The following is a 60,948-nucleotide window of genomic DNA, read 5'->3' as shown; positions in this document are numbered from 1 at the left end:
GCCTTGAGGCTCCTCCTCTAGTCACTGATCTAGTCCATCTAACTTTCTCATGTTCAGATGAGACATTTTTTTTTTTTTTTTTGAGACAGAGTCTCGCTTTGTTGCCCGGGCTAGAGTGAGTGCTGTGGCATCAGCCTAGCTCACAGCAACCTCAAACTCCTGGGCTCAAGCGATCCTCCTGCCTCAGCCTCCCAAGCTGCTGGGACTACAAGCATGCGCCACCATGCCTGGCTAATTTTTTCTATATATATTTTTAGCTGTCCATATAATTTCTTTCTATTTTTAGCTGTCCATATAATTTCTTTCTATTTTTAGTAGAGACGGGGTCTTGCTCTTGCTCAGGCTGGTCTTGAACTCCTGAGCTTAAACAATCCACCCGCCTCGGCTTCCCAGAGTACTAGGATTACAGGCGTGAGCCACCGCGCCCAGCCCAGATGAGACATTGTAACCCTGAGAGGCAAGTAACATGCCCAAGTTTACTCAGCAAGTCAAAGGCAGAGTGGAGTATGGGTGGCACCACCAGCACAGAGGACAATAACTTGGTCAAAAGGAACAGCCTCCTTGGTTAAACTCCAGCACAGAACATCCCAGGCTTGGGTGGAGAGGAGCTAGGAAAGGAGGGTGAGCAGGAGGAAAAGGAGGTCCCTGAATGTGAACAGCCCCACTGGATACTCATATCTTGCTGGGGCCACCCCAGACTTCAAGACAACAAGAAATGGTCCTATCTGTATGGGGTCTCTCACTGCACAGGGTTTGGGGTTATGTTGTGATAATGAATGTAGTCCCCTCTCCCTTAAGTGTCCAGTCTGTGAGATGCAGCTGACCTGGGGCTAAATCCTGTCATCCAGGCCTTCTGATTGGGCTCCTGGGCTGAGCTGGCATTGTCACAAGGCTCCGTCTCCTCCAGGATTCCACGATGGCAGCCCGACTTCCAACCCATTGCTGTTGGGGAAGGGGGGGGTGGCTGGCGCTCAGCCCTTTTCACAGCTTAGGTGTGTGTGTGCATGTGCCCCTATCTGTTCTAGGCGTGCCGCTGCCAGTGCTGTTTATTTAAGAGCCTGTGTGTTGCCAACTTTTGTTTCCAGAACTTCAGCGTGGGTTACCTGGGGACACTACACTGTGGAGAAATTATAGGAGAAATTCCCCTAGAGAACTCTGGGACTTCTCTGGAATCCCTTCTTCTGGCCTGATCTCTTGAGGCGCTCAGGCTTGTGTGAGCCCTGGAAGACTGAATCTGCGGGGTCAGGCAAGGCAGGGCAGGGCAAAGGATGATGTCACTGCACCCCAGCCTGGGCAACAGGTGAGACTCTGTCTCAAACAACAACAACGAAGTGAGGAAACTGAGACTCAGAGAAGTGATATGACATGTCATCTTGTAAGTGTTGAAGCGGGTGTTCAAGTCCAAGGCTGCCTTGAGAATTGTAGTTCTCAGGGGACCCTTCTCTGGAACTGATAAAATCTGTATGCATATACTACTGCTGCCATCAGCAACCCTTCCAACACTTGGCTGCAAAAGCCTAGAAATTATCCTTCCCATTTTACTAAAGCCCAGAAAACTCTAGTGATTGGGCTGTATCATCCTTAGCAAGGTAGAGACAGGTGAAAGACTGAGACTTGGGGCTTTCTTTTTTTCAAATTTTTTTTTTTGAGACAGAGTTTCACTCTGTTTTCCGGCTAGAGTGCCGTGGCGTCAGCCTAGCTCACAGCAACCTCAAACTCCTGGGCTCAAGGAGCTTCCTGCCTCAGCCTCCCGAGTAGCTGGACTACAGGTACACACCACCAGGCCTGGCTAATTTTTCTATTTTTATTTTTAGTAGAGATGGGGTCTTACTATTGCTCAGGCTGGTGTCGAACTCCTGAGCTTAAATGATCCTCCCGCCTCGGCCTCCCTGAGTGCTAGGATTATAGGCGTGAGCCACCGCGCTGGCCAGTGTGACTTGGGGCTTTCAATTGGAAAGCTGCAGCTCACTGCTAGAAGCAGCACTCCTGTCTGTCTGTGTCTGGCTACTGCCCACTTACAAAGTGCTCTCAGATCCATTATCTTGAGGTTTACAGGGCAGAAAAAAACATTTCCATTTTCTAGGTGAAGAAACTGAGGTTCAGTAACTTGCCAGAGGTTGCACAGCTTCTGAATTGGCAGAGTCAGGATTAGAGATCAGAGTTGTGAGCAAACTCCCCTTTACTTTTCCATCAAACCCCAACTTCCCGGGGTGACATCTAAGCCCTTTGCCCTTTTCCATATGAACCTCTGAATTGCAGAGGCAGGCTTGGGGCATTTGAGGGGCACACAGAGAAGCCAGTGAGCTCAGTTCTCCAGTGCAGACCCCAGGCTTTCGTGGCTAACTAGATGGCCCATCTGCTTGAAGACTTTGTGGTCACCGTGCCAGGTTTGGTCCAGCCACATGAATGGCAGGAATGGGGGCAGGGGTTCTCTCTCTTCCCATCTTGCCACCTGTGGTTGCATTTCATGCTTGGTCACTGAGTCATTTTTATGCTCCTTCATCCCAATGACACTGGGGAAAGAAAACCTCAAATCTCTCAGTCACTGTTTGGTTTGGTCAAGGCTGCTTATGGGCTTTCCACTCACCCACCCACATACTCACTCTTCATTCAATCCTTTAACATAGTGGTCCCCAATCTTTTTGACACCAGGGACTGTTTTCATGGAAGACAATTTTTCCACGGATCGCGGTGGGGGGGGGATGGTTTTGGGTTGATTCAAGGGCATTATATTTATTGTGCTCTTTATTATTATTACATTTTAATATATAATGAAATAATTATACAACTCACCATAGGTTGGGGACCCCTGCTTTAACAAATATTCTGTAAGTACTAACTCTGTGCCAAACCCCTTCCTGAGCAATGGATATGCCATAAATAAATAATAAGATACAGTCTCTGCCCTCAGGGAATTCAAACTCTTTTTTTTTTTTTTTTTTTTTTTGAGGCAGAGTCCTGCTCTGACACCCTGGCTAGAGTGCCATGGCATCAGCCTAGCTCACAGCAACCTCAAACTCCTGGGCTCAAACAATCCTTCTGCTTCAGCCTCCCGAGTAGCTGGGACTACAGGCATGGGCCACCATGCCCGGCTAATTTTTTCTATATATTTTTAGTTGTCCAGCTAATTTTTTTCTATTTTTTAGTAGAGATGGGGTCTTGCTCTTGCTCAGGCTGGTCTCGAACTCCTGAGCTCAAACGATCCTCCCGCCTCGGCCTCCCAGAGTGCTAGGAATACAGGTGTGAGCCATCACGCCTGGCCAATTCAAACTCTTATTGGGCAGGAAGATATATAGATAAATAAACTCAATATAGAATGATTACTGATGTTAATTGAGCTGTGGAATCACCCAGAAGGAAATGGCTTATGCTATTCATAGGAGGTGCTGCACTAAAAGAATACATAGCACTTTGCCAAGTGCAGGAGATAGAGCAAATAATTTAAAATCTCTTTGTGCCTCAGTTTCCTCATCTGTAAAATAGAAAAATCGTACCTACAGGGTTTCTGTAAGGAGTTTATGAGTTAAAATGTGCAAAGAGCTTAGAATAGTGCCAGGCATATTGAAAGCATATCAGTGTTTGAGAAATAAGGAAAGGAAATAAGGATAAGCATATTTGTGTGAGAGACGAGCACATGTAACACATTTGGAGGGTTAACAAAGTGTTGTGTGTTCCAAGAATGCAGCTGAGTTGGCTGGGTAAACTTGTGCACCATTCTGAATGCCAACCTTAGAAGTGTGGCCTTTTCCCTGTAGGTGATGAGCAGCCATTTCTGAAGCTAGATCTTTGCTATGGAGGGTGGCACAGGACTCCTGTGTGAAATGCTGGTGCTGTATTCACCAGCTCAACAGGTGCTAGGCCCAAGAGACTGCCACCAGCCAGGAAAAAGTTGCCAAACCTGCATGGTAGACCAGCCCTGTGCATGACCCAGCCCCAGGCTTATCATCCATGTGGGGCAGGATGGAGTGCAGGGAGAGACACCATACCTCTGCCCTCAAAGAGATGCTCATCTAATTGGAATAAATCCTACTTCTGTCAAGAACCAAATCAATCCTCCTGCTGGGAAGTGGTGGAGGTAAATAGGTAAGAGAAGCTCTCCTGTGGCCTGAGTGAGGCAGCATGTATAGTGGCTACTAACCAAGGCTGACAGTCCAAACTGAGTGACCTTGGGAAAATCCCTTGACCTCTCTGTGCTGCAGTTTTCCCATAATGGGGAAAATGCTACTAATTTGATCTCCCCATAGAGTTGTTGTGATTATTATGATGACTGAATCATGCAGAAAATGCTTAGAATATTTGCTCACAAGACAAGTGCTCCATAATATTTAGCCAGTCTCAGTGACTAAGGGCCTGCCAAGCAGCCAGGTGTCTGGAACCCCTGGGGTGCAAGGAGGTGGCCTGGGAGCATATGAATTCACAAGACCAAAGTGACATCTTCCTGGAGTGTCAACTTCCTTGGAAAACTTAAAGAATAAAGACACCAATTTTAATACGAAAACACCAGAGACCTACACCGGAGTTAACTGGAAAATTCAAATGAATGTTTAAGATAAGAGCTGAGACTTCAAAGACATTCCCTGCTTAGAGCCAAAGCTTCAGGTTACTTGTCAGCCCCCCCAGGGTTTTTTCACATTCTTCCCCCTCAGCCCTTAGGGGTACTTGAGTACAAAAAGTTACAGCAATGCAGACACTCGTGAGTTCATGCAACCCTCAGGGTGGTCGATCATTCTCTGTGGCAGGGATAATCCACACCATTGTATAGGTGAAAATGGAGGTACAAGTTCTCAATTCTGCCATTGTCATTCAGCTGTGTGAATTTAGCAGGTTACATTACCTTTGTGGTCTCTGGGTTTCTCCATCTGTAAAATGCGGGAGAGGGGGGAAGGTGATAATAATATACCTACTTTAGAGGGTTGTAGTAAGAATTAAATAAGTTAATACCCAAAAAGCACTGAGAACAACGCTGGGCATATAGCTAATGCTCAATACACATCTGCTCTTATGAAATCCATTCTTCCATCTTCTCCCACAGCAACATCGTCAGCTAGGTGTCATGTTGTTCATTTTATGGAAGAGGAACTTGAAGCTATAAGGGGTTTCATAAGGTGCCCCCTCTTTGCTACCAGTGAGCATTCCTGCAGTGGGGAGGAGGTGGGAGGGAATAAATGACCTCAAAGGTTCTTCCCAGCTCCAAGGGTCTGCGGTTCAAGTTAATCTTTGGAGCCCTTTCATATCACAGTTCTGGCTGGGGCTGAAGCAGGGGAACTCAGGAAACAGGGGAGGGACTAGCCAGGGAGGGAGATGCCTTAGTAGGGTAGGAAATGGCTGCAGCCGCCCTTCCTTCTAGGCTGCTGCTGACGCTGCTGCTGCTACCGCTGCTGCCGCCTCCCCCGCCAGGGCTGTGTCCTACGCTCCTGCCCAACCAGAGAGCAAAAGGGAAACTCCTCTGCTGGGAGGAAGCTGACTGGGGCCTCCTTTTCCTCAGGGGGGACTTGCCCCTGTGGCAGGGGCAGTGCAGGGCCTGCTGAAAACTCAGGACTCAAAGGGTTGGCAGCACCCAGCTGGGCACAGAGAGAGGAGCATCCTAATGGCTGTTTGTCCTGGCTGGGCTAGTCCAGAATGGGGATTGCTGATAGGCCGAAGGGTGCTGGGAGACAGAAATGGGCTTCCCACTGATTTTTATGATCATTTGGGGAAAAAGCAAAAATAATTCCATGAAATAGAATGGCCTAGTGAAAGGAGGAGCAGAGTCAGATATGTCTTGGTTTTGAAAGGGGCTCACTGTGTGACCTTGGAAATATTTTGTCAATACTACTATGTGCCAGCATTGCCCTGGGGAAAAGGTGAATGGCATGGAGATCAACATATTAACCTCTAATTTTCTTCCAACTCTGACTCTGAGTCTATGAGGAGTGGGTGCCTATATCATGCAAATAAGCACCCATAAGTGCAAACTCTTCCTTCTCTTAGCCTATCCCTCACAAATGGGATTGCTTAGCCCTAGATTGCAGGCACCAGCTGTGGAGACTGTACACGGGAGGGGCTGCGATCTTCACCTCTGTATTCCTTATGCTTTACAAAGCATCTTCCTTATTCCCATTGTGTCACAGGATTATTATCCTCATTTTACAGATGAGGAAACTGAGGCTCAGAGAGAAGAAACCACCCAGGTTATGCCACAGTTAGTGCAGAGCTACTGTTAAAATCTTGGCCTATTTACTGGCTACTAACAGAAGTGGACTGGAAATGACCCTATCTGAGAAGCTGGCAGCCTTCTCTCCACTGTAAACAAGTTTAGCCCGGAGCCCCCACCATCCCCAAATCAGGTAATGCAAGTTTGCTTGCTGCCGGTGGGGGCTGGGGGAAGAGAAAGGGTTATGTACCTTAGAGTCCTGGGTCCAGGGCTTTTTTTGTGGTAGATCCTCCGGGCTGAACTCTTTGGGACTGAAAGCTCGATCTTTCTTTATGGAGCTTATACTTTGTGCCAGGCACCATGCCCAGCCCTTCAGATCCTTACAACAGTCCTGCAACATAGAGATAACTGTCCCAGTTTAGATGATGGCCAAGTCATTTGTATTGTTGAGCCTCAGTTTTCCATCTGTAACATTAAGAGAGTCTATAAGGACTGTTTTCACTCCAGGTGATTCTTGGTACCAGGAGGATTTCAAGGTGTCATTGGTGGAACCGAGCTGGTCCTGTTGCTCTGGCCAGCCCATGGGAAATCAGGGTTAGGGTGTTGAAAAGCGGTGGGGTGGAGGAGGCTAAGGAGTGAGTCAGTTTGCCAAGATAGCGGAGCCATTGCTCCCCCCTCCATCTGGCTGTTGCACAGTGTCTTCCTCCATGTGACATGGTTGGTGAGATTTGGGGGCAGACGGGAGGTGGAGGGCCTGTCCTGGTAACTAGGAAGACCCCCCCCCACACACACACAATCACGCACTGGGTGTGAGAACAGGAAGGAGAGGGATCAGGGGTGAGACACCTGTCAAATAGGGGGCCGGGATGGAAAAGGCGAGAGGGTGACTCCAACCCAGGAGACAGAGCCCAATGGTGATGGGGAGGCAGAGTGGCAAGTAGATAACTTGAGGCCCGTGTAGCTAGAGAAGGGGAAGACCCTGCCCAATGTGGGGGGCGTGGAACTCTCAGGTCGATCCTGAGGGGGCGGGGCAACCACAGCGGGCGTCCGCTCAGCCCCTCCCTCTCTCCCCGCTTTTCTGGCCGGTCCGCTCAGTCCGGGCGCGACTACCCCAAGGCGCCAGCGCTTCGGCTACCTGGCTCTCTTGCGGGCTCCGGAGTCGCCCGACGCGGCGCGGTGCCCACGGACACATGGCCGAGGTGTGGGGCTGGGGTCCAGCCTTGCGGCTCCCGAAGCCCCGGACGTGGACGCCGTGGGGTGTGAAGGGCACCCGGTGGGACGCGCCGCTCTGGAAACCAGGTGAACAGACAGCCGGGCAGACCCAGGCGGGGAGGTCGGGGCTGGGCTGCACTTCGCCGGAGCCTCCCGCGCCGGCTCATCGAAGCTCCCGTCCTCTCCCCTCGGTCTTTGGTTCCACTCCCGTTTTGATCTATCAGTCTTAAGTCCCTTCGTCTAAAACCCTAGCCCTGGCTGGCGGTCCCCTCTTTTCAGACCTTCCACCCCGCACGCCTGCTTGGTTGTAATTCTTAACCTTCTCTTTCCCTGCCCTATAGGTGCCCCATCCTCTTCTCCCAGATGTCTATCCGGCTTCGTCCCCACCCGCCTCTGCCTTCATCGCCCTCTCAGAAAGAAGGGAACTTTGCTTACTAACGCATTGTAGGCTTTTAGTAAACAGTATGCCCCTTACCCCCATTCCTCCAGCATGTTATTTGTCTCTGCCGCTGTCTTCTGCGTATCTTCCTGTCCCACTGTAAGTCTGATCCTCAGCCTGTATTTCTCCTTGCTCATGCCATGGTCTGTCCTTTCATCCCTGTTTTTGGTCCCCATGTTCTTGGGTCTTATCACCTACATGGTAGTTCTTTACATCGGCCTGTCACTCCAAGGGACCAGGTACCTTCTCATTCTGTACCACAGTTGCAGGACACAGCCCAGTGACTCTGGCATCGCCTTGTATTCATCTTGCATTGCCTGGGAGCTCCTTCCCAAGGCTTCTTTGGATTCTAAGGGATCTCCCAAAGTGTTTGGCACTTTTTTTGTTGTTTGTTTTGTTTTGTTTTTTTGAGACAGTCTCGCTCTGTTCCCCGGGCTAGAGTGCCGTGGCATCAGCCTAGCTCACAGCAACCTCAAACTCCTGGGCTCAAGGAGCTTCCTGCCTCAGCCTCCCGAGTAGCTGGCACTACAGGCATGGGCCACAATGCCCAGCTAATTTTTTCTACATATTTTTAGTTGTCCAGCTAATTTCTTTCTATTTTTTTTTAGGAGAGACGGGGTTTCGCTCTTGCTGAGTCTGGTCTAGAACTCCTGACCTTGAGCGATCCTCCTGCCTCGGCCTCCCATGGCACCTTGTTTTTTAAACATTGAAAAAGTGTCTATGCTTTTGGGCACTTAAAAAATTTCCAGGCTTTGCCCATTACTTTCCCCCAGTAATTCTCTCTTGATTCCACTCAATATGGCAGGGAGGAAATAGCAAAGTGGGTTGGGTTTCTCGCCATAGATTTGCCATGGAACAAGCTGAAACACAGGGCCCTCAGAGATCCTCAGATCAGACCCTGATTGTACATATGGGGACACTGAGGCTCAGAGAGCGGAAAACTCTCAGCCCCGTCACACAGCTCCTCTGTGATAGAAGCAGTGTAGAGGCCAGTGGCCTGGTCCCTGATCCAGGAGCCACTTTCCCGGGCGTCTGTTGATCCAGAGACAGCGGGTCTTGCCCACCCTGGGAGCCTGGTTGCCCCTCCTGTCCTCCCCGACCTGACGGGGCTGCCCACCCACCTGCCTAGAACGGGAACTCTGTGCCTAGGGCCGCCATTGCCTCCCCCACCAGCCTGGGAGCTCCAGGAAGGCAGGGACCCTGGCTGTGGCCTGTCTGCCCCACTCCCTGCCCCTGCCCCTTGCCAGTGCCTGGCACAGACAAGGTCTGGGTACCCATGTTATGTGACCGGTGGATGCACGTGTGGGGAAGGCCCAGCCCTGGCTGAGGGTCAGATCAGAACTCCTAGTTAGCGAGAATGTGTGTGTGCGTGGCGGGGGCCGGGGGCGCTGTGTTGGGGAAGGGCCCACTGAGAGGGCACAGGAGCTCACAGGCCAAGCGGAGCCCAGACCCTGTGCTGAGTGGCCCTCAATGCTCAGCGCACACTCTGTGCCCTCCCTGATGCCATCTGGAGCCTCTGAGGGCTGCCCTTCAGGGCCAGGAGACGGATGGGGGTGGGGAGATGGGGGTTTGGGGGTGGGATGGTGGGGGGTGGTTGGCTGGGGCACAGACTCAGCCAGCCTGAATGGACACTGCCAAGCCCTAGAGAAACCTAATCACAGGGCTGGGCCAGGGGACCGGGCTTGGGCGGGTTCCGTAAAAGCCACACACCTCTCCCCTGGCAGCCCTGCAACCTCCTGGACACCGGGTCTGGTGGCAGCATGAGGTCAGGCCATGGTGGGCTGATGGGGGAGCCTGCGGGTGGGCAGGGAGAGCCCCTCCTCCACCCCTCCTCACCCCGCCAGTTTTCCTCTTGGGAGCTGCGGCCCTGGAGGGACACAGGGAAGGATTCCAGGAAAGGACACAGGATCCTGAGGTCTGTTCAGGGACTGTGGGTGCCCTTGGCCCCAGGCTGAGCTGAGGGCAGTCCTGGGGACAGAGACCAGGGATCCAGGCTTCGGGGCCGGCTTGGCCTCCACTCCGCGCCCCCACCCTTGCCCTTCTTTTTCTCACTTTCCTCCTCTTTCTGGACCGGCATCCAGCTACCCCTACCCTCAGAGGACCCTCACGCCACCGCACCCCCTTCCTCCGAAGAAGTCCCATGGATGTTCAGCTTCTAGGAGCCCCATCCCCACAGGAACATGAAGAGCTCCCAGAAGCACAGAAGGTTCTGGAAAGAAGAGCCCAGCCTCTGTTTTTCCAGATGAGGAAACTGGGCCTAGCCAGGGAGGAGCAGGCTGCAGGGCTGGGACTAACCCAGACCGAGGGGAGGGCTGGGGGGATGCAGGGAGGGCTGCTGTGGCCTCAGCTGCTGTGTGTGCACGTGGGTGTGCGGTGGGGGTGGGGGCGGGCCGGGGGCCGCGTTGGAGGTGGGCCTGCCTTTGCTCATCTCCCCTCGCCACACTGCGACCTTCCTCTGAAGGGCAGGAACGGGGTGGAGCGGCAGGGGTGGACATCCTGCTCTGGGAGTCTGTGCCAAGCTCACCAAGTTCTCTGTCCAGGGTGACCCCGCCTGTCTGTCAGGACTGGGACAGACAGACCTCCCTGAGGGAGCGTAGTGGGTGCTCCATCTGCCTGCAGCAGAAAACCTCTGGTCCCTTTGAGGGGGACCAGTAGGGCAGGCCAGAGGCCCACCCTGGGTGTGCAGCACTGTCATGGCCCAGGGTCTGCGGTGTGGGTGCGGGGGGCCTCCTTCCATCAGGTTGACACCTCGCCTGGTGTCTGTTGGGGGGAGATGACAGGCTCCTGGGTGTCTGCGTGTGCTCTGTGTCCTAGCTTAGGGAGGGGTGACGCAGAGAGGTTAAGTGACCCTTGAACCTCGCTGGCCTGGGTCCCAGCATTCCTCACTACCAGCCAGCCCAGGGCTCTTGGCCCAGCACAGAGCTCCTCCTTCCAGGGCACTAGGGTGGGGATGGGGGTGGGAGTGGGGGGCGCAGCCACGGTGCTTTCCTGGGCTGGGGCTGAGAGGGGGTCTTTGTGCTCCTCCAAGGATGTAGCTCTCTGTCCCCCATCCACACTTGACAACGCATAGACAGTGAGGTGCCTGTGTGGCCCTCACCTTTGCCAGCCCCTCCCACCACCGTGTGTCCCCCACCCACATCTGCCCCTGCTTGGGCAAATCCCCCCGCCATGGCCCCAGCTCCTCCGGAATTTTGGAATTTTTTTTTTTTACGAACCGTGACTATCCCATGTGGTGGGAACCTGATCAATAGCCCCCTTTCATTCGGCTGGGTGGGGGACCCTAGCCACCCCGGAGCAGGCCTTTCCCCTCCCAGGCCTGCCTGGTGGGCTTCAATGAGGCATGCAGGAATGTGTGTACAAGTGTGAAAGCCCATATATGAGGGCACCCGTGGTCATGTGCTGGGTGGGGCCGGTCTGAGTGTAATTCATTTCCCCCTCACTGCTCCTCCTCTCCTTTTTAAAACTTCCCAGCTGAGTTCCTTCGAATGATTTGCTACTGCTCCTTTAGCTCCTATGGGAAAGCACAGTGAAATGGTCTGTTTGGTTCCTTGCCGACCTTAACCTCAGGCATTCCGGAGTGGGGGCATGGGTCTGCCTGCAACTGCTTGCGGAAGTCTCATTCCCAGGCATGGAGGGTGTAGGGACTGTTGGGTGTGCTCAGACAGGCCCTTATTGGGACCCAATGGTCTCAGAATGAGGCTCAGGGTAACGGTATATGGAGTTGCTCTTTGCTACAGCCTGTAAGAAAAAGGCCGATTAGCCATGAAAAAAGCTAAGTTCTACAGCACCATCAATGCCATCGTGTCACCTGCCACCACCAGCCCTTACAGCCTCTCACGTCCATTGTCTCCACTTTTTTCACTGGGTGTTATGCTCTAGTCTTGTTTTACAGGTGAAAAAACTGATGGGCATAATGACGTGTCCTGAGTGACATAACCAGACAGTAGTAGAACTGGGACCAGCATTCAGTTCCTACTTCCTCATCCAGGGTTCTTTCTACCACTGCTCAGTGCCTCTGACAGTTAAGAGCACCCACTACGTGCCAGCCAACATTCTAAGTGTTTATTTAGCACAGTGGATCTCCTCCACAGCCACATAAGGTCAGTACTGTGATTATCATTCACACTTTCCAGATGAGGGAACTGAGGCACAGAGAGTCACGCAGCTTTTGTAAGTAGCAGAGTTGGGATTTGTACCCAGGCCACTTGATCCCAGAGTCCATTATACTCCCTCTTATATGACCCAGCTGGACTGTGGTGGTGGTAGAATGAGGGAAGCCCCATGCCCCAGGCATAGAAACACACCCACGCACACACACGTCCAGGCTTTCTCACCAACCCTCAGCCTGCTTCACACACTCTGCATTTCCCCGCCTGTTGACTGAGCTGGCATCCAGGGTAGTGGCACTTGAGGCAGTATAGGGCACACAGGCAAGAGTGGGGTCTTGTAGAAAAAGGAAAGCCAAGGACCCAAAGGCTCTGGTTATCTCTAGAGCCACTGAGGCTGCAGCTCAGAAATGAGCTTGTGAAAAGGTACCAATTTGTCGTCCATTCCAGGCACTGTTAATATTTGGTCCATGCAAGATCCTGGCTTGGGCTGGGTGTGGGGAACAGGGGCTGGCAGTGGTATTGAAGGTGATGAGCTAACCTTGCCCTTTGAGCAGGCTGAGCTTTCCTTGGGATAAGGGAGAGAGATCAAAAAAGACCAAAGGAAATAGTCCTGACATTGCTTGGGCCATTTCAAAATGTCCCAATGTGCATGGCAAATACTATGATGATTGTAGTTTTCCCTTGACTATATTGTGTTCACTCTGTCATTTAACAAAAATTTTTAATAGCACCTACTTGGTGCCAGGCACTGTGAAGTTCTCATTGTAGTTATTTATAGCAGTTGCCTTTTCTTCTACTTTTCTTTTTGTAGTTTTTGTACTCTCCCCCACCCCCTTTTGCAGTTTTCTGGTTTGACTTTTTTTTTTTTTTGGTAAACAACTGGTGTCTCTGAACCCGACCTATCTGATTCAATTAAATCCATCTACTAAAAGATAAGTTTAGTTTGCTCACAATTCATATGATTGTAATTGTAAGGTATTCAAGGTTGTCCCTTAAATACCTTTCAACATTCATTCATCCATTAGCAAACAATACTGAGAAACTGTTGGTATTGTGCTTGGTGCCCTGGGGTGGATGGAATCGGCTCTGACAGGTTTCTTGCCCTTAAGTAAGTGATAGGATCTGAGCAGGACCCCTCACTTTTATGTCCCTTCTAGCATTGTGCATAAGCAAGATGCCTTTGGCTTCAACTCAGAGCCTTAGAGATGCTTACAATTGTTATAGCCCAGCCTCAGGAAGGAGGTCATATCCCTTCCCACCCATCAGAAGGATTCCTGATTCTGAGTAGCATTTTGTTTCTGGGAGTGAGTTCTGGTGTGTAGGTCCCAATTCACATCCAAGACCCACAGGGAAATGGCTCACCTTGAACAAATTGCCAGTGGATACCAGCTGCAGCCTTGCCATTGAGCTGGAAAAGAGGTAGCTTTGCTCCTCAGATTCTTATCAGGGCCAGCAGGAAAGAAGGTGAGAGAATTTCTATTGGGTCTAGTAGACTGAAGGCCAGACAGGAGGGGGGCACCCGGGGATAGGCTAGGTCTGGCTCTGTCTTTGCCTCAGGTGACTTCCAGCAAGTTGCTGACCTAAGAAACATATTTTTGCTCTCATCTGTTAGGTACTCTGGCAAGGAAGTTAGATGGATGCAGTTCCTGTCTTCTAGGATTGGTATGGAGAAAATAGCCAGCATATAGGTATTGTCCCTGCCATGGATTTGCTGGGTAGCCTTGAGTGAGTCACCTCTCCTCAGCTTCTGTATTTGTAAATAAATGTGAGGGATAGTGGTTGGATTGCATACGGTCTTGGATACTCCCAGCCCTGGCTAATAGGAGTCCTCAATTCAACAAGGAAATCAAGGTTGTGAACTTGTGTTGGATCCCTGGGAGGAAAGGCAAGAGAAGAATCAAGTCCTACCTATTGTTTCTTGCTGAATTTGGGCTTTCTGGTGGTACTTGCTGTCAGAACTCTTGGAAGCCCACTCCTGCTAAGATTAATGCCAATGCGCCAAGTTTTCCATGCATTTCTCTGAGGAGGTAGATTTCAGACTTAGTGGGGAGGAGGGCTGGGATTATTGGGGAAGTTGTAGTACACAGGGGCTGAGCAAGGAAGGGATGGCAACTTCCTGCTCAAATACCAAATTATCCGTTTTTGTCTTGGTTGCTCCTACTAATTGGAGATCTCACCGGTTGTGTCTTCTGGACACCTCATTAATTACCCTGAGCAAGTCACTGAACCCTGCCGTGCACGTATGTATTTAAAGTCCCTACACAGTGCCAGACACATTCAGAACTCAGGAAAGAATTAGTCTGTGTGCCTGATCAACTCCTTCACCCTCAGTCGTTGGCTCTGGGCTTGCACCCACTCTGTCCCAGCAGTGTGACCTGAGGGAAAGGCGGCAGCACAGGGTGCGGGGTGGGGGGGGAGCGTTGGGGAGCCAGCAGGCTGAGACCCGCCCACCCGGATTTGGGGGACTTTCTGGAGAGTCTGGTGGGCCGGACTGAGCCCCCATTGGTCGAGGGCAAATGGGCGGGGCGTCCCTACCGCCCGACTCCCGGGCGCTCCCTCCCCACCTGCGCGCCCAGTGGACTCGGCTTGACAACGGCTAAGCAGCAGCGGCAGCTGCGCCTCTGGCTGGCACCGTTATCCCCGCCCGACCCCAGGCTCCGCGCGTGCCCTGGACGGAGCAGTCCCTCCCTCGCCCGCCTCCTGCCTGCTCGCTCTGTGTCAGGGCCTGAACCAAAGGGGGGGTGGACGCGGACTCAAGGTAGGAGTTGGGGTGACAGCAGGGGGAGATCCAGAGAAACAGGGGCGTCTCGGCTCCCTCGCCCCGCCTAGCCTCCCGGGCGCGCTCCTGCTCTCCTAGCGGTTCGCTGGGCGGCGTGCACCGGACACCGCAGGGAAGCCAGCCGAGCTGCCTCTGTCCCTGGGATTTGGGGTCGGAGTCGCGGAAATTGGGGGACCCCTGAGCGCGCCAGCTGCAAGTTTCCCACCGAAGCCCCTTCAGTGGGGCGGTAGAAGGCAGCTGTCCGCCTGTTACTCCCGGGCCTGGCCGGATCCTAGGGCCGTGATCTGGGGCTTTGGAGGGGACATGCAGCTGGGCGGGGGTGGCAGGCTCTGTGGCTGGGTCACGCCGCCGCTTTTCCTGCCCTCTCGTTTCTCTGCTTTTGAGGGCATTTCCAGAAAGCCCTGGTCCAGCTGTGTGGGCTTTCCCGTCAGCCACTTACCTCATCGCCTTCGCTTTTGAGAAACGCCTAGGACTTTCAGGGTATTAGAGTAGTTTCAGAGACCAAGGGAAAACCTTTGGAAAAGTCTCATCTTTCTAGGGCTCACTTTCTCCGTGAAGTCCAAAATGGGTTTGGATTAGGGAACCTTTTAGTGGAAGTTTTTGGGATTTCCAAATTAGGTAGTCTGGGGTTCTCTCCCTGTCTCTTCTCCCAGCGCTTGTTGAAGTTGAGCACTGAATTACGATTCAGGAAACTGGGGTTTAGCCAGTTCATGTGATCTTAGGCAAGTCATACTACTTCTGTGGGCCAGTGTTTTCAGCCACACCTCAGCTGGCCACTTGATTTCAGTATCTAAAAGATCCAGTCTCTTTCCCCCTGACAGTTGGTTTCTTGGTTCTCAAGGCCAGGCTCCTAACTGGCAGGTAAAGGGTTGTCTCCGAGACGCTTGGGGCAGCAGGAGCTATGCACATGGAGAGCTTTGTGGTGATTAGGAAGCTAAGCCAGCTGGAAAACTGGAGTGTGTGTGTTGGGCGGAGGGGGAGAACAGCAGCCAGACTGAAGGTGGGGAGGAGTGGGAATTTCCTTTCAGAGCCTAGGACCCCAGCGGGTGGGGACCCCAGAGATTGGGCTGGTTTGGAACCTATGCTAACCCCAAGTCCTGGGGAGGAGAGGGTAATGAATCACACCCAGGGCTATTTTCAAACCCTGACTCCTCCTGTGTGACCTCCTCCAGCCCCCATTCAAGGGTTTGCCCCCCTGCCCCCCCCACCTGTATCCTTGCTGTCTGAGATTTCCCCTTGCTTTCATCTTCCTGGAATGAAGGAGGGATAAATCTTGTCTGGGGATGGGAAGGTGGGCGGCCCAAGGGTGTAGAGAAGATGGCTGCAGGTGGTTTCTGGGTGGCCGTCTGAGTGGGAAGTGTGATGGAAAGGGTGGTATTTGGCTGTAGGGGGGTGTGGTGGGGGTGGGGCTGAAACTTTTTCACCACAAAGGTACAGCTGCCATCTAGCTGGACATTCTGATTTGGTCCTCATTTAGGGATGTAGCCTTTTGTCGTTTTCTGGATTTTGGATTTGAAATTTCTGCTCCCTAGATGTCTGTAGTTAGGGCTAGGAAACACCACACCGGACGGAGTTCTCGTGCCTTCTTTCCATACCTTGAGCAACCCTTGGGGAAGTATTTTAAACCTCTGTCCTTCTACAGCTCCGCTCCCCCATCTGGAAAGGAGAGGCTGCTGGGAGATGATATCTGGAGGTGTTCAGAACAAGAAGAGGGGCTGAAGATGTGCCCATGCAAAAGGGCTGTGTACCCTGTATGCGTGCTGTGGGGGGGGGCAGTGAGTCGTTTGAGGAGGATGGCAAGGCCTTTCTTATTCAAACACAACACCTCCCGAGTTCTAGCAGAGGAGAAAAAAAAGTGGCATCAAGAAGGTCTGAACTTTGATATTTTCTGTCTTCTTGAAGTTTTGAAATTCCATGATTGGGACTATAGATTGGAGAGGGAGCCGAGGACCCCTATGTCCAGGTATAGAGATAGCAGCAAAGACAAAAAAGCGAGGAGGTCCCAAAAGGAGGAGGGGATGGAGTCTCTAACTGGGACGTGGCCACAGCTGCTGGTGCTTTTCTGCTAGGAGATTCCCGGAGCTCCTTGTTCAACACATGGCGGGGTTTTGTTTGTTTGTTTTTGCTTTTGTTTTGAGACAGGGACAGGGTCTTGCTCTGTCACCCTGGGTAGAGTGCCGTGGCATCAGCCTCGCTCACTGCAACCTCACACTCCTGGCTCAAGCAATCCTCCTGCCTCAGCCTCCCGAGTAGCTGGGACTACAGGCATGAGCCATGATGCCCGGCTAATTTTTCTATTTTTAGTAGAGATGGATCCTCCCACCTTGCCCGGAGTGCTAGGATTATGGGTGACTCCTAGCCCACATGGCAGGTTTAGCAAAGGCAGGGTGTGCCCTCACCTCTTCTCTGGTTACAGGAAGGAGTTGCCTCTGACTTGAGAAGAAGAGAGAGAACTTTTTCCTGGGGCTCCCCATTTGGGTAGGATCAAGTGAGGCTATTCAGGAGATAAAATACGGATAAGGGATTTCAAAGATGCAAGGCCTTTAGGATGGGAAGTGTGAGCTCTTCAAGGTCTAGGTGAGTTTGATGATAATCTCTCCCACCCACAACTCTGAACACGGTAGTTTAGCACTGGGATGGGCACACAGTTGTTGTTGTCAAGTGTTTGTTAAGGCTCTATTCACCTGTGACTTGGGGTCTTGGTTTGGGTGTGTGCACACGTGTGAATGCACGTGTGTCCGGGGAAAGTCCTGGTGGACATGGGCCAGTGGACTGGAGGCCATAGTTTGGGCCCTTGTCGCAAGTCTGAAGTGCTGTGTTTGTGTGTTGAATTTCCTCTTGCTCAGCCCTCCTTGTTGGGAACTTGCACGCTAAACAGTTGCTGTTCCTGTTTACCTCGACCACATAGGAATTTTAGAATTTTAGAACTGAATGAACTGAATTTTAGCATTTTAGAACTGAATGCTAAGTTCCTTAGCAGTCCAGGGTGGTGTGGAGCAAAAAACGGGATTGGGAGCTGGAAACATGAAGGTTTAAATCCAGGCTCTACTGTTCTCCTCTAACTCTCAGACTCTTGGTTTCTCCTCACATTTTCCACTTCACTGGATGAAACGGGGGGGATCCATGGCTGAGTACTTTGTAAACTATCACGTGATGTACAAATTATTAGTCATTAAGTTCAGTCTTGGTGCTAGGGCTTGTGGTGGACACAGAGTTCTAACTCCCACCTTCAGGGAATTTACTATCTAGTTTGAGGGTTAGTGGTATAAATAATACATGACCCGCTAAGACTCTACCTCCGTGAGGGCTTTTAAAAAGTTACTATGAAGAATTTCAAACATATATAAAATAGAGATAATTAGTATAATAAGGTTCCTTGTACCCATCACCCAACTTCAACAGCCATTAGCCTGTGGCCAGTCCTGCCCTATCCATGCCTCCACCTACTTCACTTGCTTTCTTGTTATTTTGAAACAAATCTGAGACAATTTATCAATTCATCTATAACTATTTCAATATATCTCTAAAAAATAGAGATTCATAAAAAATAACTACACTACCTTTATCATATCTAGAACAGTCCCTTAATATCAAATATCTGGTTAGTGTTCATATTTTCAATTGTCAAGGAGGAAGTTCTGCCCTTGGAGTCCAGGGAGCGATTGCTTTTGACTGAAGGGAAGAGGACTGACAGAGGCAGTGACATTTGAGCTGACCCTTAGAAGAGAGGCCCATGAAGGGTCCAAGCCCAGATGTTAGCTGCCTCTGGGGCTCCGGGCCCAAGGCTGGCTTGTGGCGGCTTCTTGTGGAGACTCTGTGCCTTTGTTTCTCTAATGGTAAGTGAGTTCTCACTCTCCCACGTGCCCCTCAGTTCCAGGGCCACCCAGGAGCTTGAGGTCCTCAGGAGGCCACTCTCCACACAGGCCCCTCCCCTGCTCCTGCCCCTGGCCCTGAGGCCAGTTCAGAGCAAAACAGGATGCATTCAGGATGAGCGCCTTTCCCAGCTTGTCGTGTAATCACCAAGGCCCAGCTTGGAGCTTCCTCTCTCATTCATGATAAAAACCCTCACTGTCTCTCTTTTCCCTCCTGCCCCAGTAAGGGTGTGCTGACTTCCTCCACATCCGGGCTAGCCCTCCTCTACCCACATGTGGGGCTGAGGGAGAGCTTCCCTCAGTGCAGGCCTCTGCCCCCGCCCGCCCCACCGCAGCCTGGTGGAGAGGGAGAGAACAGCCCCAGGAATGCTCTCCCTGGCTGTAGCCTCTTGCTCTTGGGCTGTCCTTGGGAAAGGAGTGGCCCCTCTCCAACAAGCATGGGGTCCTGCCACTGCTTGGTTAATAATTGAGCCACATAATAACCACCTTGGAAAGTCACCTCTGGGGGATAGTCATTAACTAACTCCCTGTCCACCGCAGGCCTTAAAGGGACCCTATCCTGAACCCTCACTTTCCCCCAAGGGGACGTTGACAAACATTCAGTCACGGGAACTTATGTGGCCAATTAAAATTCTGCCCTTCTGTCCTTTACTTGGGCAAACAGAAGTAAGTACTCACAATTTGAAGGACACAGGCTTAGCTTGGATGGTATTAGGAAGTGCAGAGGGGTTGAGTTGATAGGGATTCGGATGGGCAGTGGGGTCAGGGGCTTTTTTAGGCATTGGAGTCAGAAACGGGCACGGGTGTTTCTAGGAGCAGTTGACCCCCTGATCTCCATTGGAAAATCTAAAAGAGCAAGAAATGCCCACCCAAAGGGTCTGCCATTCCTGGAGATGGGGTGAGGCTGTGTGAGTGTGTGTTTGTTTTCAGTACAGCTGTGGGTCACTCCGCTCTAGGCTGGGGGTGGGGACTGCCAGCCACTCCACTGCTGCTGAGGGCCCCTCTAGTGGAGAAGGGTCTCAGTAGAGAGGCCCTCAGCTTGTATCTAGACAAGCAGTGGGGCTTGAGATGGGGTGGGCCAGGGGGCCCAGACCCAATTTAGAAAGCTCCAGACCACAAGCAGTTTTCTGCAGTTTCAAGGGGAAGAGAGGGAGCTAACATTTAGTGAACGCTGGTGGGCCTACTACCGAGGCAGGAAGCTTGGCTTCTGGTTCTGCCATTCCATAGCTGCCTCTCCGTGAGTGACTTTAGAGAAGGTGTTTGCTTTCTCTGGGCCTCAATTTCCACATCTATAACGTGGGCAGGGCAGGCAGCATGGCCTTGGTGGCCTGTCAGGCTCCCTTTGAGCTGCTCAAGTGTACCATCCCACTCAAGACCGTTAGCTTGTCTACAGGGCAATGGAGAGCTATCTTCAAATTGAGCCAGGCCCAGTCACTGAATATACTCGGCCGGCTGGGTCAGTTTGAGCTGGTTGGGCCCTGAATTGCCACAGCTTGGGTTCTCCTTGGGTATGGGCTTTTGTGCAGTTTGCTCTCTGGCCCCTCCCCATGCTTGCGTCTGACCCAGGTGGCCACCCTCTGACCCATTCAGCCACAAGTTAATGAGTGACCCGCTCCCCCAGGTAGTACCAGCCCACGGTGCTCCTGGGATCCCAGGTCTCTGTGGGAAGCATCCAAGGGCCTAGCCAGCTCCAGTCACCTTAATGCTTTTTCACACAATCCACCTGGAGGTAGGTACACAGACAGAACTCACGGGAGAAGGGCTCTTAGAGGTCCAACTGTCCTTCTAAAGCTTAGGGCTTCCGGGCATGTACTTGTGTGGTTCCTGCTCACCCATTTTCAATACCTAGGAGCACGATATGTTTCAGGCAGTTGTTTTCATCTGTGGAACGTCTGCGAGATTTTTCTCATGTTAAACTTAACTGTGCCCTGCTGAGGCTTCTAACCCTAGGTCCCAGGTCTGCCCTCTGGAACCACCTAGTCCCTTTCTGCTCTCTGTGACTTCTCCAGGCCAAACAGCCGCAGGTCTTTCAAGTGTTCCTCCTCAGACCTGGGACAGCCCCCTTCCCAGCCTCATCACTGTCCTCCCTGCCTGCTACTGTTATGGCCCCCTTAACATGTGGGCGCAGTGGCTCACACCTGTAATCCTAGCACTCTGGGAGGCCGAGGCAGGAGGATCGTTTGAGCTCAGGAGTTTGAGACCACCCTGAGCAAGAGTGAGACCCTGTCTCTACTGAAAATAGAAAGAAATTAGCTGGACTTAGCCGGGCATGGTGGCGCATGCCTGTAGTCCCAGCTACTCAGGAGACTGAGGCAGGAAGATCGCTTAAGCCCAGGAGTTTGAGGTTGCTGTGAGCTAGGCTGACGCCACGGCACTGCACTCACTCTAGCCTGGGCAACAGAGTGAGACTCTGTCTCAAAAAAAACCAAAAAACATGTGGGGGCAGGAAATGGGGTGCTGGAAGCCCCTCCTTCTCCTGTTTATTTCTGGTCTGAACTTTTCCATATGACTTCTTCATAATCGTTTTCTGGGGACTCTAACAGGTAGACTCTGAACCCCCAGAATCTTGGGTCTAAACTCCTCATCCAACTGTCTCTGATGTGCTGGTGGTTCAGGTCCATAATTGGGGAGCCCTTGCAAGGCAGGTCCTTCTTACTGGTGTAGAGGACAAGCCCAGTAGGAGTGGGCACTCCCTTGATGAGCTGAATACAATGTAGTATGCGGTGGCTTCCAGTATACTCTGCTTTCCTGCCACTTGGGTTCATCTGGAGCTGGTGGGGAGTGGGGGGAAGAGGATATTTTAGGGAGTACTGAAGCCGGAAATGAGTATGAGCCACGCTCAGAGTGGGGCCTAGAAGAGTGAATCAGACAGGGAGAAACACCAGCTCAGCCATTCCTTCCCCTAGCAGTCGATGACAATGACAGTGAGTCCTCCCATTTCTTTAGTTTTTAAGGCACTTTCACTTCCCATTCTGTTCTCAGAGCAACCCAGTAAAATAGATGGTAGGATTTCCCCAGAGTGATCCTGGGGAAGGGAAGGGAAGAGTCTCCAGTGAGGGAGGATTTGGAACCCAGGTCTCCTGACCCTCAGCCCTCCCTGTTTTCCCTAAACCGCACCCGGCAGCCAAAGCAGCTGGGGCTGACTTGGCAGCTTCCCACCACAGAGGAACCTCTGGCCTGGCTGCAACTCTGTTCCCTGGTAGAGGGAGCAATCTCCAGGGGAGGTGGCCTGGGGTTTCCTGCCCTCTATCTGGGCTGGCCAAAGGCTGGCCTGTCTGAGGTGTGAGATAGGCACCTGCAGCCAGTCTTTCTGCTGGAGGCTGAGGCCAAGGCAGGCTGGGGCAGAGGCAGGGAGCTTGTAGGAAGAGCTTGGCCGCAAACATCTGGCCCAAGCAGCCCCCACCCCAGCAGGGCCTTCTAAATGGAACAACAAAGAGGGGAATGTGGGAAAGGGGCCAGAGCGGAGCAGAAGTAAAACACATCCTGAGCTGTACATGAATTCCTGCAGCAGCAGGGTGTCATGGGCAAGGGCATGAGTTCTGGTATACATGGCACTGGGTGACTTTGGGCAAATTACTTCTCTGAGCCTTTATTTTGTCAGCTATAAAACGGAGATATGTGCCTACCTCATAGGGTTGTTGAATATTCAGTCCAGTAATATAAATAAAATTTTTGTCAATATTGTTGCTTGGTAGTACTGTCTGCAACATTTTCCCTTTGTTGTTTTTCACTGACCTGGGGATGTGCAGTACTCAAACCTGCCACTTCCTGGGCATCAGGTCTGGACTTTTCTGTCACTTCAGAGTCCGCCTGATCCAGAAAAGCTCTTCCTGGCCATGCCTGCCTATAGGGCTTTCTTCCTCTGGCCACCTTTAGTGGCACTTATGACACTGCAACAGGCTATAGTAATAATAACACCAATAATAATGGTGAACTCTTCTAAATTCTTCACACATTTTAACTCACTTAGCACGCTTAGCAGTTCTGTAAGGTAGGTACTGCTATAGAGGTTAAATGAAGAACTTGCCCAAGGTTACACAGCCAGGGAGTGATGGAGCTGGAGCAGGATCCAGGCAGTCTGACTCCACCGCCTGACATCCTTAGTTGACTGGGCCATGCCTTGCTCTCCAGATGCCTGGCCAGGAGGCAAGAGCTGAGGTGTGGGTCTCTCTCTCCCTGAGTGCTCATCACACCCACCAGTGATTAGTCACTCCTGGGCAGACAGTCCCCAGGTCCTTGCCTGCCTGTCCCCGCCCCCCACCCCCATCACCAAGGTGGACAGATGGATAGGAGGGAAAACATGAAGGAGTGGGTATTGATGCTCTAAGACAGAGCCGCGTTGGGCTGGGGAGGGCATGCAGGAGGGAGTTGGGAGGTGGTTCTGACATCAGCACCAGGCCTGCCTGACTAGCACCTTCCAGCACCGGGGGTGGAGAGTAGGGTGCTGGGTGGCATAGGGAAGAAGAGATATTTTAATGTGCTGTCTTGACAACCAGGTTGCATTATTTAGAAGGTGTGGGTAGTTAGGGGCAGGCAGAAGGCTGGCTGGATTAACTCAAGTGATCCCTCTAGCTGGTGTGGCCCACGCCAGAATTAGGTATGTGTGGGTGGGAGGGTTGTCCAGAGACCTGGCCCTCCCCACAGTGTTTCCATCTCAGGATCCTTGGGGCTGTATGCTACCTTCCCTCAGGCTGTACCAGCTGCTATTGCCATTGCTTTGGAGCTCATTCCCCGTTATTTTGCCTCCAAAACAAACTCCGGGGGTGCTTCAAAGGCCAGTCCATGTTAGCCTCTGCCTCCCTGAGAAGGATGGGCCGGCCTGGCAGCAGCTCCGGCCAAGAACTGCAAGAGTGTTCAGCTTTTGCTCTGTTTTCAGAACTTGGTGCCCAGCATAGGGCCTGACACTGAGTAGGTACTTGGTACTATTAGTTGAATAAATGCACAGCCAATGGGGAGTGGATTCAGAGGGGAGAGCCGAGGGAGGCTGAAATGGGAACAGATCAGCAGGAGGGCTGTGGGTATTTAGGCAGGCTCTTGGACCCCATCTGGAGTCCAGCAGAAGCTACTTGACCTTTTGTAGCCTCAGTTTCCCCATCTGTGTAATAGGTATTACCTGCTTTGGACACAGGTTGTTGCGGGAACCAAATGAAAGGGAGATGATCAGGTGCTCTCTTGGCTGATGAAAGTTACTTCAGGCTAAGGGGTCATACTGCAAAAACCCTGACAGATATTTTTTGTGTCTGCTGTGTGCCAGGCCCCAGCCTAGGCAATTTCTCCTGTTTAATGAGGAAGATTCTACCTTGGTAGCTCTGACTCTGGAGCCGGACTGCCTGGATTTCCATCTTGGCCTACCACTTCTTAGCTGCTGATGTGGGCAAGTTACTCCATATCTCTGGGTCCCAGTTTCCTCATCTGTAAAATTAGAGATATTATCAGAGTACTTACCTCACAGGGTTATTGTGAATATTCAATGATACAATCATTATAAAAAGAACCTAAAGAGATGCCTGGGACATAATAATGGCTCAGTGTACTTGAGCTATTATTATCATCTCATTTTATCCTTTCAAAATCCTCATGTTGTTGGTTAGATGATTATATCCCTATTTTACAGCTGAGGACACTGAGGCCTAGGGAAGGCAAGTGACTTGCCCAGTATGAGCTGCATAAAGTCCTTGGCCCAGGGCCTGGCACATAGTAAGTACTTAATAACTATTAGTGGCAGTTATTAATTATTATTAACCATTACATTCAGTATCATAAATATTGTTGCCATTAATGAGCACAGCCACAGTTAAAAAGTAGCAGAGCCAGGACCAAAAGCCGGATCTCCAGGTTACTAGCCTACTACTCTGCTGATTGTACCCAATAAACTCTATGCCCATAGGCCTTACACAGCTGTTAGGCCACCATTTTGGGTTCCCCTTCCCTTGGCCTTACCATGACCTGAGCATGCACATTGTCGTCCCTGCCCCCAAAGCCGTAGGCTCCTGCCACCTGCTATGTGCACAGCATCACAGCCCTCCCTGTGGCTTGCTGCAGGGCTCATGGGAGGGGCTCTGGCTTCCGAGGAGGCCGCTTCTCTCAGGCCCATTTCCTTTCTGTCAGAGACAATTTTCTCAGGATCTCAGGGTGGGGCCAGGATCCTTCAAGGCATTTCCTGCCCAGGAGTTTATATTTGGCCTCAGCAAAAGGAAAGGGAAGTAGGCAAGGGGGGTGGGTGGGATGCAGAGGTGGTGGCACAGGGTCAAAACAGGCGAGTGCCAAGACTTTGCAGGCCAAGAGAGGGAAGCAGGAGGCAGTGCCTTTTTCTCAGGTGAACTAGGACGCTCTCATGTGAGCTTGAAGTGGCAGAGCTAAGTGCTCCTTCAGGTCAAAATGCCTCAAGCAGAGTTCATTTTCTGTTCTTACAGCTCCAGGCCTTGGTTGCTGGCCCTAGGGTTTCTGCCCCAGGGCAAGGTTTTTCGCCAGTCAGTGAGTCCAGTCAGTGAGTCAACTTTGCGTTGAAGGTTGAAGGCGTGTGCTCAGTTCTGTTCCTTGTGCTGTGGTGATACCAGACACGGGAGTGGAGTCAGAGGCCTGCACGCTGTGTAGTTGGGAAACAGGGCTTCCTGTCTATGTGTTGCCAGAACATTCAGTAGCCCTTACCACAGTGCCATGGGGACACAAAGACCGATAGTATCCAGTGCAATGGAGCTCCCCATTGAATGGGGAAGATAGACTCGCATGTTGCTGAGAAGATAATGGAAATGTGTAGGGGCCACTTAATGTAGCTGAGCCATTGGTTGGTAGGGGATTGGTGAGAGGTCAGGGGAGGCTTCCCACGAGGGGATGTTTGTCCTACATCTTGATGAATAAATAGGAGTTTGCAGCTTCAAGTCAGACTGGGTCTAGAATGTGCAGGGCCTTGAGCGCCAGGTGGAGTGCAATGTCCTATCTGCCCCCAGCTGTGGGCAATGGGGAGCCCCTTCGGTTGCAAAGCAGGAGAGTAGCCAGGTTAGAGCTGGGCTCTTGGAAGACAAAGTTGGCAGGATGGCCCATTGGGAGGAGAGACTGGAGGCTGGGAAGTTGGAGGGCTGAAGTAGCCCAGGCAGCACAAGCGGGAGAAACTCTGACCATTTGGTGGAAAAGTTGATAGACCTTGGTGACTAAATACATGTGAGGAGAAGAGAGAGGAGGACAAGGATGACTTGAGGATTAGGCCTAGGTGTTGGGCACCTTTGGAGGCAGGAACATCAGGTTTGTGGGGGAGACAGGTTTGGTCTTGGTCACCACTGAAGATCCTTTCTTGGGTCTCAGAGTGGAATGTGAAGGAGGACAGCTCTCACTGCCTAACCATCCACTGCTGACCACACGCCTCTGCTCTGGCTCTACATTTTGGGGAATGGCCCTTAGGAGATGGGGACACTGAGGCTCAGACAGAGGAAGTGGCTTGCCTAGGGTTACACAATGAGTTGCTAGTGGAGCTAAGGCCAGAGGGTAGTTTGCCTGACCTTCAATGCAGTACTTTCTACCCAAACTGCAGTGGAGAGCAGTGACTGCTGGTCTAACATCTGCCTCAGACCAGTTTGGCTGGCATCTCTTTCTTCTAGGCCGGGGACTGGAGGTGGTGGAGCAGCACATGGCTTATTAAAACACCTGTCTTTCCTTGTCACCATGACCTTGTCTGAGCACCTGGGACTGGGTTGGGGGCAGGAGCCCCTGGGGGTAAGGAAACTAATGGAACAACTGTGACAGAGCAGGTGGCAGCTTTGACCTCCGTTGTCACGGGGAAGCCCTGGGCCAGGCAGGAATGTCAGCTGTCTGCTTTGGCCCTGCTGAGTCAAGTGCTAGCCTAGGAGACCACAGACCTGGCCGCCTCTGGGCCCACATTCTCAAGCAGCCCCAGTGGCCTGAGGTCAGTTTAACCTCAGGGCCCTCGTCACTCTCCCTCATTACAGCTGCGTATAGGAGCTCAGGCCGCAGCTTTGTGGAGGGGAGTGGGGAACCATAGTTGGGTTTTTTTTTGTGTGTGTGTAACTTCCACACTTAAATAAAACTCCAAACCAGAGCTGCCACCTCTCCCTGGCTGGCCCTGCAAGGTGTCCGCAGTGTGCAAAGTCAAGGGATCTCCACTGAATGTTGCATCCGTGCTTCACCTCACCCCTCTAGGACATCCCCAAAGGTGGGATGGGCTGCCCAGAGGTGCCTGAGTCCCCAGGTTAGGTGGAGGCTGACCCTCAGGGCCTCACACTTCAGATTTGGAGCCAACTTTTCTTTGTTGTGGGAGGCTGTCCTGTGTGATGTAGGATGTGTAGCCACATCCCTGGTCTCTACTCAGTAGATGCTCGTAGCATTTGCCCACCCTCCCCAGTTGCGATGACCAGAACTGTCTCCAGACATTGCCAAGTATCCTCTGGGCGGAAAACTGTCTCTGGTTGAGAATCCCTGTGGTAGAGACTTGAAGTTTTGCCCTGTGACTGTGGTGTAGATGTGGAGTGTTAGACAGAGAAGGATGTTAGAGCCACACATCAGAACCTGCGACTGGCCAGCAAAAAGATTAAGTGGCTTGATTTTGCTGCCACGCTGTCCCACAAGACCCTCCTGGGCTGTTTGTTTTGGTGGTGCTTCATTTGTGACTGATGGTGAGGCTCCAATATTGTTGCTCACATGGGCCCAGGAACTTGGCATCCAGCTGTAGCCACAGCCGACGCTGAGGCTGGCATCTGAACAGGTGCAACAGGGCCCCGAGTTCTGTCCGGCGACCTAATGAGCCAGAGGCCAGCCAGTGTCTAGCAGTGCCAAGCTAGGCTGGTCGAAATACAGCGGCCTTCACTGCAGTGCCCCTCCTGTGAGGACTGGAATGTGGGATGAGAGCTATTTTGGTCTTGTCTCCCTTCCTCCCTGTGCCTCCCTCCTCTGCAAGAATCGAGTTAGAGTTGCAATTCCAGCTAGGAGCAGCAGGAGCAGAGAGAGCCACCAGTGTACTGGCCCTCCCAGTGGACAGGGTATTGCAGACCCCTCTGAGTGTCTACTCCAAGGTGGCGAGCAGAAGTCTTGATGGCCCTGGAATCCCTGACAGCTCTTAGTACAGGCCCTTATGCAGGCCCCTCTCCCTCTGGCTCCCAGAAAGGTGTCATAGCCAGTCAGTCACCTGTTGCAGCATCTCTGCAGGTGTCACTGCCAACCTAGAAGGGTACCTCTGTGTGAATTCAGGTGATGCACCACCTCTGAGGGTTGCAGCCCTGTGCCTGGGCTCAAAGGTGTGTGGGCAAGCTGCTTTTGGCCTAGGCCTTTAGTGTGTGCTTGAGGGTGAAAGGAGCTGCTCATAGCACTCGGGGATGAGTGCTGAGGGGGGTACCTTCTGAGATACAATCCGTCTGCCAAAAAGCCAGCACCACCTCTTTCAGAAGAGGGGTCTCTGTCTGGAGGTAGAGAGCAGGCAAAGGAAATGAGCCTTGTAGCAACCGAAAGAAATGATCTGAGAGCTATTTGCCAGGGCCTAGCACTTCCCAGCTGCAGCAGCAGGGCCTGCAGTGGTAGGTTGTCCGTCTACCTGCCTCAGGGGACCAAGCTTGGCCTCACAGAGCCTAGCCTGGGAACTTGGGCTGTCACACAGACAGTGGCATCCCAGGACACTGACTTTTCCTCCTGTGCTCACGGAAGGTGGGAAAAACCAGTGCTGATTTCAGATGCTGTTTTGGAGGCCCCCATCCTCTAGGGAGGGCAGTGGAGGACACAGTAGGAAGCGAAGTCAAGTAAAGGAGACCAACCCATCTGTTGAAATTTTGCCTTAGGCCCCATCATATGTGTACGTTAATGCTTACTGCTCTCTCCTGCAAGCTGTCTCTTCTGTCCTGCTCCTGCAGTCCAGCCTAGAGAGCACATGGGCTGCGGGTTAGAACAGGCCTGCTGCTGGCCTCTGGCTAGAATCTTTCCAGGGACCTATCCTCGTGGCTTTAGCTGGCCATGTCTCTTTAGAGCAGCGGTTCTCTGTCTTGGCTGCACTTTAGAATCACCTGGAGAGCTGTCAAAAACAAACCAAACAAAAAATGAACCCTACCCTCAGAGATTCTAATTTAATTAGTCATGGCCCCAGGCACTGACATTTTTAAAGGCTCCCCAGGAGATTCTAATGTGTAACCAGAGTTGAGAGGTGAGGAAGAAGAGAGATAGGACATACAAGAGCTCCAGCAATAACAAAGGGAGGGCACTTTCATCTAGGTCCCTGTGACGTCCATTCATTGCTTGTCTTGGGACCTGTGTCTTGCCTGGTCCCCAGGCCTGAGCTGGTCTTTTTGGTTGGGAAAGAGTAGGCTGAACCTGGGGCCTGGGCAGCTCTCTCACAGCCCACTGGGTGACCACAGGGCACAAGGACTCTAGTTGCCTAGTAGTGGTGTGAAGAGGAGGTAACCAGGTCAAGAGTAGGGGTGTTGACAACAGCTGGCTGAGGCCTTACCTCCTGCCATCTAGTTACCAATTGCCTTCTCCCTTCCTCCTAGCTCTCTTTTCTCTCCTTTCTTCACAACTAGGACACAATCTGAATTGTGCCTTAGAGACTGTGACTACAAAGTTCAACTAGTCTTATTAGAGAAGGCTATTTTTGTTAAGTTTCATACAGCCACTTTCAAAACCAGCAAAAGCCTGATCAAATCCACATGGTAACCAGAGGTAGGCAGGAAAGTTGTCAGTTTCTACTGTACAGGTTTGGAAAGCAAAGCTTGGAGAATGAAACAAGTTGCTGCAGATGACTTAGGCAGCAAGCAGGGAGGCAGGGTCCATTGGAAAAGGCTTTTTTTCCAACTGGGGTACATCTTTGGGCATTATTGCATTTCCTCTGGGGAAAATGTTGCTGGCTTTTTCCTGGGTGCATAAACTCTACCCTCACTCATAGAGCATTTCTCAAGAACAGAAGCCCTGCTTTTTTGCTTGTTGGCATAGAAAAATGCTCCATGCCATGAGGATCTCTAGTAGATGGCCTGCATAAATGTAGCTGCAGATATTGCCACTGACCTCTGAAACCATGTGCTGCTGCTCGGCCATTCCTTCTTTGACACTGCCTCTGGGAGACATGTGGGCATGGCTGTGGGGCCTGATTTGACTCTGGAGCTTTCCAGTTTGCCCTGTCCCCTGACTCTTGTGGCTTGGATCATCTGGGCCCCTCCCCAGGGAGAAAGTGTGAAGTCTCAGTGGAATCTAGTTTGTGCCAGCTGAGTGCTGTTACTGACCTGTCCTGACACACCACCTTAGCTTTGGCCAGAGCACGCATGGCCTGCAGAATATAGCAGTTAAATCTGCTGGCAGCCACACCCTGGAATCTGCACATCTGGACACGGAGGTATGGCCAGGAGCCACAGACATTCCTACCTCACTCACCTCAGCCTGCTCGGTGTCACTCTTCCCACCAGGCACATAAGTCAATCCTCAGTCTGGGCCGCCTGGGCTCCAGTGCCAGGTGAATTGACTCTACTGGGGTTGGGGGTGGGGTCACTCCTGGCCCCGGCCTGGGCAGGCTGGGCAGGCTGGGACGGCTGGGAGGGACGAAGGCAAAGCACCTTAGTTCAGCCCTTAATCACGAAGACATATGTCCCTGACTGCTCCATCTGGGAGGAAGCCTCAGGGCCTCTCAGCCCTCCATGAAATGGTGTATTGTCAGGAGCCAATGTCCCTGACATCCTGTTTGGTAATAACCCATTACATTCTCTGGATTCTTGCTAGGGAGGGCTGCTGGGGAATTCAGTGTGTAGCCCTACTCCCAACTCCTTTGCTCCTTTGTCTTTTGGAGCAATTGCAGCCTCTTTGAAACTTCTGCCTCCTAATCATACTTCCCTGAGCCATTTGGCTCCAATTCTGACAGTATGGGCGCAGCCATCATCCAGACCCAGAAGGGTACACTAGCTGGGCCTCTTTCTACAGTTTTCTCTTTTTCTTTGGGACCCTTCAGAGTCAGAACTGGGAAGGAATACATTTGTTGAGTGCTTGGTACTAGGTGCCAGGGGCTTTTATTTTCTCCAGGATTTTATTTAAAGTTCTCAGCAGCTCTAAGGAGTGCATGCTATGCCCTCCCTCTCTGTTTTACAGAGGGGGAAACTCACCTGTAGAGAGAGGTTGTACAACTTGCCCAAAGTCAAAGAGCTAGTGACTTGACCGTATCAGGATTTGAACCCAGGCCTGTGACTCCACTAGACCAGAAGGAGAAGAAAAAAAGTTTGGGGGCCTGGAGTTGCTTCCTTTGAGTCTAAGCCCCTTGCTTGTGTGACATCTGAGGGCAGATGGCGTAACGCAGTAGAAAGGAGCACTGGACATGGAGTTCCAAGGTCAGACTTATAGTTTTCAGCTGTGGCACTTAACTGGGTATGACTTTGGAAAAGTCCTTTGGGCCTCAGTGTGCCCATGCTGCAGCTTTAAAAAAGTACTGATGTGGGGAGTCCCACCACAGACTTCCTTCTGTGGATGGGGCCCCGGGCACATGTATTTTTAAATAGCTTCCTAACTGATTCTAGGGATGAGAACCGCTGAGCTATGTGATTAGACTGGCACTTCTCAAACTTTAATGTGTGTGCAGATAGCTTAAGGATCTTGTTAAATGTAGATTCCGATTCAGTGGCTCTGGGATGGGCCTGGGAGTCTGCATTTCATAACAAGGTGATGTTGATGCTGGTGGTGTGAGACTACACTCAAGTAGCAAGGGGCTAGAGGGCTCTAGGTGGGAAAGAAAGAACTTGGCACCCATGTCGAGTGAGCTGCTTCCCTTCCTGCCAACCCCGGGCCAGGGCCACTGCCTAGCATCAGGGGAGCAGGCAGCTCCTCACTCTCTCATGGGCTCTGTGGCTTTGGCAGATGGTGCAGATGTGTAAGCTTCAGGACTTTATTTCTGCCTCCTTCAGGCTGAGGAAGGAGGCCAGAAGTAAGGGAGGGAAGTGCCTCTCTCCTACCCTCTCCTTCACTCGCCATGAGTGACTGAGGGCTGCAGGCAATTCAAGGTATGTTCCTGGCATGCAGGCCTATCCCTAGGGGTTTGTTCCCCTGCCTGAAGTGGCCATACTTGTGATCCTTTAGAGGTTACTGTCTCCTCCTTTGCCCACCTCTCTGGAAATTCTGACCTGGTCCATCCCTTGGCACCCTTTTTTGTCCTAATGAGAGGGATGCGGAACTGGCTGCCAATATCGGCACTGAGGTGAGGAAAGGTCTTCTCCTGAGGCTGTGGCAGGAACAGGGGACGGGGAAGCATTGTGGCAGCTAGCTCAGCTGTCCTAGCAGCAAAACCATGTCCCTCGGATGCTAACCTGGGCTGGTCTCACCGCAGCACCCAGGCCACCGCTGATCTAGAGAGCGCCACCCTTTCTCAGGCCTGCATTGCCCCCTGCCAGACAAGCAGAGGTACTGCTAGCAGGGCTCAGTCTGACACTCTCTAGAACCCCCGGAGGACCTGGTGATTCCTAGATCTATCCTAGGTTAGGAAGTTGCAGTAACATCAACTCATACACACACAGATACAGGTGCGTGCACACGCGGGTGCCTGTGGGTATGTACAGGTGCACGATCCCACACTGATCCTCATGGATTGTGGACATGAGCAGACGTGGCCACACTCTATGCAGACATGCTGGGGTGGGCACCGACCTGGTGCATTCACTCACGGACATGCACAGATGTTCATCCCTGCCCTACCCCCGTTTGCCCTGAAAGCCTTCAGGGCTGCAGAGCCTTCTCTTCTCCCCTCAAATCCTCATCAGTGTGTGACCCTTGCACAGCCTATTATTTTTTTCTGATTGACTTCTACCTCCTCCCCGCCTCCCTTTACTTACTCACCATCTCTAGAATACTATTTTGTCCTTTATCTTATCAGAACCAGCTGCCAGAATCTCATCCTGGATTTCCTTGTGGGCAAGCACCGGGAAGAGAGAGCTCTTCCTGTCTTGGAAAAACCCCACCAGTCTCCTTGGAGTCCTCTGGTCAGCAGGGCCAGGCGAGACTCTGGCCACAGGTGCTAAGGAAATGGACGTGTTGGGGGCAGGACTCCATGACCAGAGCAGCTCTGCCGACACCGCAGCCTTCCCCCGCCAACCGTGCGATGCCAGGTCCTGTGGTCCCAGCCCCACTGGTCCTTGGCACTACCCAGGTGGGAAGCAAATAGCTGCCTGTGTGGTCTCAGGGCTTCGCTGCTGACATTCGGCCCACCCCGACTAGGAGGGTGTCGTGCTCTGTGCCAGAACTCCCAGAGCAGAGGTGAGAGGCTGGCCTGGCCATGGCCCTCCAAGACCCCTATAGGCTAGCACTGTGTCAACACAACACCATGTCACAAATAGGCTGAGCCACCGAGTGGAGCTGGGCCAGTGCTGGGGAGGTCCCCTGGCGAGGGAGGCCTGGAAGGAGCACTGGGGAGCTACTGTCAGAAGGTAGGGACCCTGAACTAGAGTCTGGCTCAGCAGGCACTCCTACCCCGGCACTGGTGCTTCGTCCACTGCGAGACTGTAGGCTGAGCCTGCTTTGTGTATCTGTAAAATGCAGATAGGGAATAGGGAAACCAGCTTCACGGGTTATTGTGCATGCAAATGAGATTTGGCTGTCAAAGTGCTGAAGAATGTTAGGTATGATGATGAGAAAGAGAATGATAATTATCCTTGAACATTTCCTGTCTCCTGCCTAGACTAGGGTGGTCTACCCAGGGCCTTGGAAAACAATGGCGCCCTGAGGAAGGCCTGGCTGGAGGACCCAGCTGTGGCCTCCTTGACCCCAGATGAACCTGGGAGTTGCTGACAGGGGTGGGTTCTGTGCTTGGGCAGTGGGCAGGAGAGTGGGAGGGGTTTGGCACAGGCAGGGAACGGGGCTCAAGAAAGCCTTGGCCAGGATGTCCAGAGAGTCTGCATGGGGAGCAGAGAGCCTCCTAGCTGGCTGTGACCGGGAGCCCATGTGCCAGCCCTTCTGCACTTCTTGCCATTTCTGGATCACCAGAACTACAGGTGCCTGCCAGCTGGAGGTGAGGCAGTGTACCCAGGGGACTTGATGCCAGCACCCTCCTCACCCTGTTTCTTTCCCTCTGTTCTGTTTTAGAAGCTGAAGCCAAAAAAGCATGTGAGTGGCTCCGAGCGACAGGATTCCCTCAGTATGCTCAGCTTTTTGACCGTAAGACCACTCTATTGCTTGCCCTCCCCCATCCTACAACTTTCCCTATCCCTCAGTTTTGCATCTGTAAAATGGGCCAAATCAGATCCTCTCTCCAACCACACACAAGAAGCTGTGTCTCCTGGCCCTGCTCAAAAATTTTCAGGGACTTTGCTCCCGTAGTCGCAGCCTTTCCCTCCTACAGCATCAACCCGCTACTGCATTGCTCTCATAAGCCTCCACAAGCTCTGGTGTTGCCCATGTTTTAAAGTACCTTATCTTACCAGGGTCACTATTCTGTACCACTCCCGAGGACACCATTTACATGGATACAATGTCAAGGGTGTCCCCTGGAGTCAGGTACCCTGGCAGCCCAGCCTTGACCTCACTTTCTCCACAGCAACGGCCTCATCATTTCTCTGTTTTCCTTCATTTTTCTGTTTTTCTAGAGTTCTTTACACGATTTCCACTTCCCCTCTTCTTCCCCACCCACACTGCTCCCTGGCTTCACCCCCATGTCGCCTTGTCAAAGTCACCAGTGACCTCCATGTGGTCACTTCCCAGTCTTCATCTTACTCCATCTCTCAACAGCATTCAGTGTAGTTGGCCACTCCTTCTTTTGGCTTCTGGAACCCTTCCCTTTCTTGGCTGCCTCCCTGGCTGCTGCTTTCAAGTCTCCTTAGCTGACTCCGCTGCCTAAAGTGATGTCTAAATGTTAGCTTGTCCCAGGGCTCATTCCTGGGCACTCTTCTCTCTCAACATTTCTTTCCCCTGAGATGGTACCTTTGTCCAGGTACCATCTATTCTGATGACTCCCAAATGCCTCTGTCCAGACTTCATTCCCAAGCTCTAGATTCATTTTCTCTACTCAGATGTATGAGAGATGTCTCAGATTTAATAGATCTAAAACCCGACTCCTAAAGGCACCACCATCCACCCACTCGCTCAAGCCCCATATCCAGGAATCATTCTAAACTCCTCCGTTCCCTCATCCCCCATCTCTAACCCTTCAAGTCTTTGCTCCCTCCAGAATGTATCTTGGATCGACCCGCTTCTTACCACCTCCTCTGCCGCAGCCCAGCCTCCTTCCCGACTTCCCTGCTTCTGCTTTTGCCCTCCTGTGCTCTCGTCTCCACGCCACAGCTAGATAGCCCCTGTTGGCCGTGGGTCTGACTGTGTCCCTCCTCTGCTCCAAATCCTCCTCTGGCTTCTCAGCACACTCAGAATGAAGTGAGCCCAAATGCTCTACTCTGGCCGACAAGACTGCATTATCCAACTGCCATGTATCACTCTCTCCTCTGCTTCCAAGGCTCCTCTCCACTCTGCTCATACCAAGTTCTTTCCCTTCTCGGAGCTTCGAAACCTCGATATTGATGTTACTCCTGCCTAGAACCCTAGAACCCTCTTTCCTGTCTCATTGCACAGCTGGCTGCTTCTGGACTCAGCCCCGAAGTCACCACCTCTGCTGACCACCTCTCTACAAATAACCCCATGCCCACCAACCTCTCTCTACCCCATCACCCTGGCCGATGTCTTTTATGGCATTTGTAACTGCATTATCTTGGTTTCATGTATTGCTTATCTGTTTCTTTTTTTTTTTTTTTTTTTGAGACAGAGTCTCACTCTGTTGCCCAGGCTAGAGTGAGTGCAGTGCCGTGGCGTCAGCCTAGCTCACAGCAACCTCAAACTCCTGGGCTTAAGCGATCCTACTGCCTCAGCCTCCCGAGTAGCTGGGACTACAGGCATGCGCCACCATGCCCGGCTTATTTTTTTTGTATATATATTTTTAGTTGGCCAGACAATTTTTATTTCTATTTTTAGTAGAGATGGGGTCTCGCTCAGGCTGGTCTCGAACTCCTGACCTCGAGCTATCCACCCGCCTCGGCCTCCCAGAGGGCTAGGATTACAGGCGTGAGCCACCACGCCCGGCCTGCTTATCTGTTTCTTAGGAGAGTATAAACTCTATGAAGGCAGGAACCATTTTTCTCTTGTTCACTGTATGCCCAATGTCTTGTGCAGTGCCTGGCACAAAGTAGGTGCTCAAGTAGTATTAGTTGAATGAATAAATGAACTAATGGGCCTGTTTTACCAGTAAGGCAGAGAGAGAGCTGTGGGACTTTTCAGATTCTCTGTCCCCTTCTCCCTACTTCCTTTCTCTGCTCTGGGCAGTAGGGGAAAGCAGAGGTATTGTTTGGCTTTGTGCTGTCCCCTCTTTCCTTGCTCCTTCCCTGTTACTCCCTTCAGTTTGCCTTGGGCCAGGGAGAGGGTTCCCTATCTGAGCAGCCCAGGATTCAGAGGGGATTGGGGACGGGGTTGCGGGGTGGGGGGGGGGGGGTCCAGGTTGGCTCTTGGCAGCCACCTAGTGTCTCAGGTCTACCATTGCCCATGGACCTGCCTCACTGACTGACGGGGATCTTTGGTGCAGCTCAACCCTCCTGGCCTCTCCCAGCCCTTTCCCCTGACTGCCAACCCTGAGCTCCCTGGACCCCCTTTACGCCTGGCTTTTTGCCTTCTGCTCTGATTCTTGCTTTCCTGCTTCCTGGCCTCCCCCTTCCAGCTCAAGGGCCACTGGGGCTGAGTTTCCGATCTACTGCTGGGCTCACCTTTGCTTCTCTTTCCTGTACAGAAGGTTTGTTTCCCCTGGATATTGGCTCTGTGAAGAAGGACCACGGTTTTCTGGACGAGGACTCTTTGGGGGCCCTGTGCAGGTAGGTGGGTTGAGGGCCAAGCCTAGGAAGCCAAGGGCCCAGCTTGGGGCTTCCTCATGGTAAAAACCATCCTTTGTGCCTCTAACAGAGGAGCCCAGCTTATTAATGAAGCTTATCTTCTGCAGTGACATTGCTCATTCTGTTTTCTGTGTCTGTAACACCCTCGCGCATGCAGTCATGCTAGCTAGAAAGCCAAGATTGGCCTTGATATATCCTCAAACATTCCTCTGATACAGCCTCTCTCTGCTTATACCAGCTCAGTCCTTGTCTGAGTCCAATCCATGGCTTCTCCTTGGATCTGTTACAGTAGCCTCCTGACTGGCTTCAGTCTTGTAGTTCACCTGCCCCCTACCCCTGGATCCATCCTCTTGACAGCCACCATAGCCAGCCTTTCACAGATCCAAGTGGGGCTTCCTGCTTAAAATTTGTCAAGTGCCTACAGGTAAAAGCGCAAAGCTTTTTTTTAGCATGACACCCAAGGCCCTTTGCAATCTGGCTTTTGAGCTACCTCATTAACCTCGGTCCTAGCCTCTCATGCCCACACTGGTCTGTTTCCTGTCTGTTTCTACCTCCAACCTTGTCACGTGCTCCTGTGGAAGCGTGGGATAGGAGTCCCTGTTTCTCTGGCCCTCAGAATCCCGTTTCTCTCCTCCTGGAAGCCTTCTCCAATTGCTTCAAAGTTCCTTGTCCCCACCCTCTGTGTGTCTGCTGTGCCTCCTGCTCTTATTTTGAACACGTCCCATTTCTGTACTTTATTTCCCAATCTATAAGCTCCTGGAGGACAGAGGCCGTAATCTTCCCAGTATGGTGTCTGGTGCTTAAACCTTCACGAACACTAGTGCTTGGGAGAAGTTTTGATGGCTTGGGTGTGTGAAGTGGTAGATGGCATCTTGGAAGTGTCTGAGTAGGCCAAGCCAGGCTTTGGGGGTTGGGAACCTTAGGCAAACATTTATATTTTGTTGCAGGAGGCTGATGACCTTGAACACCTGTGCCTCGATGAAACTGGAGGTTCATTTTCAGTGCAAGCAGGTGAGTCATGGCAAGGGGGGTGGTCTGTGGTCTTGTGGCACCATCAGGAAACCCAGGACATACATAAACCACTTGTGAAACTAGCTGCAGTATCCCAGAAGTCTGAGGTGTCCAGAACAGTACCTTGCCCCAGCCTGGGGGTATAGATGGAGGGGCTCGATGAGGCTGCTGGGTTTGGTAAGTCTGGTTTAGAGGTTGGAGTGTGAGAGCAAGTGCCCTGGGCCATGACATCCCCCCACCCCCTCAGCCCACCTCTCCCTCCTGCAATTGTTGGTACCTTAACCTAGTAATGGCTTCTCATCAGAGAAATCCATCTGCCTCCACTACTTGTTTTGTGATGTCTAAAATTCCTTGAATAGGAGACAGGGACAGAAAAATGTGGTAGAAAGATCATGGCGTCCATGGTCTTAGAAGTTAGGATCCCCTAGTGACGCCCACAAGGTCTTAACCCTGAGTCTCATTTCCCCCATCTTTACAAAGAATTGGGGGAGCTGGATAGCCTCCAAAGGCCTTTCTGACTCTGCCAATCTGGGATTGCGGAAACTGAAAGGACGCACATGGCTCTGAAATACAGCCGATAGGAGTGACCCCATCCTTTCCTGGGGACAAGCTTTGTTGGTTTCCTCTCTATGTAGCTTTCTCCACAAGAGGCCTGCAGTCAGGTAGGGACAGCCAGGTTGCCAGAACCCTGGGCTGTGAAGCAGGAGCCCCATGGGGCCTCGTCCTGTCTCTGCCACTGACTGCCGAGTGGCTACAGGCAAACCTCTTTCCCTCTCCGGGCCTCAGGTTCCCCACCTTGCAAAGGAAGAGATGAATTAGAAAATCTGGCCGGGCGCGGTGGCTCACGCCTATAATCCTAGCACTCTGGGAGGCTGAGGCGGGAGGATCATTTGAGCTCAGGAGTTCGAGACCAGCCCAAGCAAGAGCGAGACCCCGTCTCTACTAAAAATAGAAAGAAATTAGCCAAACAACTAAAATATATACAAAAAAATTAGCCGGGCATGGTGGCGCATGCCTGTAGTCCCAGCTACTCGGGAGGCTGAGGCAGAAGGATCACCTGAGTCCAGGAGTTTGAGGTTGCTGTGAGCTGGGCTGACACCACGGCACTCTAGCCTGGGGGAACAGAGTGAGACTCTGTCTCAAAAAAAAAAAAAAATCTAAAATCCCTTTCAGCTCTGGTGTTCTGTGATTGTAATCTAAGACTATAGCCTGGGAGGCTCTGTCAGGGATTTGTTCCATGTCATTGTACGGCCTTGGGCAAGTGGCTTCTCATTTTTAGGTCTCAGTTTTCCTATCTGTACAATGGTGGGGGGTAGATTCATTAGATGACTATTACCGTACATCTGGGCTTGCTCTGTAACTCTGGGCTTCTCTGACCCAAGCCTGTGGTGCCCTCCCCAGAATGAAGACTCAGACGAGGAGGAGCAGTGTACCATCAGCAGCCGCTGGGCCTTCCCACAGGAAAGGAAGCACTGGGCTCGTGTGGGCTCCTCTGACCTGCTGGCCCCACCGAGCCCTGGCCTGCCAGTGACCTCAAGCTGTGAGAGTGTTCTCACTGAGCTTAGCGCCACCTCCCTGCCAGCCATCACCGTGAGTCTACCGCCTGAGCCAGCAGACCTGCCCTTGCTAGACTGTGCCCCCAGCCCGAGTGACCAGTCCTTCCTCAGCCCCACCCAGGGCCAGGAGGGTCCTCAGGACAAAGCCAAGAAGCACCGTTCCCGCAGCTTCCTCAAGCACCTTGAGTCTCTGAGGCGAAAAGAAAAGGGTGGCAGCCGGCAAGCAGAGCCCAAGCATGGCTCAGCCACCTCAGAGAAGGCCACCAAAGCCTCATCTTTCCGCAGTTGCCGTGGCTTCCTCTCAGCTGGATTTTATAGGGCCAAGAACTGGGCAGCCACCTCAGCCAGTGGCAGTGGTGCTGGGACTTGGAGGGCCTGGGCAGCTTGGCCTGTGGCCACGTTCCAGCATCCTGAGCGGGTACACCGGGGTGACTGTCTGGTGCATGTGCCCGGGGACCACAAACCAGGCACTTTCCCTCGCTCGCTGTCTATTGAAAGCCTGTGTCCTGAGCATGGACGCCTGGCAAATTGGCAGCCATGTAGGCACTGGGGCTGTGAGGGGCGCCGGGGCTCTTGTGGCTCTTGTGGCTCAACAGGCAGCCATGCCAGCACCTATGACAACTTGCCGGAGCTATACCCAGTTGAACCTAGACTGGCCGATGCTGAAGATGAGGAGGGCAGGGACAGCTACACTCACGTCAGTGACATCCTCCAGCACGTATGGGGGCTGCAGCAGCAGGTTGAGCTCTGGTCTCGGGCTGTATACCCAGCCCTGGGGCCTGGAGATAAGGAAGAGGAAGAAGATGAGGAAGAGGAGGGGGCCACTTCAGTAGAAATAGCCACAGCTGAGGTTGAAGGCCAGGCTGAGGCCCTGGCCCAGGCAGAGGCTCCGGCCCACGGAGAGCCCGCAGCCCGGGTCCAGGCTGAAGTGCAGCCCGCAGTCCTGGCTCAGGCTCAGGCTCAGGCCCCAGCTGAGGCTGAGCCATCGGCACGGGCAGAGGCTGAGCTCCAGGCCCCGGCCCGGGACAATGAGCAAGAGGCACATTCAGGCGGAGAGCCCACCTCTACCTCCAGCCTGTCTGTGGAAGAAGGACACTCCATTTCTGACACTGCGGCCTCCTCCAGTGAACTTTACAGTAGCGGGAACTCCATGAATGAGGCTGAGGTCGCAGGGTCCCTGGCTGGACTCCAGGCATTAGAGCCCTGTGAACGACGTGATTCAGGTGTTGGGGCCTCGCTTACCAGACCCCGCAGGTGGGAGTTCGGGTGGGGGTGGGGGCAGGGGCTCTTTTCTTTCTCTCTCTCCCCCCCCTTCTCTCTCCTTCTCTCTCTCTCTCTCTGAATCTGATTTCTTCGTCACAGGCCCAGAAGCAGGTCCTTGGGTACTGGGTGATCAATCACCTCCAGGCAGTCCGTCCCAGGAAAGAGAGTACAGGACTCTGGAAACCAGAATGTTAGGTTTAGGACCTGCCTCTGCTATGGCCTTGAAGAAATTACAGCTTCTCTTTGGGCCTCAGTTTCTTCATCTGTCAAGTGAGGGTATTAGAGGAAATGCTCTCTGATCCTCAGCTTTGCCATCTGGGGTTTCTTGGGGCAGCCCCTGCACAGTAGTCTTGGATTGGGTGGGGGGCTGTTCCTGCTTATTGGCACTAGATGGGCCTGAACTCTGTGCTACCTCCTGAGAGCTTCTAAGTACATCATCATGGCTCACAGCAACCTCAAACTCCTGAGCTCCAGCGATCCTCCCACCTCAGCCTCCCAAGTAGCTGGAACTACAGGCATGCACCACCATGCCTAGCTAATTTTGCTACTTTTAGTAGAGATAGGGTCTCACTGTTACTCAGGCTGGTCTCAAACTCCTGAGCTCAAGCAATCCTCCTGCCTCGGCCTCCCAGAGTGCTGGGATTACAAGTGTGAGCCACCCTGCCCAGCCTCTGAGAGTTTCTTGTCCCCTGCTCAGACCTGGTAGCTAAGATAAAGCTTTTTTCACCCTGGGTCCTAGTAGCAGTGTTAAAAGTGGCCCCATCTCCCTGCATTGTCTTTCTTTTGGGAGAAAAAAAAAAAGACGAGAAAAACACAACCTTTTCTATGGTTTAGCAAACCCTGGTCCTCTGGCCTTCTCCACCCCTTTTACTCACCAGGAAGCTCCGTTGGCACAGCTTCCAGAACTCCCACCGGCCCAGCCTCAACTCGGAGTCACTGGAGATCAACCGGCAGTTCGCAGGCCAGATCAACCTTCTGCACAAGGGCTCGCTGCTGAGGCTCACCGCCTGCATGGAGAAGTACACTGTGCCCCACAAACAGGGCTGGGGCTGGTGAGTGGCTCCGGGGCTACTGTGGGTGGGGAGCTGCTGACTTAGAACCAGGGCCCTGGGGACGGTCAGCCCGGGAGGTAGGAGCAGGAAGGCAGAGCCCACAGGCCAGTGGAGTGGTGTGATGTGCTAGGAGGGTGGGTGTGGGGTGGGGGACCCTAGTCCTCCAACTGTATCTTCTCCATCCCAACCTCCATGCTGCCATCAGCGAGATTATCATAAGATCCAGCTTTGTCACTCTCCGGATAAATAAACACCCTTCTGTGGCTCCCCATCGTCCAGACTTCTTCTTACCATGATTGCTCCCTGTTGCGGTCCTGCTCCGTCCCTCTGGCTCTTTAGCCTGCCACTCACTCCTAAGTAATGCCATCTTACAGGCCCGTGGGACTAGTCGCCCTTCCTGGATGTACCACGGTCTTTTTCCTGCCTCTTTGCCTTTGTTCATGCTGTTCTGTCTGCCTGGAATGCCTTTTCCCCATTTCTTCTCTGGGACAACGCCTTCCTGTCCCTCAAGAGCCTGCTGAATTACCACCTCCTCTCTGAAGCCCTCCCTGATCCACTAGGTACTGTTCCCCTCCCTCATGGGTCTTCTCCCAAGTTCTTGGCCAGTTATCTCCTTGACCAGACTGAGAGTTCTCTGTGTTCCTCTGTGACTCCCTAGGGCTGGGCCCAAAGCCGGTGCTCAGTGAGCGTTGACTCTGGGGATATGGTGCGTTCCTTACCCCTGCCCCCACCTGATCCCCCAAGACTGCAGAGTCTCCAAACTGTGTTCCCCCTCCCTGATAACTTGTCCTTCCCACAAACAGGTCAGTGCCCAAGTTCATGAAGAGGAACAAGACCCCAGACTACCGGGGACAGCATGTATTTGGGGTGCCACCTCTCATCCACGTGCAGCGCATGGGCCAACCACTGCCACAGAGCATTCAGCAAGCCATGCGCTACTTGCGCAGCCAGTGCCTGGACCAGGTGAGCCTTCCTGGGGGAGCCTGGGTAGAGCTGGTGCTGGGGGTGGCCGGGGGGAGCCCAAGGCTAAGGATCTAGGGAGGGGAACTGCTCTGGTCTGCCCGTTGGGTTGGGCTGGTCCACCAGAGACCTTTCCTGTTCTTAGCAAGGCCCAGCAGGGATAGAGCCAAAACTCCTTTCTACTCCTCGGGGCCAAAGCCTCCTGCCCAGCTCTGTGGCAGCTTCTTTCTGGCCCAGGCTCTGTAGTCTCCATCTTCTAGGAGTCTCCCTTAGCCTAGATCCACCTTCCCCTATTCATCTCCGTCTTTCTCTCTGGCCCTGAGGCTGTAAAAATCCTTCTCTTTGCTTTTGCCATTTGTCTCCTACCCTGCCCAGCAGGAAGCCTGGCAGGCTTCCAAGTCTCTGGGGTGGGCCGTGTGCCTGACACCCAGTTCAAGGCTGCCCTCACAGTCTCCCTCCCTCCCCTGCATGGGCCAGGTGGGCATCTTCCGCAAGTCTGGAGTCAAGTCCAGGATCCAGAACCTACGCCAGATGAACGAGACCTCGCCTGACAACGTCTGCTACGAGGGCCAGTCTGCCTACGATGTGGCTGACCTGCTGAAGCAGTATTTCCGGGACCTGCCCGAGCCCATCTTCACCAGCAAGCTCACCACCACTTTCCTGCAGATCTACCAGCGTGAGTCACCTGCACCTGTCCCCAACAACCTGCCCCATTCTCAGCCTCCCTGGATCCTAGGGCTTGTGGAAGATAAACCTAGTATGGGAAAATGTAGCTGGACCCATGAGCTCATTGGAACATTTACTATCTGAAGTTAGAAAGGCCCTCGGAGAGAGACCACATTTTGCTTCCCCAGACCCATTATATGGAAGGGTAGACTGAGGCCCTGAGGAAAGGATTGGACCTATTACACTGTACGTTAGTAGCAGGGCTAGGTGTAGTACCCAGAGACCTCTCCGGGCCAACCTTTTCTCTCCACTCTCCCTGGCTCCCCTTGGGCCTGCTGTGCCTTCTGCATTCTTGCAAGCAGGAGGCTTGCTGCCAGACAGAGCCCCTGGGGAAGTAAGAAAGCCCCTTCCACCATTGCTTCCTCACAGTCCTCCCCAAGGATCAGTGGTTGGCAGCAGCGCAAGCTGCCATCTTACTGCTCCCCGATGAGAACCGAGAGGTGCTACAGACCCTGCTCTACTTCCTAAGTGACATTGCCTCTGCTGAGGAAAACCAGATGACCGCCGGCAACCTGGCAGTGTGCCTGGCACCCTCCATCTTCCACCTCAACATCTCCAAGAAGGATAGCCCCTCGCCCAGGTGAAATGGGGCAGGGCATGTCGGGGCCCAGGCAGGGAGGGTTTGGGCGCCACTGGACTAGGACTATTTGTCCTTTGATGGCTGGCACTTCTGTGTCCTGGCCTCAAGGGGTCAGCCCAACCCACAGGGGCCCAGGGCTGGTTGGATGCTGTGGAGCAGGCCCTTTCAAAAGGCAACAGGTTGTTTTGTGGTCAGGACTGGGAAAGCGGCTTCCTGGGAGCTGGGAGCCAGCCTGTTAGCCATGTTGTGTTGTGCCGTTGTGCCGTTGTGCCATTCTCTCCTCTGCCCCCTCTATGCAGGATTAAGAGCAAACGCAGCCTGGTTGGCCGGCCAGGCCCCAGGGACCTGAGTGAGAACATGGCTGCCACCCAGGGCCTATCACACATGATCGGTGACTGCAAGAAACTTTTCCAGGTGAGTAACCCCAGGCCATGGTGCCTACTTACCAGACCCGGGGGGACCACCAGGCCTGACCTTAGTGCCCCACGTCAGAGATGGGACTCAGTTTGACACAGAACCCCTCCAGCCCCTTGACTTCAGCTCTTCCCCCACAGGGTTTCTTACCTACCTTGCTGCAGTATTTGCCCCTCTCCTGGGGTCTCCTGCTCCCAGGGTCCCCAGCCCACTGTGTGTGTGTGTGTGTGCCCTCTCAGGTGCCCCAGGACATGGTGCTGCAACTGTGCGGCTCCTACAGCGCGGCTGAGCTCAGCGCTCCCGGGCCGACCCTGGCCGAGCTGCGGCGAGCCCAAGCCGCTGGCGTGAGCCTGAGCCTCTACATGGAGGACAGCGTCCAGGAGCTGCTGCGCGATGCTGCCGAGCGCTTCAAGGGCTGGACGAGCGTTCCAGGGCCCCAGCGCACGGAGCTGGCCTGCAGGAAGGTGAGCAGCGCACCGGCCACGGCTGCCATGGGGCTGGGGGGCGGTGTGGTGCAGGCGAGGGGAGTGGAGGAACCTAGGGAAGGAGCCAGGACAGGGCTGCCCTGCCAGTGTTGCTGTGCCTCGGCCTGATACTTGGCGAATGACAGCCAGCGAGCAAGTACCTTAAGGAATCAAGAACAAAATGAGACCAAGGGAACTCCCTCAGGGACCACCTGCCCGAATGACCTCCAAAAGCCCCACTCCAGATCCAGCGCTAGCCTCCGCTCCCGTCCCTCCCTGCAGGGCAGTCAGGCTGAATCCTTGCTTTCATTCCCACCTTTGCGCTCATGCTGTCCTGCTGCCCGGACTGCCCTGCCCCCAAGCATGACGTTGCCTAAGCCACCCTTCAGCTTCAGTGGCATGTGCCCCTCCTCCATTCAGAGCCTTCTTTCCATCCGAATTGGGGTGAGAAGCTTGCACCGTGCCTGGCACATACAAAAGTCTCCGTAAATGGCAGCTTTTGTTGTCGTGCGCACGTGTTACTTCCCACACTAGACGGCGAGCTGCTTGAGGATGATCAACATCTCTCCTGCTCACTTCCAGAAATTCCAAGCATTGTGCCCATTTCATGGTAGGGCCTAACAGGCCTCTGAGAATGTGTGTTCCATCATCTCTTCGTGCTCTCGCGTAGGCTGAGAAGCAGACATTCAGCAAGGACAGAGAGGACAGGGAGAAAGGGGATGGCGCTGTCTCAGTCTTGCCAGGGCTAGCAGAGGAGTTCTGCAGCCTTCCTTTGTCAGGTGCTAGAGCAACGTGAACCTCAGGCCTTGCAGTTTGAGGCCTGGACTTGGGGGTGGAGTTGGAGTTCTCCATCCCTGACAGCTGCCCCGTCCCCATCCCCTGGCTCGCAGGCACCTGATGGGCACCCCCTGCGGATGTGGAAGGTGTCCACAGAGGTGGCGGCCCCTCCAGCTGTGGTGCTGCACCGTGTTCTCCGGGAGCGGGCCCTTTGGGACGAGGACCTGCTGCGGGCCCAGGTGCTGGAAGCTCTGATGCCGGGTGTGGAGCTGTACCACTATGTCACCGACAGCATGGCACCCCATCCCTGCCGCGACTTTGTGGTGCTTCGGTGAGGGGCTCTCCAGTTGCCACCCCGCTGTGCTTGGAGGACCAGGGAGGTGGGGAAGGGCTCAGCTCTAGGAATCTGAGTGTGTGTGTCCCACAGGATGTGGCGCTCTGACCTGCCTCGTGGGGGTTGCCTGCTTGTCTCCCAGTCCCTGGATCCCGAACAACCCATGCCAGAGTCGGGGGTGCGGGCCCTCATTCTCACCTCCCAGTACCTCATGGAGCCTTGCGGCCTGGGCCGCTCCCGGCTCACTCACATCTGCCGCGCTGACCTCAGGTACCAGGCCTGCCCCACCCCCTTGGCCCTACCCCGTCCTCTGCCTCTGCCCCTGCTTGTCTGCCCTTTGCATTGATCGGTGAGGGCTCCAGGGAAAAACCCAACGCTCATGCCTGGCTTCTTCTACCTCCCCAGGGGCCGTTCTCCTGACTGGTACAACAAAGTCTTTGGGCACCTGTGTGCCATGGAAGTGGCAAAGATCCGGGACTCCTTTCCCACCCTGCAGGCAGCCGGCCCTGAGACAAAGCTGTGAGCCTTGGGCTGGGCCCAGGTTGGCACCATCCAGGCCCCCTGACACCAAGGGAGTGAGGGGAATTAAGAGCAGATGCTGCTGCCAGGGGCCAAGCAAGGCCCAGGTGGCTCCAGCCGCCTGTCCTGGCCCCCTTACTTCCTAAAGCCACCTCCGGACACATAGGGGAGAGAAGGAGAATTTGGGTGTCCCACTTACACTCCGCCTTCATCCCCCACACTGTTCTACTCTTCCAAGAGAGGAGAATCGTGTCAGCCCTCCACCTGCCCACAAGGCCACCACTCAGCCTGAAGCCTCTGCAGCCCCTACTTGCAGGGGGAAGGAGGTCGAGCACAGTACGTGGTCCACACAGCTCAGTGCTCAGTGCCACACTGAAAGGCCAAGCCATCCTGTTTGGTGTGAGGGTTCTTTTGAGGTTGAACAGCAGGTTCTGGACCCGTCTTTGGGGCCAGTGCTGGCCCTGAGCTAACTGGATTTTCCAGAGAGCTTGGACTGGAGCAGATGGGCACAGGGGCAGAGCACAGGGCAGCCCCAGCCACTATGAGCTCTTTTATTTGTGTGAATACGAAGCTGACGTTTATGAGGTTGATTTAGAATGGGCACTAATGGGCCCCTACTAGGCAACATGACGATTTGGGGTAGCTTGGGATTTGAGGGTGAGGAACCTTCCTTTCTTAAGTCTCAAGACACCAATGAACCAGTCTCCTCTGCCTTGGGCTTTACGCTTGACCTGCCACTCCCTGGGTCCCATGTAGCCTTTGGCCTCGGACTGCCACATGTCTGGAGAGCAAATAGGCTCACTCCCACCACCCAGGCCAAGCAAAAGCAGTGAGTGGCAAGGAAACAGGTAGCTGTGTCCTCAGCCCTTTTGCCTATGGTGGCAGGCTAACATACAGCCCCTTCCTGGAGCACAGATCTGGCCCCTGGGCCAGCTAAATGGAAGGGCCCATCTTAGCCGGCTGGGGCTTGAGCCAAACCTAATGTATCCCACCTAAGGCTGTCTTTGTTAGTATGGAAATTCAAATACCATTCAAAGGCCAACTGGTGCTTTATTTTTCTATTTGCTGAATAAACTGGAGTGGGATGGGTCTCAGCCACCATTGTAATTTTTAAGCTTATTTTATTTGTACCTGTAAATACTGTACAATTGGAATATATATGTGTATTTGTATATATAGATACATATATGCATATATACACACATGTACACACACATATAGTCTCTCATGACTTTATTATAAATATCTCTGGGTGGGGGCAGGGATCTGGAAGGCCTCAGGGCACAGGAGCATAAGACAGGAGAGGTGGGGGAGAGGTGGGGGGCCAGGGTCCCTCAGCAGAACAATAAAGCATTACCAGAGATGGGCTCTGGCTGTGTGGCTATCTCTTTGCTGAGACAATGGGCTAGGGACTGGGGACAGGTTGCAACTAAGGCTCAGCATTGGGTCTCAGAGGTTGTGAGCATTCACTGCACCCTGTCCTGAGTCTCAGGAGCAATGGGGAGGGCCTCAGTTCTTCTCTTTGGGGGATGAATTGTTTGGAGGGCAGTTAGAATTTGGGAAGCCAGAGCTTGGGCAGAAGCTGCAAACCCCACCTCATGACCTGGCCAGACTCTCAGATCTAAGCAGGGCCTCAGGCATCCTTGGGAGTGGGGAGCCTGGCTCAGTGCTCCTTCCTTCCCCTTTTAAACACGTCACAAAGGATGAAGAGTGGAGACCCAGTCCTGGGAGGCTTGGGGGACTTGTGCCACCCATAAGCCAACCTAAGAGAGGTCTGGTTGCCTTGAAGCAGCTTCGGGTCTGCTTTGTCACCAGCAAAGCCCAGGGGGCCAGGGCGGCCCCCTCATCTTGACCCCCAAAGGAAGGGACTTTGCCATGCTGCTGTGGCCACAAAATTCCCAGGCTCTGAGAAGCAGCTAGAGAGAGTCCAGGCTTTGGAATCAAATTTGCATTTGCGGCCTGGGCAAACAAGCGCTGCTGTCTCTCCAAACCTCAGCTTCATGGGGCCATGAGGCTAGTCATGCCTTGTCATAAGCCTGGCTCAGTAGGTGCTCAGGTTGGCCCACCCCATCTGCACCCAGAGCCAGCCTGAACAGATTGGGGCACTTGTCAAGTCCCACTGCTCTGACACCTTCCATTCTCTCCTGGGTTCAGTCATCTCTGCATGTGTTATCCTTTCCTCACTGCTGCTGCCTGGGGGTCTTGGCTAGCCCTGGAAGGGAGCAAGGTGAAGCAGCTGACTACTCAGCCCTTGGGAAAACTAAATAGAGCCCCTGTGGGTGTGGGTGGCCTGGGAGATGCTCCAGGGGTGCTGGGCTTAAGGGACACCAATGAGACGCTCTGGCTAGTGGTTTTCAAGGAAGGCGTCAGGGGCCTTCTGGCCCAGGCACTGCCCACCTCACAGAAGGAGGCTGTGAGGATGCTGTCGGTGGGTGGCAAAATGGCCACCCAGGAGGTGATGGTCACTAGGAGACAGATAAAGAGGAAGGAGGCTCCTGGAGAGCCAGAGGATTCCCACAGCCTTGCAGCTCTGGACTCTGCTGCCTGGGACCAGCATTCTGCTAGAGGTAGCTCCAAGTAGGGGAGCTTCTCTGGGCCTTAGTGCCCCCTGTATAAAGCAGGCTCCCATCCCCTGCCCATGTCTCTGCCTACCCCACCTGCCATGGCCACTAGACATGGGAGTGCGTTCCCACACATTGCAAGCACCATCCAGGGCCATTTCTCGCCCTCGTCCTTGTACCTCTGTCCACTCCGAGGTGCCAGAGAGCTTACCCGCAAATTCCCAGCCCTGTGCTGCTCTTATGCTTCCCCAGGCCAAGTGCCACAAAGACACCAGGCTGTAGGAAAGTCCCACATAGAAATAGGACAATTTATCTGAGCTTCAATTATTATTTTCTAGTCTCCAGTGCCCTGTTGCCAGAGTGGCGGAGGGTAGATGGTAGTCAGACCCAGGCTCAAATCTGGCTGCGTCTTTTCCTGGCTGTGTGACCTTAGTGGCACATTTAACCTTTCTAATTTTTTTTTTTTTTTTGAAGCAGAGTCACTCTGTTGCCCGGGCTAGAGTGCCGTGGCATCACCCTAGCTCACAGCAACCTCAAACTCCTCAGCTCAAGCGATCCTCCTGCCTCAGCCTCCCGAGTAGCTGGGACTACAGGCATGCGCCACCATGCCCGGCTAATTTTTTTCTATATATATTTTTAGCTGTCCAGATCATTTCTTTCTATTTTTAGTAGAGACGGGGTCTCACTCTTGCTCAGGCTGGTCTTGAACTCCTGACCGCAAGCGATCCTCCCGCCTCGGCCTCCCAGAGTGCTAGGATTACAGGCGTGAGCCACCGCGCCCGGCCCTAAACTTTCTAATTTTTTTCCTCCTAGAAAGGGTTGTCGTCAGGGTTAAATGAGCCAGCAGTTGTGAATGTGGCTGCACAGTATCTAGCACATAGCAGATGTCCAGAAATGGTGGTCTCCCCTGCCCTGCCTCTTCCCTGCCAGCCAGCCTCCGTGGGAGAGCACAGGCCTTCACCTGGTTCTCCAGCTCCAAGGGGAAGAGGAGCTGGGGAGCTCTTCTTCCATCAGGAGAAAGATGGGTGGCAGCATCTGCCCAATGTCAGTGAAGACAATGAAGAAGAAGCGCTTCGCAATGGAGACATCACGGGCAAGGTGGGCAAGGGCACCATGCAAGCGGGTCCAGTTGTATGGATGGAGTAGAACATACTGGTGTAGGAAAGATGATGGCCATGATGGCCCAGGGGGTTCAGAGCTTCTGAGCTCCTTGCTTGGGGAGGGTGGAGGGTGGAGACAGGAGCAGGGGAGAGCCCCAGGCAGTCGGGGGTAGAGGTACAGGGATTCAGGGGTGGGGCTGCGGAGAGCCAGGAAACCCCGAGAGCTTGTTGGGATTTAGAGAGGAGCATGGGGCCTCCATTGCATGAAGCTTCAGCCAATGGGGAAGAAGTCTCAGAAGGTGGCTTGGGGCTGGCAACCAATATGATGCTTTCTGGGCAGAAGGCCAGTCACCTTGTGAGCCAATCAGTGGCAGGACCTGAATATCAGCTACTCGCCAGGTGCCAAGGAGGGAAGCAGAGCAGCACCTTCCCCTTCATCAAGGGCCAGCTAAACTGGTCGGGAAGCTGGGGGCCTGGCCCCTGCCCACCATGCCTCCATCCTCACCCAAGAAGGTGGCAGGGTGGAGTAGCACTGGGCAGCACAACTTGCATGTGCATCAGACAGGAGAGGAAAGCAGATGCCATTGTTGCTATAGCAATTGCTCAAGTGGCCACAACACCAGAAGGGCACCATGATGATTGTGGAGCCCAGCAGCCTGGTGGCAACCAGTGTGGCTGGGGTCTGCAGGTGGCCTGCACAGTGGGCGCTGAATGGAGACACAGTGCTCAGGCACTTCAGGGTAGTGCAGGGGAGCAGCAAGCTGGAGACCATGGCCAGGCTGCCCAGGGCCTGACACTGGGCGTGCTTGTACCCGCTAGCATAGTGTGGGTTGTAAACTTCAATGAAGAAACAGTAGATGCCCAGGAGGAAGTCAGCACCTGGGGCAACAGGGAGAAAATTGCCATCGGATTCCCACTGCCCTGACCCTGGGCCTTCTGGCTGTGTCCTGGGTGAGCACTCACGGGGAGGGATCTTGGGCCTATGCATGCATGAGCAGGCTCCTAGCTGCCCAGGCTGTCACACCCTTTCCCAGCCTCCCAGGGGTGCAGCATGTTGCCACAGAGAAAGTGTTGGCCTGGGAGTCAGGGTGATCGGGGTTCTGTGGCTGTAGGAAAGCCACTTCACTTCTGGAGGGGGTTGGTCTAGATTGGTTCTGATGGTTGGGCACACATCTTTCCAGCGTTTATAAAATTTGCACACAAAATAACAATTGTTTAGTGAATGTTTTTGTTTTATCGATGATATTGTTTCAAACATGGGGTCCATGGGGAGAGGGTAAATTCAAAGGGGCTCTTGGGGATTCATTACATGAAACAACCAGAATTTGTTATTTGGGGCAGTTGAAGGCATTGAAAACAAAAACCTGCTTTCCTTTAGTTTGTGGAGAAACTGGAAAAAAAAAAAAAAAAAAAAAAAAAAGCTCGCAGACCACTACCTTCACCACCTCCCAGGAATCAGGAAGCCCAGGTTAAGACCCATCACATCGGCAAAGTATGGGGTAGTGATTGAGACTGTGGCTCTGGAGCCAGACTGCCTGGATTCAAACTCAGCACTACCACTTACTGTGACTTTATGTCATCATCTCAAGGAGTCACGTGGCTAGTAACCCAGGTGGCCATGCGGCTAGTTACCCAAGGGGCCTCGCACCAAAGTGTTGTGCTCATAACTCTTCCATTGGGTCACGAACTCTAGTGAGCACCATCACCCAGGCAGCCTATTAAAACATGGCTTGCTGGGCCCGACACCCAGAGTTTCTGATTCACTGGGTCTGCGGTGAAACCTGAGAATGCATTTCTGACAAGATCCCAGGTGCTGCTGATGCTGCGGGTTTGGGCGCTAGGCTTCGAAAACCACTGATCTATAGAGTGAGAGGTTGATGTTCATGACAGTTTCATTCAACTGAATTCAGATCAGAAGATATTTGAACTCCGCCTCAGTCCTATGCACAGACCCTACAGACCAGGGACTCAGGGTTCAAAGCCAGTACCCCTTTCTAGCTACATGGCTTACTTTTCCTCTCTGAGCCTCAGTTTCCTCATCTTTAAAATGGGAATAATACCACCTTATAAGGAATTATGAATAGTCAACTTTATTGTTTCTAGCATATGGTGGGTCGGGGGGCACCTTAACGGCTATTTGCCTTGTGAGTAATATTACACAGCACAGAGCCCGGTGCAAGGATCAGGCAGAGATGAGCCCAGGAAGGAGGGTCTGTAGGAGAAAAGGACATAAAAGGTGCTGTTCTGGCCCCGCAGTGTATCACTCCTTGGTCTCTGACTTTAGGGCTCTTCCTCTCTGGAGACTCTCCTTCCAAGATGTTCCATTGCTTGTGTTTCATTTTTTTATCTTTTTTTTTGAGATAGAGTCTCGCTCTTTTGCCCTGGCTAGAGTGCCGTGGCATCAGCCTACCTCACAGCAACCTCAAACTCCTGGGCTTAAGCGATCCTCCTGCCTCAGCCTCCCAAGTAGCTGGGACTACAGGCATGTGCCACCATGCCCGGCTAATTTTTTTTCTCTATATATTTTTAGCTGTCCAGATAATTTCTTTCTATTTTTAGTAGAGATGGGGGGTCTCGCTCTTGCTCAGGCTGGTCTCGAACTCCTGACCTCGAGCGATCCTCCCGCCTTGGTCTCCCAGAGTGCTAGGATTACAGGCATGAGCCACCGCGCCCGGCCAGCTTGTGTTTCATTTTAATAAGGCTGCCTGTTCCCTTCCCGGAAAACTATAGGAGTCTCAAACTGAAATTTCCGCAGGAGCCAGGCAGGTAGCACAGATAAGCAAAGCGTGCCGTGTGAAGACCATGGTGACTGGAGAGGGCATGCCCCATCTAGAGGGGGTGGCAGCCATTCCCTTCCCATCCATTATGGACAGGTGGGAATGTGAATTCATAGCCAGACAGCCACATCTTCTGATTTTTCCAGGGAATCTAGGAATCCAGGTTTTTATGTGGAATCTACCCTTTTAAAAATGTTGGTGATTAATTAGAAAAATTTAAAAATAACACGCAATAGGCCAAACATGCACAGCCTCTACTCTAGAGCCACATTTGCAAAATCATGTGACTTTCCCTCCAGGGTTATGGCCAGGCATCTCATCCCTCTTGGCCCTAGTCCCTGCATGGGCCAGGGGTCACCCAGTGCCGGCCCACACTCACAGCACAGGCACTTGATGGCCATGGCCTGTGGGCTGTGCTTGGGCACAAAGCAGGCACGCATGCACGCTGCAGAAAGGCTGCCCAGGTAGGTAGCACAGGTGCTAACCCAGACACAGATGCTAAGCAGCAGGTTCTCAGAGGAGGAGATACTGTCTGTGTTGGGCTTGCAGCTGTGCACATTATTGGACGCGCTAGAAGCAACTGTAGGGATCAAGAAAGCCTGTGTGAGAGCTGGCGCTGGAGTGTGGAGGGGAAGTGCCAGCCCTGAGACAGCCAGGCCCTGGCAGAGTCCACAAGGGGGCACTGTTGCTCTATGTGGGGCCACGGGCCACAGGCGATAGGAAGCTGCTGGGACGCTTAACCCCCGCCTCTGCCCCCACCCCCAAGTCTTCTCAGTGTCCCCTTGTCTCTGCCACTTTCCTTTCACAGGGTCCCCCAGACCTTGTCCCTTCCCTTGTCCCCTCAGCTGTCTTTGCCTTTCTCCATCTCAGAGCCCTTATACTCCTGCCACTCTCCCTCCTCCCCTTGATTCCTTGGGGTGGGAGAACTTCTCTCCAAGTTGAGAATCACTGTCTAGTTGATCTCCCGATTGCACAAATGAAGACACGGATGAACATACAGTTGACGAGACTTGCCCAAGATCACTAGGGGGGACTGGGCAGTGCTGGGATGGAACCCATGTCTGTTGGGATCCAAGGGTGTCCTTTCCAGTGGGCCAGCTGCTGACTCGACAAACACTGAGTGTGTATTATGTGCCAGGCACTGTCATGGGCACCAAGGATAGAGCAGTGAATGAAATAGATAAGAATCCCTATCCTCATGGAGCTGGCATCCTAGGGGAGCAACACACATAGTAAGTCAATGATATAGCGTGTGTTTGAAGGTGATAAGTGCTTTGGAAAAAACTAAAGCTGGGAGGGGGATCAGGAGCCCTGCAGTGGGGAGTGGTGGCTGACATTTTAATAGCATGATTATGGAGAAGGTGACATTTGAAGGTGAAGTAAGTGAAGACATGAGGCATGTGAAGACAGAGCATGTCGGGCCTTGGGGAACCAGAAGGCAGGTTTGGGGGTGGAAGAGTGGGTGTCAGAACAACAAAAGCAGGGCTTGGGTGTCACTCCCATCTGGGGCGTGTGGATATGCACATCATTTTCCTCTTGGCCCCCAAGGCCCAACTACCCTCTCAGCCCCCAGGCCCCACAGCCTCAGCCTCCACCCTTCTGGACACACCTGCCTCTTCCCCAGCCTCAGTCACCTCCCTGTACCCTAATCACTGATTGGTTTCCACTCCATTTCCTTCTTGAGAATTTGGCCCTGTGGCCATATCTTCCTCCTTGAACCTTGCCCTCCTCCACACTCCAAACCCTCTCCCCAGTCTTAGACCACAGCTCCTTGGCCCTCTTTCCCTGCCCCTAAACACGTCTCTTCTCCTTCGGCCCCACTCCAACCCCAGGCATTCGTTAAAGTTCTTCCTTCTCTTTCTCCACCCTGCCTCACCTTGCTCGTTAGGGCAACTTAACTGACATCCATCGTTTCAGATTATGCCTCTGTGTGCCGCCCTCCACATCACTCCCCGGTCTCTTCCTCGAGCTCGGGCCAGTATTTCCCACCACGTGAGTAGACAGTTCCACCAGGAGGCCTCCCAGGCCCAAGCCACACTCATCAGCTTCCCACACACAATCTGCCCCCTGCTGCCTGCCCTGTCTCTGTTGGTGGCACTGTTACCTTCCTGGCTGCCCAGCTCAGATCCCCAAATCAACCATAACCCCTCCCTCCCTCTTGCCTTCCCCCACAACCAATGCGCTCATCCGTGCATCCAGTTATCCATTCAAAAGTTCATCCATTCTTCCATTCACCAAGTAGCTGTGGAATGTCTGCTACATGGCAGACTCTGTTGGGCTGCTGAGAATACAGCAGTGAACGAGTGAACCACGCAGACAAGGCTTCCTTGAGCACACGTTCTGTAGATGGCCGAGTGGAGGGAGGTAGATGACGAAGAAACACAAGCTACCTTCAGCTATGACAAGGGCCATGAAGGTGACAAAGTAGGACGAAGTAGTAGTGACTAGGTGGTTACTTCAGTAGGGTGGTCAGGGAGGACCTCTCTGAGGAGGTAACGTTGGAGCTAAGACCTGAATGAGGAGAAGAAATCACCTATGCAAAGATCTCAGGGGAAGCGTTCTGGGCCGAGGCGATAGCAGGCAAGTGCAAGGGCCCTGGGGTGGGAACAAAACCGGTGTTTTCAAAGGTCAGCAGTCAGTGTGGCTGGAGTGCAGGGAGCAAGGGAAGAGCTGGAGGAGATGGGTCGGAGAGGTAGGTAGGGGCCAGGTCATGCGGGCCCGAATGAGGAACTGGCCAAGTCCTGTCTATTCTACCTCCTCAGTGTCTCTGGTGGCCAGCCTCTGTCCCCAGTGTCTGAGGCCCCCTAGTTCCTGCTTCGTTCCTTTCCACCTGGATGTCAAAGAGAGTCCCTCACCTCCTCTCTCTTTTCTCCCACCCATTTCCACCTACGCTGGTGCCAGCTGAATCTTTCTGGAGTCCAGTGTCATCGTATGTCTTTCTGGCTCAAAAACCATCAGTGCCTCCACCTCCCTGCAATTGACTACCAAACTGTAGCATTCAGGACCCCATGGTATGGCCTTGACCTGTCCGCCAAGTTTCCCTTCCCCTTCACATCCCTTCTGTAGCCGTGTCCAGGGCCTGCTCCTTTGGTTCCCTCTACCAGGAGTGGAGGTGGGACTGCTCTTGGACTCAGAAGACCCAGGTTCCAAGTCCCAGCACTGCCAGTTCTTAGCTGTGGGGCTGTGGGCAAATTAAACCTTCCAGGGCCCCACTTGCCCCACGCAAAGATGTGTGGGTTACTTTGTACTGTAGGTTGTGTATTGCAAAGTGCTATCACCCTACCCAGGGGTTACTGTGTTTTACGGCCTCCTCAAACCTCATTGGTCTGGCAACACTCAACTCAAATGCATCTTGACCATGAAGTCATCCCTGAAGCTTCCAGCAAGATCTCATCACTCCCTCCTCGGAGTTGTCATTGTCCTTTGCATCTCTTTTAGGGCCTTCATCTTGCTTATGTCTCCTCTTAGGGTTCTTTGGGTTCCAATCACATCAGCAGTCTTTCCAGTAGCCTGGGAGCACCTGGGGTCAGGGTCCTCACACGGTTCACCTCTGAGCCCTTCACAGGCCGGACTCAGGGAGGTAGGGAGGCCCATTGGAAAACATCTGGAGCCACACAGAAGTGGGTTCAAATCCTGGCTCTGTCACTCACTTCTTAGCAGTGTGATCTTGAGCAAGCAATGCACTCTCAGAGTCTCAGTTTTCTCATCTGTAAAATGGGCACAGGAGCGCCTACCTTGCTAGAGAGTTGAGAAGATCCTATAAAATGTGCGTGATGCACCCGCCTAGCATCAGTGCCCAGTCTAATCCCCGCTCATTGTGTTGGCCATACACTCTAGGCCCCGACTAGGCTGCAAGCCTCCGCCAGCCTTTCCTAACCAACCCATCGTGAAGCACTTTCCAAGCAGACTTTTGTCACATGAAACTAACCTCAAATGTACAGTCTCTTGGCCTAGGCTATGACTTCAAGGACAGGGCCCGGTGAGAGTCATCTCCTTGGCCCCAGTGTCCAGCACAGGGTCTGGTCAAGAAAAGCCTGTGTTTGGGGAGCTCAGGTAGTGTGGGCCAAATGCAGATAGATACTTGTGCATAGGAGCAGGGAGACATGAGAGGACATGAGGCAGGGGCTGGGGATATGGAAGGGGACACCAGAGCTTGAAGGAACCTGGGGAAGGGTGGCTGAGGAAGGCATGGATACTGAGTGCCTACTGTATACCATGCCATGGCACCATGCCATGTACTTTCCCACACGGGATGTCCTTTCAACCTCAAATATCCCCTGTGAGGTGCTAGCATCCCCTTTCTCTGGATGGGGATTTGAGAGTCTGAGGAGCGCGGAACTGGAATCCAGACTCTCAAGCTGTCTTCTTTCCACTGCAGCCCAACGCAGAGGGAGGGGAGACTCGTACCTCCCTCTGGGGCTTTCAGGAGTAGGGGCGAGTGGGGAGGGAAGCTGGCGTGCTAGGTATGAGAGCCGCTGAGCAAAGGAGGAAAGCCCTTTGCAAGAGGGCGCTCCAGGAAAGCTGCCTGAAGAGAAGTGAGAGCAGGAGGGAGGAAGTGGGGTAGGGCTGCCGCCATGCACACAGGCCACAGACGCTGACTCCTTGGCCGCCCAGCCCCACGGCCTGCCTCCGGAATTCTGGCCACATCCGGAGGGGCCCTACGGTGGCCCTGGGCTGCCGCAGCACCTCTGGAGCAGGCATATGGGCCTGGCATTGAGCAGAGGCCAGGGCTGCATATGAATTTTCATAAGCCCTACGTGCTCTTGCCTTCAAGGGACCCTTCCTCCATAAACAATATTAAAGATTTTATTTTATGACTGCATTCGTATAAAGACAAGTATTATCCAGGCTGTATGAATCACTATATATTGATTAATATGAAATTCATTTTTTTCTTCTGATGCTAAAATACATTAAAATGAAAACATTTTTGTAGGCCCTAGGTGCTGGGCCCACTATGCTTAATGATGACAAGTGGGCCCTGGCAGAGGCCACACAGAGACTGTGACAGAGTGAAAACCCTGCTGCTCAGGAGAGAGAGGTACTGAGATCTGGCAGCTGGAAACCTGTCTCTACACTTGCCACCTCCCTTCTCATTTCTCAGCTCCACTGCAGCCATCCAGAGATCCAGGCAGGTTGGTGCCAGGGCCTCTAACTGGGTCCTGTGACCTTGGGTGAGCTTATTGCTGTCACATGAGAGCAATTTATGGCACAGGGCTCCTGACCAGTCCTTCCTGGGGATGGAGCCAAGCCTGAGGAAGCTCTAGGGAGAGCCTCGGGGCTCCCAGCCTCTTTTCTTCCGAGGGGAGGGAGAAGAGCTGGGCCCACCCTAAGGCTGGCCTCCTTCCAATCAGTGGGGGGGTGGGGGACAGCTGAATTAGTGGCTCCAGCTTGTCCATGGAGTGGGACATGTTGTCCAGGCCACAGAAAAACACCAGCATAAACAAGCACTGCCTGTGTAGGCACAGGAAATGGCCATGTCCTGGCCTGTGACAGCTTTACAAGGAGAGGAGGTAGAGGATGTGCAGATGGGAAGATGGGGTAAGAAGGTGGGGTGCTATGAAGGGAGGCAGGGCTCAGGGTCCAGGGAAAGGAGGAACCACAAACATAAAAACCAACTGCTCTCCAGTGTGGTTGACACAGTTCACCACCTCTTTTCTCATTAGATAGTCACAGAACAGTCTAGGTGGGTAGAATTTTGAATTCCCATTCTAGAGGTGCAGAAATAGGCTCAGAGAGGTGAAGGAAGGAACGTGCCCAACATTATACTCAACTAGTTAGTGATGAAGCTAGATTTGAACAAACCATGTCTGTGTGACTTGTAAGTGTTGGGTGGCTGGGAAAAGATCAGTCAGTGAGGGTGGGAGGGAGGCGGGTGGGGAGTGAGACAGGAGTTCCTTTTGTCATGATTTTACCCATTTTGGGAGCCAGGTAAGTCTCTGCACTGCCTCCAAAAATGTACACTTGATTTGTTTCCAGAAGACCCTGAGGTGGGTATCAGCACAGTAGCTTATATTTATTAAGTGCCTACAATATGCCAAGCACTGCTTACACACTACACGTGCCTTTCCTCCTCTAATACTTATTGTGCACGTATCATGTCAGACACTATGTTCAGCGCCTTATATGTATTAGCTCATTTACTTTGCACAACAGTCCTATTATTAATATAGTCAAGCACCCCATAATGAAGTTTTGGTCAATGACAGACTGCATATATGTAGATGGTCCCATAAGATTATAATACCGCATTTTTACTATACCTTTTCTATGTTTAGATACACAAATACTTAGCATTGTGTTACAATTGTCTACAGTATTGAGTACAGGAATGAGCTGCACAGGTGTGTAGCCCAGGAGCAACAGGCTAGACCACATAGCCTGGGTGTGTAGTAGGCTGTGCCATCTAGGTTTGTGTATGTCCACTCTATGATATTGCCAATGAAATCACTTAACAGCACATTTCTCAGAATGTATCCCCATAATTAAGTGATGCATGACTGTAGTTCCATTTTATGGATGATAAGACTGAAACCCAGAGAAATGAAGAGACCTACCTGAGGTCATAGAGCTAGTAAATAGGGGAGTCTGGATCCGAAGCTTGGTCTGGCAGACTCTGAAGACCAAAGAAAGGCTGGGGTTGGGCAGGATGGTGGGCATTAGAACAGATGAGATAAGCTCAGCAGAGCTAGGGGCACTGAAAATGGAGCATAGTTAGAGACAGAGCAACAGATGACTGAGCCTAGTCTTCATCCAGAGAGTGGTGAGAAGTTGTTTTCCATGTCCATGAATAAAAGAGAAAAAGTAGGTTTAGGGAATATCCTCATTCTGTGGATGAGGACTCAAATTGCCTGGAAAACAGTAGGACTGAGCTCCTCTTCTGGGGACCAGCCCATGAGTGCAGGTGGAGAGAAAACGGAATGGGCCCGAGCTCCAGTACTACACTTCTCCCACCATCCACTCTCCCAGATCCAGTCTGGTTTCTGGTGTGTATTTGATGTTTACACTCAAGTGGCAAATCTACTACTTACTTATATTCTTGGGGAATTGGCCTTTTGATCATTATATAATGTTGTTTTTATCTCTTGTGGCCATTTTCTGACTTAAAGTCTATTTTGTCATATATAAGTATAGCCACCCCTGCTGTCTTGTTTACCATTTGCATGGAATAACTTTTCTCATCCCTTCACTTTCAGCCTGTGTGTGTTCTTAAATTTAAAGTGAATTTCTTATAGACAGCATATACTTGGATCTTGATTTTTTTATTTATTAAGCCACTCTATGTTTTTTAATTTAATTTTTAATTGATAAATAATTGTACATATTCACGGAGTACATAGTGATGTTTTGATACATATGATGTATGGCGATAAGATCAAGGTAATTAGTATGTTCATCACCTCAAACATTCATCATTTCTTTGGGTTAGGAATATTCAGTATCTCCCTTCTAGCTATCTGAAACTATGACATACTATTGGTAACTATGGTCATCCTGCAGTGGCATAGAACACTAGAACTTATTCCTCCTATCTAGCTCTAATTTTGTATTTTTAAAACAGAGAAATGTTGGTGAGGATGTGGAGTAATCAGAACCTTTGTATATTGTGGATGGGAATGTAAAGTGCTGCAGTCACTATGGAAAATAGCATGGAGGGTTCTCAAAAAATTAAAAATAGAACTGCTACATGATGTAGCAATCCCATTTCTGGGTGTATATTCAAAAGAATTGAAATCAGGATCTCAAAGAGATATCTGCACTCCCATGTTCATGGCAGCATTATTCATACTAGCCAAGGTGTGGAAACAACCTATATGTCTATTGGTGGATGAAGGGATAAAGAAAAAGTGGTTTTCAGCCCCATGTGTTAAAATGCATGACCTAGATCTACATGTATCAAAATTGCTAAGTTTCCCTAAAAATGATACTGAATGAAAATTTATTGTGAAAGGATATATTTGTCATAATACCGTAAGGGATAAAGATAAGGGATACCATAAGGGATAAAGAAAAAATGGTTTTGGTTGTCACAGCTGGGGGCAGAGTTGGGGAGTGTGCTATTGGCATCCAGTCCGCAGAGGCCAGGCTGCTGTTGCTGAGCGTCCTGCGTGCACAGGACAGCCCCCATGACAAAGAATTAGCCTATTTGAAATGTCATTGGTGCTCAGGTTGAGAAATCCTGGTCTAACTCAAATCCCTCCAGCTGCCATTGGGGTTAACTGGCCAAGGCCAGTAGGACCAAAGTCCATCAAGCCAGAGATCAAGGGTGAGAAGATGAAGGGAGAAGAAAAAAGGGAATAGAAGGAGCGGACTGCGTGACCCACAGCTCTATTGCCAGCGCTCTGAAGGAGCGGCTCCCACCGCCAGCCCAGCTTAGGCATCTGGGTGCAGGCACACGGGGCAGGCATGTGGCTGAGAGAATTGCTCAGCAGGTACATAGAAGGTGGCAAGCAGACAGGACTGAGTGTACTCTGGGGGCACAGCACTCCACCAGACACCC

The 60,948-nt window shown here is 52.6% G+C and overlaps 1 protein-coding gene across 2 annotated transcripts; it reads left to right on the top strand.

The window, feature by feature from the left end:
- Positions 1-14,483: 14,483 nt before the first annotated feature.
- STARD8 (StAR related lipid transfer domain containing 8) lies at positions 14,484-47,376 on the top strand. 2 transcript variants are annotated; one of them, XM_045538157.1, is made up of 14 exons: positions 14,484-14,651; positions 33,578-33,649; positions 36,255-36,336; positions 37,302-37,365; positions 38,767-40,175; positions 41,063-41,236; positions 42,040-42,199; positions 42,674-42,872; positions 43,292-43,502; positions 43,802-43,916; positions 44,156-44,380; positions 45,271-45,488; positions 45,585-45,761; positions 45,897-47,376. In XM_045538157.1, the coding sequence occupies exons 4-14, from the start codon at positions 37,309-37,311 to the stop codon at positions 46,012-46,014; spliced, it is 3,063 nt and encodes a 1,020-aa protein (XP_045394113.1). In that variant the 5' UTR covers positions 14,484-14,651; positions 33,578-33,649; positions 36,255-36,336; positions 37,302-37,308; the 3' UTR covers positions 46,015-47,376. The 2 variants fall into 2 exon arrangements, with proteins under 2 accessions (XP_045394113.1, XP_045394111.1); XM_045538155.1 differs by lacking the exon at positions 14,484-14,651 and adding an exon at positions 32,580-32,752.
- The last annotated feature ends 13,572 nt before the right edge of the window (positions 47,377-60,948 follow it).

Source organism: Lemur catta, chromosome X (assembly GCF_020740605.2).
Source record: "Lemur catta isolate mLemCat1 chromosome X, mLemCat1.pri, whole genome shotgun sequence".
Lineage (NCBI taxonomy): Eukaryota > Metazoa > Chordata > Mammalia > Primates > Lemuridae > Lemur > Lemur catta.
This window is presented reverse-complemented; position numbering and strand designations above follow the sequence as displayed.

Coding starts and splice junctions, on each gene's coding strand:
- STARD8 (XM_045538157.1), top strand. CDS start 37,309: ATGACCTTGAACACCTGTGCCTCGATGAAACTGGAGGTTCATTTTCAG. Junction 44,381..45,270: donor CGGAGCTGGCCTGCAGGAAG/GTGAGCAGCGCA, acceptor CCTGGCTCGCAG/GCACCTGATGGGCACCCCCT. Junction 45,489..45,584: donor CGCGACTTTGTGGTGCTTCG/GTGAGGGGCTCT, acceptor TGTGTCCCACAG/GATGTGGCGCTCTGACCTGC.